Source organism: Harmonia axyridis, chromosome 3 (assembly GCF_914767665.1).
Source record: "Harmonia axyridis chromosome 3, icHarAxyr1.1, whole genome shotgun sequence".
Taxonomy (NCBI): Eukaryota; Metazoa; Arthropoda; class Insecta; order Coleoptera; family Coccinellidae; genus Harmonia; species Harmonia axyridis.
Window position 1 is genome coordinate 39,888,336 of NC_059503.1, and position 71,018 is coordinate 39,959,353.

Genomic DNA, 71,018 nt, shown 5'->3' on the forward strand with positions numbered 1-71,018 from the left:
CTCGCAAAGACGAAGAACGAAAATTTCTTCATAAAATGAACCAATAATATTCATTTTATTTTCCTTTGAAATCGACAGGTCAGTAAAAAATCGAACCCTTTTACGTTTTAAGAGTTCATTATCGCTTTCAAGATGAGTACTTTTATTGCACTATCAGCTGTCTTTGTCCGAGATTTTTCATTTTTCTTCTATCCGCATCTATCTCGGCATCGCCCTTTATTAGCCATCTGTTATTTTGTATTCTTCATCGGTTTACATTTACCCGTTGTTTTCGGTTTTTGTATCTTCTCGTCACAAAATTTCAATATGTAGCTATCAAAGAACTGAACTGAGTAATTCTCATCGAAAAATTGTCTGGGCTGTGTTGTACAATTTATTGTGTTTCATCCTAATTGCAATTTATTTGTGAAGACATTAGTTTTGAATTGACTTTATCTACAGGGTGTTCTTAAATTGGAACAAATTAAAATGACAGATTTCTCGGATCATTGCAAGAAAAAAGTCCAAATTACTCGAAATATTTTTTTTTTATTACCAATTCGATTTTTCTTATCTTATACTGAGTGTTTCTGAATTGCAGTTACGAAGGAAATTGAGAGATTCTTTGGATAATTTTAAAAATAAAATGGCCCATAAACATAAACTATTCTTCATTTTCTAGAAAGTGAGTGCTAACTTCGCATTCTAGGAGTGATATTTTTTCATTATAGATTAGGTTACAAACAACATTTTTTGTGTTAGAAAAAGGTATGATAATATCGATGTCCTTTAAAAATAAATTTGTTTTTTCGAGAGGAATCGGAAAATCGAAACGTGTGCCAGTTCAGTTCAGTCAATTGTATTTTCAAGTTCTATGGTTCTATGGCCCCATTCGCCATTTTTAGACTCAATTTGAACGAATTGTCGCCAATTAGTCACTGTAATTCGAATTGACAGCGAGCGCCGTTACCAGTCAAATAGACATTTGCTCTGTCCTGGGATCGTGCATGATCAGCCGAACATACTCTGTGTCCGTAAAGTATGGAACAAATTCATTTTTAGCTAAACAGACCATTTTAAGAAATAATCCTGAAACACGTCGATTTTTTATTTCAATTTACCGTATTTTAAAATAATAATCTAATATACAGGGTGAATTACATTGGAGTAATGACGTCACCGTCATTTTTTTTAAATGGAACAAATTTGTCTCAATTTTCCGATTACTTCAGCTGAGCTGATTCCAAAAATGTATTACATGTTGATTCAAATTGGCACAGGGTGGACAAAAATACAATAGTTTTGTGTGTGCTCATAAAGTAACGCGTAACATTCTTTATTAGTTAAATTAACAATATTATCAAAAATACTTATTGTCTAGCGGCAATTAGTTCGAATGTAACGCCCTGTAGTTTTTTACATTTTAAGATTAATAAAAATGAACTGTTTCTAAACATGTTTGGTACTTGTGGTCTAGCAGACAGAATATGAAAGAAATTATTTCTATCAATTTAAAAAAACATAGTCGTCTAGTTTTTTGTGAAAGGTCATTATTTGTTTAGTAATTTATTGGTGTTCAACGACAGTTTAGTACCTACTACAATATTTTTGGTGTTCGTGAATGTTTTAATTATTGCTAGGATTTAATTTATTATTTTTGTCCACTCTGTACCAATTGGAATCAACATATGACTCATTTTTGGAATCAGTTCACCTAGAGTAATCGGAAAATTGAGACAAAATGGGGTGATCCATTTAAAAAAAATGGCGGTGCCGTATTTACGGACACAGTGTAGATTTAATCTTTATACTTTACGTTCACTACGAGTCGAACACAATTACTTAGTTCGACAAAAAATCGAATTAATTCGCACTGGTGCTGCCAGCCGAATACGCTATTATTATTATCACATTTTGAATAATTCTTTCTGATTTTAAAATCCACTCCAAAATTGAAGTGCATGTTACACATCATCTCATGCTAGAAATGTTAATTAGGTATGTGTTGGTTTGGACTTGACAATGGTGTATTCACTATTGTCAAGTTAATATTCTTTCTTATCGCCTAATAAGTGAAGAATATTATAGAAGAACAATTATCAGTTGTGCCAAATTCTCAACATATCTTTATATAAGAATTTTCAAGTCTTTTAAAGTCATTATAATTTGAAATAGTTACGTTCTCAATGTTCTCATTGTTTGTTTTTTATTTATACACCCATAGACTTATTATCCCTCGGAGACGAAACATATCAGTACTGGGACTCGATTTGTTGTGATGCAAACATTCAACTTGTTTGCGACAATGATGAACAAATCTCTTAGCCCCATATACCTAATATCCATATACAGGGTGGCCATTTGAGAACGAATAAGACGAGATTACAGACGAAATAAAGTTTTTCGATAGAAATGCTCGGACAGGTCGATTTCTGTTTCGAGGGGGACAACTTAAGATGTAGGTTACGGACGCATAGCGCTTCAACCCTTGCTACTACAACCCTCACCCCCAAATTTTGAATAGGGGAGATAGGGTGAGTGATACCTCATTTGAAAGGTATTTTTATACTGATTTCAGCACAGTAATTGTTTTTTCATTTTATGCATTAGTTATCGAAATATTCTTAACTAAGTATTTGAAAATGAAGTGGTGTTTTCATGGCACTTGTAGTAATCGACATTTTGAGCTTCAAAACATCCATGACTGTGGCTTCCTTCCTAACTAACTAACGCATGAATATTTCGAGAACTAATGCATAAAATGAAAAAACAATTACTGTGCTGAAATCAGTGCCCTATTACCGCCTAGGCCAACATAGGCCATGGCCTAGGGGCGGCACAATTTTAGGGGCGGCAAATTTTTCGGTGAATAAAAAAAAATTCTTTAACTCCTCTACGAAAATGTAGAAATAGCCATCTTCGAAAATTTCGCACATTTTTTCATTACCGATGTATAATTCTTTTGAATGGAAGATAGAAATATTGTTGCATTTTTCACACCCCTCGGTAATCTGAAAATCAAAGGAGCCGCCCTAAAACCGAACAGCAGTCGGCACTGTCGGCGGTTAAGCGCATCAAAGAGAACATGGAAAACCTATCCTATCGTAAATTGTAATTGCTACTAATAAAACACGGATTACTGTCAGGGAAATCAGAGGACTGGCATAATATTTAAAATATGAATGCGGCACGTTTGATGAGTTGCCCTAGTAGGTATTATTTTCAATGGATGCAAGTAACTAGTTAAATTTTTTGCGTGAATTTCGGAATCGGCACTGGCAGCTCGTCAGTCCTATTTTTCCGTCCATGCAATACACTCAGAATCGAGAACTAACCACTATAGAGTTGTCGCCAGTCATTTTTAAACATTGCTAGTGCAATTTTTAGTATAAATAAATTTTGTGGGAACTTATCTTCAGATCAACTTGTTCATTCTTTCTTTCGCAATGTCAAGAAAACGTGAAAGTGGTTGTGAATATAGAAAACGAGCAAAGGAAAGATCAGAAAAAAATGAGGAACTGGTGAAGAAGATTCCCAAGATTGACACCTTTTTACAAAAAGGTGATAAAAAACAAAAAGTGGACTCGACAGAGCTGAGTGAAATTCAACAAGAATTCGATCAACCTTCAACAAGTGGTAACAACACATCAAACAAAGCTGCAAGCATTATGGAGATTCCGGAACAAGTTGAATCTTGTGAAAATCCGAAAAAAGCTTTTCCAGAAATTAGCGGCAGTTCAGATAACTTCAGTGATGATCCAGCTCTGTGGGATGAAATAACAGAGGAGTTGAGGCAGAATTTTATCAATCGTGGAATTAAACAAAATATTGATTTATTAGATTTTGAAGCTTCAAGAAGGAATTACAATGATCGCGTTCGATATTGTTCGAAAGGATTGTTTAAAACCCGATTGAAAAATGCCGAGACTCACACTCGCGATTTCTTGATTTACTCTGCCAGCACAGGACGTCTCTACTGTCTGATATGCCGTTTATTCAATGGAAAAGGTCCATTTGCATCTACCGGATTTAATGATTGGAAAAATCCTATTACTATTGAACAGCACGAGAATTCACAGAATCACAAAAATTGTGTCCTAATTTTACTCCAAAGGCAAAAAGCAGCTGACCAGGTAGATGCACTTCATGTTAAAGAATACATGCGGGAAGTACAGTACTGGAGAGAAGTTTTGCAACGAACTGTTCAGCAGAGAGGTCGTTTTCAGCATTGAAGCGAATTTTATCCTATTTGCGATCTAGCATGTCTCAAGAGCGTTTGAATTCTCTGGCCGTTTTGTGCATTGAAGCTGAATTGTTGAAAAAATTAGACTTCGAAGCTGTGTTGCAACAATTTGCGGAAAAGAAGGCAAGAAGAAAACCATTATTAGTTTGATTATGAAAGCTGTAATTTTTTACTATGAAATATAACTCTGAAACATTAGATTGATTTATTTCCAGATAGAAAATTGTCTTTATCAACTTCTGCGAAAATCACGTATTTAAAAAATTTGAATTTTTAAAATTCTCTTTACTCATAGGGGCGGCAAATTGTTTTTGGCCTAGGGGCGGAAAAGAGTTTAATCCGGCCCTGGCTGAAATCAGTATAAAAATACCTTTAAATTGAGGTATCACTCACCCCATCTTCCCTATTCAAAAATTGGGGGTGGGGGTTGTAGCAGCAAGGGTTGAAGCGCTATGCGTCCGTAACCTACATATTAAGTTGTCCCCCTCGAAACAGAAATCGACCTGTCCGAGCATTTCTATCGAAAAACTTTATTTCGTCTGTAATCTCGTCTGTTTCGTTTTCAAATGGCCACCCTGTATATTAGGTCAATGCTTAGCCCATACCTGGCAACGCTGCAAAATAATTATCTCTTGAAATTGAAAACACCATCCATGGACGTGCGAATATCTTTCTCCCATTTTATAAAAAGAAATATTTCGAGAGATGTTAGCGAAAAGTTGGTGTGCATTTATTTCTTTATCCAATTTGAATATTATTTTTGGGTGGATACCTATTATTCATGTAATTTGGAATTTGATTCAGTTGTATGGATGTTCTAGAGAAGAAAACAAGTTTATATCATCTACAAATTGATACCAAAAGTATCTACCTATATTTTCACCCGTTATTTTGAGTTGAAAATTTTATTTTTTATAAGGGACATATAAATATCTGCCATTAATCCCACTTCTCGCAGATATTTTCATGTCGTATATTGAAAATAAAATTTTCAACTCAAAATTACCGCTAAAAATATACTTCTGTATCGATTAGTATCTAGATGACATATTTGCTGGCCTTTCAGAAATATTGAGACAACTAAATCAATTTCTAATTCACTTAAATAATATCCATTCAAACATAAAATTCAAATTGGAAAAAGAAACAAATATAACCATATAACAGTCTTAGACCTTTCAATTTCACAGTCAAACCAAAAACTTGTCTTTAAGGTGTTTAGAAAACCCTCATCAACTGATATACCTAAACATTCCACTAGACGCAAACCACCCTTAAACTCACCCTTATTCAGAATTTTAATCAATGATTCACCTTATCATTGTATAATAATAAGGTAAATCATTGAAAACGTAGCGAATAGTTTGCCCAAATTAAAAATGAATATTTTAATATATAGGCATCAGCTGAGCTGGTTTGAATTAGTCATTCATTTTATTTTCATTTATTTGTGTTTTCATCGTGAACTATGTCAACGAATGTATTCAGTAGGAATAGAGCGGCGTGTAACATACGGATTGAGTCAAAGCTGCACGTTCCTCATTCAATTCTAACAATTTTTGTGATTATGTATTTTTCTGAATAAAGATTTGTTATTATCAATTTAAATTAATAAGGTTTTTCGATCCCTGTGGGAATATATATAGATTATAAAAGATAATTGAGTTTACTTGATGAAGATGGTTCATATTGATATAGATTAGATTTATTAATAATTCATAGAGCAAGAAATATTAGAATTGAGGCCAACAAAATTTTTCAGATAGTGAATATTCAAGTGTGAATGCAGCACACACAATTATCTTAGGCTCCATTTGAGCATTGCATTATAGTTAATTTTAATTGTTCTCTCTTTCATCATAGAATAACTAAAATTTCATGGAAAAATGGTGATTATTCATTCCAAAATCGGAGCAAAATTTCCAAACCCTATCAATTGATAATTTATCATTAGGACATTAGACTCTGCTACAAAAGAAAAAATTTGGCAAAATTTCCATTCCTTTCTTCATTGAATCTTTTTGATTCTTTATATCGCAAAACGTAAATCGTGAACATTTCAGAGAGGTAAAACTTTCATTTCCTTAAAAGTTAATTGCAGGAAATGATTAACCAAAATTAACAAATATTCATTCATTAGTGTTAATTATAATTGTAAATGCAACAGTTCTGTAAAATGAGAATCAATTCTTTCTACCTGATTACCAAATTATGTGGAAAAATATACAGATATAATAATTGATGCTACAGCATAATTCGTTAAGTGAGTAACTAAGACCATCGCCCTCAAGAATAGTACCACAGACTAGTAATCTGTGATAGTACCTAATGATTCATTTATCGGTGCAAATATTTGTTATTTCTATAGTCAGCATTGAAAGTTAGGTTAAACTTTGACGTTCGCTGTTCATATATAAACATTCTTCACCTAATGCCCTGTCACATCAGTGGCAACCTAGAGAAGAGTAAGATCTGTTGCTGCTTTGCAGCTTGTTAGTTTTATATTTTCTACTTCATAATTTCCATGATCAAATGGATATAATATAAATATCAAAATTGGAGCCGCATTTCCAGACGATTAAATACACAAGGTCAGTACTTAGTTTAATTTCTAGGATTGTTTTAACATTTTTCTTTATGTTTGTAGCGATAATATTCCTTCTCTGAATCATCAAACATCATGACAGGACGTGTACGTACAAGAGATGTTCCTTGGGGAATTCGATTTCTACAGAATTTAACCGATAAATGTTCTATTAGCTGTAATGCCTATTATAGGGAATTTGGGTAAGAAAGTACACTTTTTTATCATTAATTATCGTCAAAAACTTTTTTATTTCCTTTTTGTTACATATATCGGTATATCCATATAACTTCTTTTTCTTTCAGATATAAAGCTTTAATAGCTGCTCTCACCTTTGCTGCATATACATGTTTCCATATGTGTCGAAAACCTTTGTCAGTTGTTAAAGCTGTTTTACATCGTAATTGTAGTGCATTAACTCCTCCAGGAGATATACCTATCTACGATAATGCTACCTGGTGTGATTGGGCTCCTTTCAGTGAGTATTAATTTATAATAATATAAAACATTTCAATATAATTTTATTTTACTAATTTCAGATGGAACTGATGCGAGCTCTTCTCAAATGCTGGGAGAATTAGATTCGGCTTTCCTTTTTTCATATGCTTTTTCCATGTTTGTATCTGGCTTCATCGCAGAAAGAGTAAATTTGAGGTATTTTCTTAGTTTGGGAATGCTGCTCTCTGGAATTTTTAGTTACATGTTTGGAATGGGAAAAATCCTAAACATTCATGTATTGAGCTTTTATTTGACCTCTCAAGTAAGATTGTAATATTACATTTCTACTAGACATTTTCAGTCTACTTCAGATTAGACAATAATTGGTATCAAAATATTTTTTTACAGATATTTGCGGGTATAGTACAGACATCTGGCTGGCCAGGAGTAGTTACAGTAATGGGAAATTGGTTTGGAAATTCCAAAAAAGGATTTTTATTTGGAGTATGGAACTGCCATACAAGTATAGGAAACATTCTCGGTAAGATATGTTCACATTAATATCGATATTAAATAAGATCATATTTTTTTGTTAATTGATGATGTTCTATCAAAATTCAGAACATTTAGATATACCTTCAAAATTATGCTAGATCATTAACACTATTGGAAGAAAACAAAAACCATATCTTCGATATTTGTGATATAATTATTTATTTGAAAGATATGAAATCAAAAAAGGTTGAATTGATTCATCTCTCCACTCCATTATACACTGTGTTTACACAAGGCTTAACTCACTGCACTCTGAAGGTTGTCCTCTAATAAACCACACTCTACAGTGCTCTTTGAATTCAGGCAAAACTAACAGCCTTCAAACTCATTATGCTTAGCAAATTGTTGAATGTGTGAAGTACCATTGTGGTGAATGTAATATTATGTAGCAGTCTGCATTTAAAAACATATTATTTAGCTCATATAACTTGTGTTGAGAATTAATTGCCTCTCAATTTTTCTCTTAAATTTGTGGAATGGATTATTCACATGAATATTAGTTTTGATCATTTTATTAATTTTCATATATTTCATTTCAGGAACATTGATAGCGGCTGCATTTGTCGAACATAACTGGGCATATTCATTTATAGTACCAGGAGCTATAATGGGATTAGTGGGCTTCATCCTTTTCCTTTTTTTAGTTGCCACTCCTGAAGACGTTGGTATTGTTAGCAGTGATGTTGAAAATCAGGTGAGACAAGATGTCACTTTTTTCTTATAATTCACAGCATTTTCTTTGAAACAGAAGTGAATTCAAAATTGATTTAATGTATATTTGATTACCTGAAAAAGAAACCACTTAGTTATTCACCCTCAAAATGAAAACAATACCTTCAAATTGTTTAAGGGAAAAATTTCACCCATAAAATCTAAAAGTTCCTTATATTTCATATTGTTTTCATTTTTCATTAGAAACCTGAAAAGAGAATGGTCAGTCAGGTAGCCAATGATAGTTCATCTGGTTTTGACTCTGAAGTTGACGACACCGAAATTATAATTGGGGAACAGGTATGTTTCAGTTTATCAGCTACTCCAAGATCAGGATTTTCAATCCAAATAATAATTATGATAGATCAGATTATTATTAAAATAACTGTTAACTCTGGTTGTTACTCTTTATTTATGAAATGAGTAGGTTGGTTTATTATTACTAATAATAAACATTTGAGAAATCCATTATTGAATAGGTAAAGTTTGTATATACATGGTTGGAATAAAGTATGAAACCGAGTAAATATTTTTTGAAAGAAAAGGACGATATTTATGAAATTTTGCAGGTAAGTGAATGGTATAAAATCCATCTGATGTACAATTTTTTGTTAATAATAAACTTCCGGTTGAACCGCAAATACCCTCAATTTTTTTAACTTATATGGGATACTATTGATGAATATGAACAAATACAGTTGAGTGGAGAAGCTATCCAGCTTGACTTCGCTGAGGTTAAAATAAAGACTCGTTATTATTATTATTATTAATACGTGGAGAGGTCTTGGAAAGAGTAACTCAAGAATTTGTTAATAGGATGGCACCTTGTCAGGAGGTGAACAACTGGCATTTTGAACATTTTATTCAATTTTGTTTGAAACATTATTCTCATTAGTCTGCAGTAAATATATTCAGCTATTCTAGAAGTAATAGTAAGTTATTCCTTGTTTTTATTAGATTGTTCACACTAAACCCAGTATGTGCTCATTCGAAATCGCAACCTCTTTCAATATCTGCAAAGATATACAAGAGGTCCCATATAAATTAAAACAGTTGAAGGTATTTCTGGTTCAACCAGAAGTATATTATCAACATAAAATTGTACATAAGATATTTACTTGTTTCCATACTTTATTCCAACCCTGTATATATATACTTTACCTATTCAATCATGGATTTTAGCTTTCAAGCCTAGTAATTCGAGCTATTGATCAAATTCATTCAAATATAATGAAAATTCTTGATCAAAAAGTTAATTCAGGAAATATTTTAAAAATCCATATTGAAATATAAGAGAAGTATCAATATAGGAAATATTTCTGATCTGTTCAAACTGCCTGATTCAATGTAATTATTCGAAACTGCATATAATTTTACATCAATTAAAAAAACTACCATAAATCATGGAATGTTTACAAAGATTTGTGAATAAATATAAAAATTAATCAAAAAATGTAATACCTTTCCTGCATGATTTTGTAAAATCGCTTCAAGCAATCGTATTAAACAAACTGTTTGGATATCTATATAATGATTTAAACTTTATATGTTCTTCTAGGCTGTTCTGAGTAGAAATGCTCATTACTTGACGCAATATGATGTAGTAAGTGCATGTTTGAATTTTTTCATGCTGATAGCTATAAATAATTCTATTTATGCATTGTGGTTGTTCATGGCGTTTTTTATTCTGCATTAATATTTTATCAGCTATATAGAGTGTAACATGAGTGGTTGGCCAGAGCCTAGTGGTGATTGCAGGTCATTCAGACCTTTCAGAAAAGTGGCTTGTTGTGTATCCTAAGACTGTTAGTTTTGGAGATATAGGGTGATTCATGAAAATTGGTCAAAATACAACTTGGAAATCAGCAGTTCGATTTTGTTCAAATTTTGTCAGTTTGTTCACTCCATACAACTCTTCAAAATATTTCATGGAATTTTAATATTTCCATTTAATATTATTGCGTTTTTCCTTTAGACAAAATCTATATTGGAGGAATGTCATTATTGCCATGAAATACTGCATAATTCATTCTAATGAATTAAATTTTTACTTTGAATAGCACACTCTTTTCTTTTTGCTGGTTTTTTTTTTATTTCTTTCGTGAGAATATTTGAAGTTATTAGCTAAAATTTTGAGTTTCATTGCTTGTTCACGGGACCGTATTTTGAAAAAATCAAATAAGACATGAATTCTTTTGTTTGCTATTTATTTGAAAAAAGTATGCCATTTAATGTGAAAATTGAATTTATTTTGGTCAATGAACATTATTATATTATTATTAACTTCATTTCACTGAATTATGTATTTTTTCATGACAATAACAACATTCCCTTAATACATGTAAAAAAATTTTATTTTTAAGTCTAAACGAAAAAACTCAATAATCTGAATACTGCTCTGAAAGTATTAAAATTACATAAAACGTTTTGAAGGATTGTATAAAATGAACAAACACAAAATTTAAACAAAATCGGACTGATGATTTCCAAGTTATGGATTCTGAAATTTAGGCCAATTTCCATGAATCGCCCTGTATCTCCGAAACTAACAGTCTTAGGATACACAACAAGCTACTTTTCTGAAAGGCCTGGATGATCTGCCACTCATGTTTCACCCTGTATAACAGCATTCCCCATTCTTGAACTTTTGATCTATTATTTCAACTAATAAACCTACATTAAATGACAATAATATTTTAAAGATCTCAATTTATCACCTTTCGTTTTGGGTGGTGTAGAATCAAAATTGTACAAAAAATTACATTTTTTTCAAACAGCCCTGTAACTACCTGAAATAGTTTGGTAAAATTAGTAAAACTAAAAGTTCAATTTAATCAAACGATACAGACGCAAGTAAAATGAAAACACTGAACTCAAGATCCACAAAATTCGATGGAAATTAAGTTTAGTGTTTTATTTTATATGGATTTAAATCAATTGAGTACCAAATCCATCAAATTATAGCTACTATTGGATTGTAGAAATATTTGTTCATTTATTACTTCCTCAATTAATGCTTTTGGTGTGGCTTCCACTACATTTTGTTAAACATTTGAGTAACATTATCTCAATAATGATAATTTTCAGGAAGTGCAACGCAGGTTGACAGAGAGAAGTTTATTGATTCCAACTGGATCAGAACAGGAGAAAGAAGTAGCAATAGGATTTTTTGGTGCTCTCACTATTCCAGGAGTTATAGAGTTTTCTCTTTGTTTATTCTTCGCTAAACTTGTTAGTTATACCTTCTTATATTGGCTACCACTATATGTCAATTCATCAAGTAAGTGAATTTATTGACAATAATGACATTGCATATAATTTGCATTACATACATATATGTATATAAATCAGATCTTCTCTAGAGAAAGTACAATACGAGATATAAGGAAGCACAGTGCCATAAATGTGTTACATTTTATATAAAATTGGCACTTTATTTTTATTTAGTTGTATTCTGCATTTTTTCTATTTGTACAAGTATTGGAGAATTGAGCATTATCAATTTTTTTACAGCCACTCTGGGAGTATCCGCAAGTGCTGATCTTTCTACATTATTTGATGTTGGCGGAATGATGGGTGGAATAGCTGCTGGTGTCTTAAGTGATAATACAGGAATGTCTGCAACAGTATGCACTGGGATGTTGACAATTGCTGCGCCCTTTGTGAGTTATATGCTTCATATGAGAAATGTTTTCCTGGTTGAAAAGTATTTTCAGTTTTGATAATATGATTGATCTATTATTGAAACTTTCATTTTAATTGTAATATTTTTCAGATGCTGTTGTATCAAAGTCTTGGTGCAATGAGCTTGGGAACAAATGTTATTCTTTTGCTCATTGTAGGTGGACTTGTTAATGGTCCATATGCTTTGATTACCACAGTAGTTTCAACAGAACTTGGTACACATTCTAGTTTGGAGGGAAATTCAAAGGCTTTGGCTACAGTGACTGCTATTATTGACGGTACTGGATCTATAGGTGAGAGAAAAGTTTTTGTTTGTTTTGCAATATTATAAATATTTTATTGCTCACACATTAATACATATATACACATAATCAAAAGGCCAATGACCCTAGGTCTTTGAATTTGTTTGTAATTATACAATCATATGCATATAAAAAAAACAACACTAACATAATCTTCTAGTCACAAATTTTTTTTTTGGTTAAAAAACTTTTTCTTCTCCCTTTATTTTATATTTTAAAAACACCATATGTTTAACTGGAAGTTGCTCTAGTCGAGTAATATTTTATTTCACAAAATTTAATTTTTTTTCATCATTTTAGGTGCTGCTATAGGGCCTCTACTCGCAGGATTTGTATCCAATTACGGTTGGCAAAATGTGTTTTACATGCTAATAGTTTCAGACATACTAGCCCTTCTACTTTTATCAAGGTTGACCAAAAATGAAATATTAAAATCTAGATTAGTACGTAGAAGATTTTCAGACTAAATACTGTGATACATTGACTTGAAAGTACAAAATTCGATGGAAATTTTAGATTATTTTTTACATTTGGGTCGAAGTTATTGTATATTTGAATTTCACTCAGACACAATAATTGAGAGATTAGAAAAGTCCATATGTATATAAAAGAGTGATTTTCCAAGTTGATGAGGGGGACTTATGATAATATAAAATTATTCGACTGTATTTTAAGCAGTGATGAAATTTTTCTAGTAGCAGATAGATTGATTTTTATACTTCTGACTTGGATATATCAAATTACATATGTATGTATTACATATTCATTTATAATTATTGTTAGTATGGATATACTATAACTAAAATTCCAGTCACATCTTATTAATTTATAGTTGATGAATTCAATTGTGTTCATTTAATTTTAGCTTATTATACCTAAACTTTTGTGCATGTTTATCTGAGTAAATAAAACATGAAGAAAAAATGTACTACTTTTATTTCTTATAATTCATTGAAACCATTAAAGCTTTTTTTAGACAATACGCAATATCTACTTAGAGCTTCAGTCTGGCATTGAATTTGAAAATCCTCAAATTCATATTATTAATATGAACTACCATGACATGCCTGCCGCTGAGAATGACTGTGACAGTTCACAGATGATACAGCATTAGTCTCCCATAAGCGATCCCTATCACAAGTAATAACATCTTTACAAGAACTAACAAATACTACGCTGGAATGGTTGGAAAAATGGAAACTATTATTGAACCCTCGCAAGATTGAACTAATGATATTCAACCACAAAATTACCACTACTTCTCCCAACATCACTATCTACCAACTCAACATCTCCCCTAAAGCTAACATAAAATACCTAGGTTGTCAAATAGACCAAAAGCTGAATTTCAAATACCACAGTGACTCGGTTAAGAAGAGGGTACTCTCCAGAGCTGAAGTTTTTCGCTGCCTTACTTACAAAAACAGGGGTATCAACAAACAAACTGTCGCCAAAATCTATAAGAGTATATACAGACCACTTCTCGATTATGGACACAATCTCTACTTGGGCTGTAGTAGACCAACCATCAGAAAACTACAAACAGCAATGAGGAAAATATCCAAAATTCGCCATCCCAATAATCCATTGCACAACTCTCCAAACTCAATGCTATAAAATACTTAAAATTGAGCCCATAGAAGATAGATTGGTTAAACTATCCACGAAATTCGCCCAAAGGCCGCACAACTGGGAAATACTGGGACCACACTTGAGCCAACGAAGCCAGCATTCCAGTTCTAAAGCAAAATCCCACTAAAAACAGTCAAAGAACATCTTGAGGAGTTTAGGGACCGTCATGCCCACTCAGTATGTGGTAGTTGCTGATGTCCACCTTATCTGTTTAATTATTATTATTAAACATCATTTAAGTCTAGGCAATGCCTATAAACTCACAGAAAAAATAAATAAAAAATTTTAAAGAAGAGAACAAGGTAAAGTGCTTGAAAAGCGAAAAATAACAAAGGTTATCTGAAAAAAAAATAACAATAAAATTACACACTTTCACTTGAATGCCAAGGTGTTGAAGATACACTCGGGATTCACGGGTGAAGCCAGGATTCAGCCACAAGAATGAAAGTCGGACGGTAAAATCCAACATAGGCCATCAGTTCAGGGTATTTGGACAGCAAAGACTGTGCGTTCGTATAGACGATAAACCACTTACCAGGCTAATTTAGTTTTTTGGCTGTTTGGTATCTGTTATATTAGTGATAACAGGAGTACCAGATAGATATTTTATGTTGATATCAGATTCTCCTGCATTTATTCTGCGCTTGAGCTGTTCACGTAACTCGCTAAGTTCCTTGATTTGCATAGGTGTCTTGTCGTCCGAGATGCAGAACTTTTGGCAATCAGGTTTATTTTTAACCATCGTTTTATTTTTTATTATTTGTTTTATTTTTCTTAGTAGCAATCATTGGGTTAATGAATGAAACTTTTAAAATCCTAGGACGATCGGTAGAAGAGGCGCCAATTCTCGCAAATGAGATTCGGTGCGAGTTTGCATCAGGAGCTACACAATCAAGAATTCTCTAAACTACAGACGAATCCTCATTGAAATTCGTCTCGGGTACACCACGGATCAAAACATTGTGGGATCTCCGAAGATGATCAAGCAGTTCGGATGGTTGTATGCTTGGATTAGGACAGGTACTAGTGGAGAGCTTAGACTTTTCAAATCTTGACAGCCTCTGATCAGTAGAATCTACAACGTCTCTGATGGACCTGTGGCTCTCAGTCAAGAGATCAATCCTGGAGGAGCAAGTGGCAATATCCAAACCATGCTGATCAATGGTTTGAGAATGGGTGGCCAAAGTATCGCTGTGGCAAAGTATTTCAGATGAGTGCTTCTTGAGTATGGATTTACACTCAGAAAGATCTGACTGAAGGATTTGTTGATTAGCTTTAATTATGGAAATACAGTAGATATCTTATTCAGTTTTCTCATAGGTAAAGCAAACTGATCTGAGCTCAGAGAAGCCGACTTTAATTGTTGAGAATCGACCTGCACCGATGAGGAGGATGATTTACCACGAAGAGATCTACCCTCCATCACAAAACGTAGAATTTGTTCTGAACAAAGTATAAAGGGCAGATGTTTGTAGCAGGAATAGAATAGGAAAACACAGAATTTCACTCTCTTGGGCCGATAAGAGAGGCTTAAATACAGACAGGGTAGGCCACGGAAAAGAGAAGCTAAGCAACAAAGGTAAAGAATAAGAATTGGTGCAAGGACACAATCTGCAGTACAGTGATTGGAATCATAAAATCACGTAACCACGCGGAAAGGATCCTGCATTCAAACGCCACACGTCGCAATCAAAGATATATGAAATTAGTCATTGATTGATTCACCTCTAGTTGCTAACTTTTTTTTTTATACCTTAATGTAACTCAAATTATCAAATTAGTAACCTACAGACATATATTTTTTTTTTAAATCGAATAATTATATTTATGTTAATTCACCTGGCTGCAGGACTAATACTGTCGATGGCCAATTGGCCTTTGGTCAATAAATTGCATATGTTGTTGTTGTTAATATGAACTAACAAGTTTTAATTGGATTCTTCACAAAGTAGACCATTCATTCAAAGCGCGGTCCCAGGGGAGGGGGTTACGAAACCCCAAAATGGAACCACCTAACACTTAATATGTGTTTCAATCAGACAAGGTACGAAATGGTCCCATAAAAAACTAGAAGCCCATAACGGTGAGCCCCCAAAATTTAAGGCTAGGGCTGCCCTTGATTGGTTATGACGTACTTTGACGAGTACTCAATTAAAACTTGTTAGTTTAGAATTTTATGGCAACACCTCCTGTAATGATAATTATTAATACGTTAAGGAAGAATAATGACAAAAGAGACTACTTAATCAATATAATCCAATCAATATTTGGTTAATAATAACATGAATTCTTGCTATCAAACTTCTCTCAATTGCTTCCCCCTCTATTCTGTTTTGAGGAATTGGAATTCAGTTTTCGATAGGTTTTTTCGCTTTACTGATCTATTAACAGGTAGTGTCTTCATCAATCTCAAATCATTTTTGTTATATACCATGTGTCCATGTAGTATCCCAGCATTATGTTTAGCACAGGTTTATTTTAAAGCCACAATAGTTTAGGCTGCATCTTCCTTAATGTTTTAAGTGGAAAACAGATAAAGGCCTATAAATACAGAAAAATTCTTTTAAATATAATTGAATCTAACAAGCTCTCGAGCAACAATGTTTGCCTCCCTTATATAATGTTAGCTGTAGATTTATTTTGCATTTTGAATACTTCAAAAGATTAGTATTTAACTGAGTTGTTCGAAACTAAAGTTCGATAACCACTACTACAAACTCCAAAAAGTCTGCGTAGATCACATTTACATCTATTTCAAATCAAACATGAGTACCTTATCATTCATAAGGACTATATTGACTATGAATTGAGTTCTTCTCTAAAATTCTTTTTGTTAATTGAAATTCATGAAAGCTTAATAGATGGTTTGAAGACATTAAAACTTTGAAGTTTCAATACATAAAAACATTTGTAACTTGAATGGAAATAATGCAATAAAATAATATTATATTCACAATTCGAAATAATTCATTCAAAATTATCTTCCAAGGGGTATAATAAAAGATATTCTATCAGCAAATTCGCCCCAACTATCTCTGTTCAATTGGAAGGTTATAATCCAAGCAGTTAATACAATAAGCCATGTTGTAGCTCCAGCTGCTGAATAGATAACAACTGTAAAAATATAAATTAGTGGGAATTCAGTGATAAGAAATGACTTTACATTTTTTTATTTCTTTTTGTTCAGTGTATTCTGGTTTTCTGAATGCTTCATTGAAGAACCAAATGGTATTAACAGCCCAAACAAAAGGCAAAAGAGCAAATCCAGCTGAAAAATAACCTTATGAAGAAAAGAAAAACTTGCAGAGTTAAAATAAGTACCTTTGAAATAAGTTCTACAGAGAGAAAGTTTTCCTTCATTGGTCATCTTACTAAGATCCATTTCGAAATAAATGACCTTTTGTTTATTATTATTATTAATATTACTGAACTTTTGAAAAGTTTCAGGAGAGAAATTGTAATTATATCTAGATCATAGACAATCTAGACCACAGACTACTGATAATATAGTTAAGGAACCGGTTGATTGGCACCGCTGTGGGCGCTGTTCACAGATAACAGATACCAATATGTGGCGCTGTTGGTCATTTGTTTACGTTTGGTTTGCTGTCATTTTCATTTCAAACTAGAAGCTGAAATAAGACGTTGTTCGTTGAAGTAAGTACAATTGCCGTACGTCGTATAAATTAATTTCAAGAAGGAAATATACTTTCAAATTTCAAGGTAAGTGCTTCAATCAAACAATTTTCAATATAATAAATAATGCATATTTTATTTTATCAGAATGCCGAAAATAAAGAAATGTTGTGTACCTGGATGTAACGATGAGAAAAGTGTAAGACTCCAAAGTGTAATTTGGAGCCGAATTATCCAACCAAAAAATTGGAAGAATTAAGTAGGGAACAAATTTATTGTCAAGAATTGGGGGACATGGATTTTATTCAAGTACGGCAGTACAAATATGGAATTTCAAATATGGAAAGTTGACAAAACCTGAGCAGTGCGTATCATTTTTATTTAGGCAATCTTTAAATTACCTTTTTTTATTATTCCGCGAATTTGTGAAAAGAAAAATAAATTCCTCTTTTTGCTCTGTTGGTACAAGCAGGTAAATGAAATTATGTATGGTACCGAAACAAAATTTTATAAATTCCTTCAAACTTCCCCATGCGAAGAATTTGTAGATCCCATCAAATTGAAGGCAAAAAGAATCTTTGATACAAAAAAAAAAAGTATTCAATGATTCATATTAATCTATTTGTTCATGTTAATTATTTGTTGGTGATACTTATTTATTTTTAATTCATTTATACATACATATGTATATTTATTTGTTATATATTATTGTTGAAACTAATTAATTCATTTGTTGTTGTTGATTTTTCATACATATATTGTTTATCTTTTGTTAATTTATTCATTAATAAAATAATTACTGCTAATTCAATATATTTTTTTTATAACTAACGACTTATATTTCCACAAAATTAAATATCATCCCAGTTATTTATAAAAAAATTCAAATGGTCTTTGGTTATCGCAGCACTAATATCCATTTGAATTGCTCAATATCTGGTATTGAGCAATTCAAATGGAGTTTGGAGCTGCGATAACCAAAGACCATTTGAATTCAAATTCAAGTATAGGAAAACCACTCATTTCAAACTTCCCGTTTGTCGAGTTAGTTCGAGAACCAGACGCCAGGGAAAGCTATGTTTCAAATAATTCGCTTTAGGGAGGGAGTGTCCCGTCTATGTTATCTGTAATCTGTGGTCTAGACTAAGATGCATAGAATACTATGAATATTCTATGCATCTTAGTCTAGACCAAGTACTGTAGTAAGTACGGGGTGAAACCGCTAGTGCTAGCATTGGCAACAGATGTGACCAGGCCCGACGAGAGGGCGGTACAGCCGGTACAAATTACCGGGGCCCGGGCTCATGGGGGGCCCGGGCTCGAGCTCCAGCAACAAGAATTTTTTCATTGATATTTATAATTACATAAAAAAATGGAACTGATGAAGATTGTGTGATTCCTTTCAATCTTATAAAACAACAATGTAAACATTCAAGATTGTCCATGCTATTAGATAGCCTACATAGGCAATCTTGAATACATAAATCAGTACAACATTGCCTAAAGTATTGCCCCGCTTCAGCTCTACGCTCTGGGTACCGATTCATAAAGATCCCTAGGGAGCAGGATAAGCTAAAACGGACCAAATATTAGGACCCGATCGATGATTCGGGTTTCTTCGTGAATCGGCTGTGTCGTACATCCTCGAGTTCCCGAGAATCTGCAACTAAAATCATTACTTGACACTTGTCAACTGTCATGAATAGACACAGTGACAATACATTTGTCTCTATTTGGGTATATTCATAGACCTAATATCCGATAATAGCCGATAATATTTTTTTATCTAGCGAAATTTATTTCTTTCCTTTCAGGTAAAGAAGCCTCAATATCATCTATGCAGTTATGGCAAATTTAGAATTTCTACAAATAATAATAATAATAGGCAAATATTATGGAGGTAAATTTTTTATGGCTGCTTTAATCTATTAAATTTGATTCTATTCGAAATAGATTGAAAGGTGAAATAGATCATGAGTTGGAGAATGGAATAGTATATAACCTCAATGCTCAATCCTAATGGTATTTCGATAATCATGGATGAATGAATGTTCTCTTTTATCTAATAAAAATTTTCTGTAGCATAATTTTTCTACCTGAAGTAAAAGAAATATTACCAATTCAAAAGATGATTGAATCGAATATTACTTATATTCACCTATAGCCAATAAGAGTATTGCTGATTCCTATAAGCAATTATTTATATGTATATTATATTTCCTTGAGATATCAACGAGTCCAACTCATTGTTACATTAAATCCTGTTCTGTCCCCACAATGTCAGAAAGAAGTATGGTCTAAAATTTCTCAATTTTCCTGATTCACATGGTAGAAGTTCATCCAAATATATGCCATATTTTATTCCATCATTGAATTAGGCAAATCGAAATGATAAATATAAAAAAGTATGTAAATTTCATTCTATTCAGTTCATAAAACATATAAATAAATATCATGTCTTTATATCTTTCAATCAGATGATTTTGACATTTGACCATCTCAGAGTAATAAATCACCTATTTTATTGCTTTTAGGTTCTTTACAGATTTCCATCAGTAGCATCTCTGTTCGAATCAAGAGAAATCATATATTCTTCTCTCTCTAGGTCTTTCTCCTCTACGAGCTTCTGAAAAATCACGTGACACTCGGTCCATGGATATTAGGTCTATGGGTATATTCGAATTTTTCAAGTGAAAAAGTGTTGAAGAGCAATTTTTATTGCTCAATTCATACAAATATATTGGTTAATGAGGAAGAACAAATTTTACCCAAATTCCTAAATTATCTGAAAAAGTGAGCAGAATTTGGCAGATTGTTTCTAACGAAACTAATCATGGATATTTTTAAGTCATTACTTTCAAAACCAACAGAGAATAATGATGTGGCCTATTGTAAAAGAATATGAGCAGGTATTCATACAAATATGGCGATAGAGAGCTTGAATAAATATCCGAAATCTAATAAAATAGAAGGAAAAGAAAATAAGGTATTATACATAATTCTATTCTTGCAATTATCAATTTACGAGTATTCATTGTTTTAGAGTTGACAAGCTATCAGATTTGTTGGAAGAAATCGTTGATGAGAAGATGTGGATGAAAATTATGAGAAATGAAAGACCTAACTCTAACAACTATCAACAAAAAATTTCTGTAGAATCTCATAAAAAAGCAGAAACAATGAAAGACTCAATAGAGGTATATGATGATAAATATTATAATACACAATTTATATCATCATGTGATCCAGATTGTGGTTTAGGATATTGTAGTCATTGTTAAATATGCTTGCACAAATATAAATGTGAGTGTTCCACTAATAGCATCAAAGTTATATTGTGCAAGCATTTGCATGCTGTTACTATGTTCGGACAAAGAATAAATTCTGTTTAAGATGACGGCAACAATTTAGAAATTAATGAGCCATCAACAAGTTAACTATAATGAAGATGTGGGACATTTTATAGATGAAACCATTTCTAGTTCACAAAATTTCACATCTATAAGCAATGACACAGAAAATGTAAGTTAAAGCAAGCTCAATTCAAGTTTTTGTATAATTCATTATTTCAACTGTTTAAGGATTTGCTGAAATGTGTAAAACAATTGAAGACTCTCAATGCAGAAGGAAAGAGGAAATTATTTGCAACTATCAATGGAAAATTTTCCAAACATAGGGTCAATGCCAAGAAGAATTAACATCTAAGAAGTGAAAATTGAGAAGTAAATCTATTTCCCAAGAAAAAAATGAATAGTATGCATCTTCTATGAAAATGACTTTTCTCCAAATTCATATTCTTTTTTCATTTTTAGCAGAGACTAACAGAACTTCATAGCAAATAATTTAGAACATTGAAATGAGATTGACAAAAAAATCGAGGTAATAAATTCTAACTGAACCAGCATGTTACACATATAAGAGACGTACAATGTTCAAATGTGGATAGAAGAACCAGTCAATATCAAAATAAAATATGACATACATCCTTTACATAAATCAATGAAATTAATTATAATTAATATAATATAATTATATATAATTTTGAACAACTGTAAGTTTTCTTACAATAAACTACTTCCTGTATTGATTATACGATTTCATTTCCCATAACTCAATGAAAGTGTATTCTCAACTGTATTGAACAGCCAAAATTCTCTATGCTGTAAAGAATTTGATACAGATTTTATTATATTTCCATTATATGCATTATATCCTAATCTGAAAATAAAATTACCTCATTAGCATTTTTAGTAATGGAGCGTCTGCCCAGTAATATCGTTAAACTATTCAGTATATTATTATAGAGTGCAAGAAAACCTAAAAATTAACAATTTGGATTTCTTATTAAAAAAAAAGAAATATTTAATTCATATTTATTATGATACAAGTGACAAAATTGGTCCTCCAATTTTTTTATCAATCATATACTTATTATTGTCCGAGTGTTTACTTAACCATAATCACTGAATGATATTACCCTTCTGTATTGAAACCCCAAGAGAAATCTTTTTTGAGATTCATGAGTGGTTTCTGAATGATCTATATATAATAGTATAAGGGATGCTACAATCTGAAATAATCTTTTTCTTGCCCTGATCCTTCGCATAACACATTGATTTAAAGTTTGAAATTATTATCAAGGTGAAATGTCAAACTAATCTTGATATGAAACAAGCTAGTAGTACTTTTAAAAATCCATTTCTAGATATTTTAATGTAATTTCTTAAAGTTCAATCCATTATTACAAACAATAAATTTCTGAATTACATAAAATAATTATAAAAAGCTTTAATTTGAATGCTTATTCATAGTAACAAAAGGGCACTTTCAATTCAATCTCATCATACAAACTTTTCTTTCATATTATCAAATCATATTAATTGATCAACCTACAAATAAATATAATAATAATAAACAACTTCTATCATATTCGCATCAATGGTCACTTTAGTTCTATGTTGTGTAGCCTTTAGAAAAGTTTCCTTGGAAATTTTTGCAGTCTTTCCCTTATTGGCACTAGTTCAGTTCTGTATAGTGTGTTTATATTCAAAAATTGGTCTGCAGAAGATTTTGTATATTTTTGTAGCTGTTGATATAATAATACCAAATTTCATCTACAAAGAAAGCTCAATTAAAGACGAATTCTGGAAAATTCTACATATATACTGTTTCATTCCACTCCGCAATTAAAATGGGAAACAACAGAAAATGTAAATTTTGTTGTTGTTTGGAACAAAATAACATCAACGTCAAAATCGTATTTGAAGGGAATTCTCGACATTCTCGCGCATGACAGTTACATTTCATTTAGGATCTTTGGGAGTACCCGTAACTCATGAGCTTCGGGTCCAAATATTTGGTCCGTTTTAGCTTATCCTCTAGGGAGCTAGGGAGAAGGAGCCAAATTTTAGGCTCCGCCCTAATTAAAGTAGGAAGAAGGGGGTTCGACGTTGCCAAATTGAAGGGCGAACTTTGAACTATTTTTCTGTGACATTAACAGAAAAATAAATAATTTCTATTTTTTATGTCTATCTCAATCTAAAATAAATCTAGCACCTATAAATATGGAAAAAACAAATGGATAACAATAACTAAAGCTTTAAATTATATTTTGATAGTAATTCGAGGTCACTTTTACTGTCATACAATAATTCCACCATTGCCAAATGTACATATTACATTGGATCTATTTTTCAATTCAATACATTTATTTCGATTTTCCATAATAAACCATGAGTGATATATATATAAACTAACTGTATTTAACATAAGCAGTAGAATGAGCTAATTATAAATTATAATAACACCAATAATCGAATTTTGAAGAGACACCCCACGTGTACATCTTTGACATTTGTCACAGAGAATGTCGTTTATGTCACAGCGTTGCCAAGTTTGTATCGCAATGAAAACCGCTGGGTCCAAGGCAGCGGATTTGAAGTCAATTTTTTTCGTCTAAGAACCGACAACGTTGTAGGTTGTATCAAAAGTTGCCTATCATAAAATGGTTTTTAATTTATTAGAATATGACGATTGAATCAAAATTTATGTTTAAAATGAAAAATACATCTAAATATCAACAATTGAACAAATTATGGTAATTTTGCATCTATATCGGGGGCTTGAGCAGAGTGGGCGTGGCTCCTTCTCCCTAGCTCCCTAGGGATCTTTATGAATCGGTACCCTGGTCACGTTCCCGCCCCTATCGTCAATTCAACGTAGATCGTTTCGTTTACTGAATTTTCGGGGAATCCCTGACCTGATCGATGTTCATTGTCATTGTTGTCAACCGAATTCGTTGCTTGCTATTCTATTAGTGAATATTTCTCCGAGTTCATAATCATATTGATTGGATATTGGATTATCGTTAGTGTGTTTTGTGAAGTACGTTGTTTGGAATAATCTGAATGAAGGTAAGACACATCAGTATTCAGCAAAAGCATAAAGCATACATAAAACGGGTGAGTTTGTTTCAATGAACGTCAGAACTTTATACTTTGACGCGTGCAAATGAACGTCATATTTCCGTACACATAGAAATCTTTGAAGCTGATACCTTTAATACCATTTTCATTACCTTTAGTCCAAAATCCGTCTGTAGTACTGTAGTATTATTGCGCTCTTCGGTTTCTTGCTGAAAACCAAATTTTTATGTTTATTTATAATAAGGAGAATATACCGGATGGTTCAAAAGTCTGGAAACGGTGAAATTATGTCGCGCACAGGTGGAAAATCTGAATTCTGATACTGGGGTCTTCAGTTATTCCCAGTGAGAATAGAATCAGTGTATTCAGCAAAAATTTTACAACCGCATTGGTCGAAACCAAATTTTTTTGTCCATTTTTGGGCCCTATGCAGCGTTTTTTGATCGAAAATCCGGGGGCGTTCATTCAGATGAGGATGCAAAAATTTGTATTTTGATACTGATATATAGTTGAAATCTGTGATATAGACGATATTTCATTAAAAAAACAAGTGAACGGATTTTGTTCCGAAAAAAAATAGAAAATACAAGGTTCATTTTTTTTCTTCCCTTAGCAGAAAACCGATGAGTGCAGTAATTCTGCAGCCGGATCTCGTACTACTTCACACTTCATGCTCTACATTTATTTGATTTTGCCAAAAAAATTCATTATGAGATGGTTGTTTTTCATGCAGTTTGCAGTATAGTATGTATTACTTAAACAAACCAAAGTGTCCTACTAATTTTAAAATGTGGAACTGAATGAAATGTGAAAAGCGCCTTTTCAGTTAAATAAACTCACCGAAAACGAAGATGGTTGTCTAATAAATATCAATTTATTTTAATAGATGAGTTATCATCATAAATCTGGCTCCCAAAAACGTAAAGAGCAACAGCAGAAGTTGGAGCACATGAGAAAAGGAAGAAGAACTCTTGAAAACCTTGGGTTTACTACCTCAAAAGTAACTCCAGGCATTTCAAAAGTGAATGAAACCTGTGATGAAGTTTCAGAAACCTCCAATATATCATCGCCTGGTCCTGTACCTTCACCTTCAAGCCCCATTTCCAGTAGTTCTGTTGGGCAAAACGATGATCTCCTACGAAGTGGAATCATTTCAAACGCAGTTAAAGTTGATAGCAATCAAGATATAAATATGAATATCGATAGTGGAGTACACTTCGATATAGGAAATTTGAGAAACGTTACTCCCGTCATTATTGAAGAAGCTGTGAGAAAAGGACCTGAACCCATTCCATCACAACTTCCTCCTGATAGCAACGGAATGCCATTTCCCCAGGGCCCCCGCAACCGCGCGTGCAACGCGTGCACCGCACGCGGGCGCCACTCTAAAAGGGCGCCAAAACCTCTTATAGAGGTGAAGAATCGATGGACCAAAGGTTTTCGAAAAAGATTCTTTCAAATTTTTCAACAATTTTTTTTCCAAACTTTTTTCTTGCAATTTATACAAGTTTCTGAACGTCGCAATCGGCATGAAATATCTAGATATTGTTTTCCAAAAACGCATGCTCGATGCTAATCCTAGGGCATTTTTTGCGCTATGTGCTGCACACAGCTTAAATTTAACTGAAAATGATGCTGCTAAGGTTTAAAATAAAACAGTGGACTCTTTTGATATTGTAAAAGAACTTTATATATATTTCTCTTCATCCACAAAAAGATTGGAATGTTATAAACAGCATGATCCTCAGTTACGTATAAAACCCCTAAGTGATACTAGATGGTCTAGTAGAATTGATGCTAAAGTTTCATTTCATTCAAATATGTGATAGCCTTTTAGAAATAGCAGAAAATGATACTTTTAACATAAAACAAGACATAAAGCAAGTTCTCTTTGATTAAATATTCATTCTTTTAAATTTATTATCAGTATCATAATTTCTTATGATGTTTCATTCCAGATTAATATTGTAAGCAACATGATGCAAAGTGTAGCGATTGACATTAAGGTGTACCAAAACCATTTGAAGAATTTAGTTGATCATTTCAAAAATTATAGGGATGATAATGCTCTTGAGGAAAAACTTGCGGGAGCTGGAAAACTAGCGTCTGTTCTTGAGATAGATCAAGGTTTTTCTCCATTATATACTGTAAGACGAAAGTATAAACCGAAATTGTTCGATTATGAACAGACAGAAGATCCAAAAATCGCTTTTAAAATAAATTTCTTTTAGAAAATAATTGATCAAACACTAAGTTCCTTAAATAGTAGATAAAGTTAACGTTTTCTGTTTTATTTGTGATATTCTTAAATTAAATGACAAATATCTATTGAAATGCTGTCATGCTCTTCAACAAAAGCTAACTGATGACAGGAAAAAAAGAGACTGACGTGAAAGAAAATGATTTATTCAACGAGATAAAAGCCCTAAGATTGTTTTCATTATCTGAAAATCCTCTTGAAATTCTACAATATATTTTTGAAAATAATCTAACTTCTTCTCTACCGAATCTTAGTATTGCCTCAAGAATCCTTCTCACTTTACCTGTGTCCTGTGTCTGTTGCTTCTGGTGAGAGATCATTCACTGAATTAAAAATTTTTAAAAACTATTTGAAGTCTACCATGTCTCAAGAAAGATTTTCTGCATTGGCAATCTTAGATATAGAGCAAGAGATACTCGATAAAATTGATTGATTGATAATATAAAAGAATTTGCAGCAGCCAAATCTAGAAAAACATCCATTCAATTTCTGGATTAATCCTAATTAAATGTTTATGCCTTTATGAATAATTTATAGAAGAATACAGCTTAAGTTTTGAAACACATTTGAAATGTATTATGTTACAAATAACACCATAAAGTTCTTAAGGCAATGAAGGTTGCTGATAGATTTTCATCCATTCTACACTAAATACTCAACTAAACTTAAGAAAAAAAATTTCCGATTATACAGTAGTACTTTTCTCCACCTCCCCCCTTTAAGGGGCGCCAAAATGTTCCGCACGCGGGCGTTGATGTCCCTTGCGGGGGCCCTGCATTTCCCAAATATCTATTAAATTTAAACATGAAAAATGGGGAGGTTGTATCAAGAGACTGGCTAACTTGGAGTTCCTCGAGGCAAGCACTGTTCTGTTTTCCCTGTAAAGCAACAAGGTCACAACATTCTTCTCGGTTTGTAACTGAATATGGTTGGAGTCCTACAAATTTCTACAGAAAATTGTATAACAGAATTCCTGAACATGAAAATAGTATCGGTCATCGATCATCATACCTAGAGTGGCGGGGTATAGAACAAAATATTTTCAATAAAAAGAATATCGATAACTTAGTATTGAAATCTTTAGAAAAAGAGAAAGAGAAGTGGAAAGAACTATTGCAAAGATTTCTTCAAGTGATTCTATTTTTATCTGAAAGAGGACTAGCATTAAGAGGATCATCTAGTTTGATTGGTAATCCAAACAATGGCAATTTTCTTGGTATATTGGAGTTGCTAGCAAATTATGATACCATATTAGCAGAGCATCTAGATGCTGTTAAAGATTCTCAAGAAACTAAGAAACGTATGCAAGTACACTATCTCTCAGCCGAAATTCAAAATGAATTCATTTCACTTTGTGCTGAACATGTTATGGAAAAAATTTTAAACGAGAGAAAGCTGGCGAAATATTTTTCTTTAATCGTCGATGCTACCCCTGATAGTTCTCATGACGAACAAACAACGTTTATATTACGTTATGTCTGGCTGAATGAAGATGGCAAATACCAAGTGTTTGAAAGATTTTTAGAATTCATCAACTGTAATAAAAAAACTGGGGAAGATATAGCAAACATGATTTTAGAAAATTTGAAAAAGCGCAATATTAGCATAGAAGATTGCCGTGGACAAGGATATGACAATGGAAGCAACATGAGCGGACAATATAAAGGCGTGCAGGCAAGGATCCTGGCCCTCAATCCCCTTGCCATATGGTCTCCTTGTGCTTGTCATAGTTTGAACTTATGTGGTGTCCATGCAGCAGAATGTTGTCCCCAGGCTGTTACATTTTTTGGAATAATCCAAAAGCTGTACAATATATTTAGTGCTAGTCCTTCCAGGTGGGAGATTTTAAAAAATAAAATAGATGTATCCCTGCATTCTCTTTCTACAACTCGCTGGTCAGCTAGAGTAGAAAGTGTCAAACCGGTCTGCAACAAGTTGCCCGGAATAAAGGATGCAATTCTAGAGGTATTTGAGCTCAATTTGACATCAGAAGTGCGAGTTGAATTGAATGGTATTTTATCATATTTGGGATCATTTGAATGTCTCTTAATGGCTTCAACGTGGCTGAAAGTACTTACAGCTATCAACTATAGAAGTGTTATTCTTCAAACGGAATCCATAACTTTGGACATTGGAACCGAAAATTTGAAGTCTTTGCTGGAAGATCTTAATATTATAAGAAATAGTTGGTCGAAAATATTGAATGAATGTAGAGAAGTAGCAAAAAATTTAGAAATGTCAACCGAAATGCCTACGTCCGAGAAGAGGAAACGCAAAAGAAAGCAATTTTTTGACGAAACGAATTCAGAACAGGATTTTTCATCAGAACTTAGTGGGGAGGATTACTTCAGAATAAATGTATTTTATTCAATTCTAGATGCTGTTATTTTGAATATTTCTACAAGATTCCAAGCAATTAAAAATATTGTGCATATGTTCAGTGTCTTATGGAAATTTTTACACTTAGAAGATGCAGACATTGAAGAGAGGGCCACTAATCTCCAAATTCAGTACCACTTAGATACTGATTGTAAATTAACAGAAGAGATCAAGCACCTCAAGGTTATCTTTTCTGCTACTTTTCAAATGAATGATCTTACCCCACTAAATCTTCTGAATGAAATTCACAAATTAAAATTGGATACCTTGTTTCCAAATATTGTGATATCCTTAAGAATATTTTGCACTTTGCCTGTGACTGTAGCCCAAGCTGAAAGGTCTTTCAGCCACCTTTCAAAAATTAAAAATGTTCTTAGATCTACCATGACTCAGGGACGATTGAGTGCTCTAGGCTTATTATCGATCGAGTCAAGAGTAGCTAGAAGATGCGATTTTTCTAAAATTATAGCAAATTTTGCTACTGCAAAATGCCGAAAGGCTCACATAAAATGATTCGTGTTTTTTGTAGCGGTCTTCGAAGTAATTTTTACCTAATTTTTTCAGTATTTAGTGCAGCTGTGTTTCTCAACTCTTTATAGTATATACTTAGTAAGCCAATTCATGTTTCTGGAAGGTTCTAATTCCAATAATTTTACTTGCATAAAGCAGTATAAAGTCCATGTAAGAAAAAATATGATAAACTTTTATTTTTCCTTCCCTAATTTCTTCTACATTAAAAAAATTACAATGTTCAATGATTTTGATTTCAGAAGGCATATATCCTAATCTTATTATACCGATTATACGGTTAAGTAACACCATCGGGGGGCCCGTATTTTTGGGGCCCGCCGAAGCTCTCGACGGCCCTGGATGTGACGTCACAAACACTCAGCATACACGGTATACATCATGCATACATATCACGATGTAAAAATGTTATTCTCATAATAAGCCAATCAGCGTTCCAGTTTTCCAATATGATTTTATAACCAACAATAAATTGTGTTTGTATTTGTAATTCTTGTATGGTAGCAATGAACAGATAAATTAGTTTTTATTGTCACTTATTTATTACAAGTTCTGTTTTAGGTTTCAGGTAGAGTAAGATCAGGTAATCCATGAGAAAATAAATTTAAAACAAAATAAGACCGGGTTTTTCCTCATATTGTATTTCAATGTTCTAATATATCTGACATCCTTACTTGTGATTAAAATAATCCTTCAAAATCAACTATAGGTATCAAAGTTAAATTCTGTTCCTCGGCATTTACTGAAGTATCAAATTTATAATTATCACACCTATGATTGTAGAACTTCCCCAAATGTTCCTTGTATGGAAAATATTAATGATTCTAACAATAGCCATCTACGTGATCCAGAATTATCATATCAAATTAAAATGAATTACCTACTAATTGATCGCTACTTATAATCTCTTTTTTTCATATCCACCTATAACCTCCAAATGAGCTGAAAATGAAGTACCAAAGAAGACCTGTGATAATTAAAGTGAATTACGAAATGAGCACTGTAACGCAGGAAGATAGATTAAACCAACTGAAGATTTTTATCTTTCATGTATGTGTAGAAATTTGAATATTGCTTCAGAAATGTATCAATTCAGTTGTTCATCAGATATAATTTTATAAAGTAGGTATAAATAGGTATTTTTTTTCAGTCAGGTATAGTGTAAATCTTCCAATTTAATGTATATTATGTATTGATTTTTATGAATAATTATTATTTTAAGCAAATATGTAAATTTCCTTTGATAAATAAAACTTTTCAATTATATTTTTTTGTTATAATTCGAAATTATAACAACATAACCTAAAATAAATACTAATAATATTCCAACAATTTCAATGAATTGTCATACCTTCATATTCAAATTTTCCCACCATATAACACTAAGTGATGGCGGACAAAATATCGGCCATATTGTTGCCTTGATTTAACACGGCGTTAGCACTTCTTATATTGTATTTAGTATTATGTGGTAAGTACTGACACTACTTACTGCGTTCGGTATATGTCCACCGGTGCGGAGCGTGCAGTGTAAGGTGTAAACGGTTGATAGGTCACGTGACCACGGTGCAATAGGTGCGATTTGCCGAACGATGACGGAGCTGATATCGAAGAATTTTTGAATGTGTTTTGTGAAATGAAAAAAAGCAATTTCGTCGACTGAAATTATGGGAGACGGTCAGACTAGATCTAATTTGTCTCCTCGTGATATCAGGATGTATTCTACATAATGTGTCCATCTTGAAAGAGTTGAAAGGAGATAATCCTGAGGATATTGTTGAAACCACTCAATGAAAAAGTTGGAAATTTTGTAGACATCGAAAATATGTATCATCAATCAGGGAACCAATTAGAAGAGAGTAAAAGGAATTTTATAATCTATTCTTTGAACATGGATGAATGATTTCTTCGCTGAGATACAATTATGTACTTCGTAAAATAAACCTTTATTTTTGATAATAATAATCGTTTCCTAATTGCCTTCAACATATACAAACATAAGAAAAAACTCTAAATGTATAAAGAGATTTTGCATAATAAGCTTATAATTCATGATTATTGTATTTCCAAAATTCTCAGATTCGTGCATGATGTTCAAAGACAACCAATGCATGTAGCTTTTTTCAAACCAATCCTTAATTTCTAATTTTTAGGTTTAAAGCTTAATACTATCTACTGGATTTCAAGAGAAAATTAATATAATCAGAAAAGGCATCAATTGTAATATTTGTAATGTCCGGTTTAGTCTCCTCTATAAAAATAAATTTATTTCTTATTGTGAAGCCTCCAATTTTCATTTGTATTGTCCTGAATATAAAACTTATTTTTGTTCAATATAACCTCTTGAAATAAAAAATTCCTATCCCACAGAATTTGGCGTACTTCTTTTCTTCATTTTTATGTTAATATTATTGTAATCTATGGTCCACAGTTCTCACCCTTTTCTCCGTCTACCTAGGCGGTGCGAAAGGTTAAGCACCGGTGCATTCGGTAATCGGTTGACATTTACAGAACGCAGAAAAGTGCAGAAAGGTGTGATTTGCCGAACGCTTAGGGAGCTTACGGTAGGAATGGTGCGAACGGTGTGACATATACCGAACGCAGTATAAGAACTAAACCTAAGAATTCAGTGGCGTTTTTTATGCACTCTCTTGTTAGTTCTTAGTTAAGGCATGCGCACGTGCTCGAACTACTTTCTATTTGTTCTATACTTTGATGTTTGACATTGATATTGATTGTGAAAAAATTAAATTCACTTTTTTCAAATACACCTAATACTTTTCATCGATAAATACGAATAACGGAACATAAAATGATAGAAACTGGTATAGTATATCCAAAGTCACTTGGAGGAAGCCTGAATATTTAAATTATACAAGGGTTGTCCAAGTTTTCAGAAATTCCTTTGGAATTTATGAAAATATTGCTATCAATACTTTCAAATAAACCCCGGTATTTAGCAAATCGTCTTGGAAACAAGAATGTCCCCATTAGATTGATCTTATTGGCTGAATATTTCCCCTCGTATTCCCCTTTCCACTTTGAGAGCGTTTTTGTTTACACTCATTGGCTGCATCTATCACTTCTTAATTACTTTCTAATAATTCGCATAGACCAGTGTGGTCCATAGGGGTATTATTGAAATGCATTTTTACGTAGTTTTAGTTCGTTGTGTGACTGATGCTTTTAATGATTTCGACTATGATCTTCGGCACAATTCTATGGCTCATTTAAAAAAAGATGAATATTTCGCAATCAAATCTATTCCTCCATTTACTTTCAAAGTCAGAATTGATATATGACGGGTTCTTAGTACGTCAAATTAGCAGCTACGTAGCCAGATCGAAAAATCAATCAAGTATTGTATATAAAATAGAAATATTTCACCATTTCCTGCCATCAGTTAGGACAGTTTTAATAATGTTACATATATCTTTGAATATTTATTCTGATTCTGAATACGAAAAATTTAAGAGTTATCGAGGAAAAACTTGAACTGAGGAAATACTACAATTTCTAACTGAGTGGAGTAGTCTATGACTCGGTCTATGACTTTCGGAAAACATAGAAACTAAAATCGGAATTTGGATAACTAAATTTGACATTTCATGAAATGTCATTAATTATTCGTAATTGAAAATTTTATTGGTTTATGGATTTTCAACCATCTTAACGAATAATTTATTACAATTCATGAAATTTCGCCTTTTTAGTTTGTTTTTATGTTTTCTGGAAGTCATTGACTACTCTATTCAATGAGAAATTGCAGTTTTCCCTAGTTCAAGTTTTTACTCTTTGAGTATAGGATTTGTTAGAGACCCCTCTCTCTTTTTATACCTACGTAAAATTGACTGAATGAATAAAAAATATAGGTTTTTTCCAAAAAACTTTTTGAGTGACTTGATGTCACTCAAGGACTTCAAGATCATGCACCTATTCTACCCTAGTTTGTCTTATCTTCAGACAGAACATTTCCGAATTAATCTCAAACATCGTGCTCTTATAATTCTATGCAACGATCGAACGATCAGGTCATCATCGTTGATAACGTTCCTTGATAGTATATTACAGGTCGAGAATAAAGAATAATCGAATTATAATACCGTAGAATGACATAGTATCATTTTTGATGTAAGAGCGAAAGCTACTCACGTCACAAATTTTCTGAAAGAATCGACATCTGAGTCCCATTGAAAAAATATTATTTTCAACTCCAGGGTTTGAAAAGTGTGCGCCTATGTTTTATGACTGTTTTGCAATTATCTCTGGCCAAGCGTTTTTATAGACTAGTTCAAGTGACTTTGGATATACTATACTCGTTAATATTGAAATTCTATGCGGTGCAAGCGCACGTCTATATTTTACCTGAGCCCTTAGTTCTTGGTTAAAAGTTGGCCTGCTTGTGTTAGTTCTTAGTTCTTAGGAATAGTGCATAAACGCCCTCATTGATTTGTTAGCTTTCCATTCTTAGTCCTTACGTTTAGTCTTTAGTTCTTAGGACTGGTGCATAAATCTACCATAACGTTGTCGCGCGTTGCACAAACGTAATGTAACAGGTTCCAAAGTAACGATAAGGATAAGGCGAGACAACAGACGCTAAAAATGATTGGAGGGTAAAGATGAGGGGAACTGTTAGAAAGTGTCCAGCGGAAAAGGATAAATAGGAGTTCAAAAATTCTTCGCAATGGCGCTAGTAGAGCCAAAGGATAATAAACTCAAGAAGGCGAACACACTTTCATCACAGTATAGATGTATAGAAACACATGGTTTCTATACTGTGCTTTCATCCATGTTCATTTCTTGCTTTATATCCATCAGTACTTTTTGACATGCATATTTTAATGATATTCAAAGGGATCTTTCATGAGATACTCTTGAATGAAACGATATCCCTTCCCTTCATTGGATTTCTTTGAAATGTGAAAGCATTCCACTATATTTTTACATTATAGAACCTGAATTCAAATTTATGAAATCATGACTGTATGCGTTCCTTTGTAATTTCGAAAATTTGGAATCTTTCGGATACAAAAATTATGAAAATATAAACTGATTTTTTCTATGATGGATCCCAGCAATTTTAAGTGCTATTTTTGCAACCAGAAATAAAGCAGCGACTAGACGTTCAAGCCCTACATCATTGTCAATAATTCCTGAGTGGACTATACCTTTTCAATTTCATGCATACTATACTATGTATTGTGAAGTAAATAATATAATGGGAAATTATTCAAGATTCAAATGAAATCGTATTGCATATATTATTTGAGTGATTCGGTTGAAATTATTTTAATATTTATTTATTCATTAAATCAATCAAATTTTCATTGATGAAAAAGATATTCATCCCATGATATTCGGTAGACCTGGTGTCAAATTACCACTTTGTTGTTGATTTGAATTTTCAGTATTGAATAGGCCTGTCATCATGTTCTGGAATATACTTGGCAGAGCATTTAAAGGTATCACTATCGCTTGATGCATTCCCAACACCATGACTGGATGCATACCTTCAACCGCATTTAAAGATTGACTGTTGCTAATAGGACTTCCAATTAAATTTTGCCATACTGACAGAGGGTTGTTTGTAGAGGACTGAGTTCTACTAGCTTTACTACCTGAAAAATAATATTTTTTTAGTTAACACTCCACTCAATAACGTAACCACATGTTTTCTCAAAAATTCCACTTTGTAAGTGAAAATAGTCCACATCAATTAAGAATAATACATATAGTCCAACTCTCCTCTAACTTTTGAAAACCTCTTCTGTAGAAAGATTTTTCGCTATTTTCGAAATAGACTTCAACCTCGGCATATCGTTTCATAACCGTTGTATTTTTCTCATCAAAAAACAGTGTTTTATCGATACGCGAAAAAGCTTTTTATCCATTTTTCGTATAACAATAAATGGAGGGTCAATACCTTTTTCTAGACTCTACTAGACTACAAAAACATCTACCACTACATAAATCTATTCTACTAGGAACACAACGTAGTTGAAAGTTTTGAAGCCAAAATTATTAGCCGTATATACGCTCTATAAGTGATGACGTCACACACCGCCATTTTAGTTCTCCTGTCAGTGTTCGGAATCCAAACAAACAAATTGTCATTCAACACCGACACCGTACTAATTTGAATGACAATTTATTTGTTTGGATGCCGAACACTGACAGGAGAACCAAAAATGGCGGTGTGTGACGTCACACTAATAGAGCGTATTGGCGAAACTAGTTGAGGACGGAAACTGTCGAGAAGATCCGATCCCCTTTAGTACCTATTCATTCACAGCAATCTGTAACAATATGTATTTAATACTCTCTGATACCTAACTCGCAAGATCTGATTCGTCCAAATTATTAATCTTCGTTACTTTTATTTACCTGTAATGAAGTTCCATCAAGTAAGGACCGCATCCATTGAATACCTAAAATTTTTTTTCTGCCATGCGCATGGTCGTCGCCAGAAGGGGACAGGGGGGTGCCACTGCACCCCCTGCCCCTAGAGACTCGACTATTTTTTCAAAACCTTAAAAAAAGTGTATAGAAAATAGGAAATAACTGCATCTCATTTTTAGAAAGTACCGATATTGCACTAGTTGCAAGTTTTGAATCGGGAATGATGATAACACAGATTCATGTTTAAGAAATCTTTAACTCATTTGGAAATTTTGAAACCAGATGTTTCTATTGCTTTGGAACTTTTTTCGAGTATAATTTCATATTTTTTATGATCGAGAAATCCCAGCAACCATCGGCAAATTCGTTGGCTCTAGAGGAAGTATTTTTGTAGGGCGTGTTCAAGCACTGTACGACTACCTAATTGGTAGTGAAAGAAAACTACAGGGTGTTACATTCAAACCAATTGCCGCTAGACAATAAGTATTTTTGATAATATTGTTAATTTAACTAATAAAGAATGTTACGCGTTACATTATCAGCAACTATTGTATTTTTGTCCACCCTGTACCAATTGGAATCAACATGTGATTTTTGGAATCAGCTCAGCTTGAGTAATCGGAAAATTGAGACAAAATGGGGGTGTTCCATTAAAAAAAAAAACGGTGACGTCATTACTCGAAAGTAATTTAGTATATTAGATTATTATTTCAAAATACGGTAAATCAAAATCAAAAATCGACGTGTTTCAGGATTATTTCTTAAAATGGTCTGTTTAGCTGAAAATGAATTTGTTCCATACTTTACGGACACAGTGTATACATGAAAACCGAGTTGTGATCTTTCGAATTATTTCGCCTGTTTTTACAATATTTTTTCCTTTGATATTTTTGGGCGCCCCTGCAGACCTTGCGCCCGTGGCAAGTTCCACCTTTGCCCGCCCCATATACAGCCCTGCAGTTATATTATCACGAACAACGTTTTAATAATTTCAACACTGATGAAAAATTAAAAATTTTATAAATTACTAGGATATCTCAAAAAATTGGCTCCCTACTATTTCAAAAACGATTCAAAAGTTTCTTGTATATTTGAAGATACAAAATTCATCAGATTGCCGAGCAATTTTAAAATGATTGATCAAACTGTTTGATCAATCATTTAAAAAAAAATTTGTTTCTTGCACCGAGAACCAAGGGTTACCTAGCTATAGCTAATATCTGTTCCCCACCGAACAAATAGCAATGCCATATAAAGAATACCTATTTTTTATACAATGAAACTAGTTTCAGAAATATTGGGAGAAAATGATGTTGATACATACTGTCTGAATAAAAAATTTTCGATTCTGGTTCCATCTGGGTCTTGATGTCATCGGTAATCAATTTTTTCAGTTCATCAGTATCATTCGTTGGCTTGGACAGAACATTCAATAAAACTGAAATTAAAAAAAAATCAATGCATTGAAAAAAATAGGAAGAAATACTGACGTCCATACACCACGAGTAAACTTTTAAAGTGCATTGTTATTTGACTACGCGAGCTTTTGAACTGAAATGATTCGGAAGTTTTATTTACGTCGATATATTTCAACCTTAATACATATGATTTTAATAATTTTCTCGCTCAATAATCTAATCATGGTAATTTGATTTTACACTCTTTATCTCTATCATTCAAAATGGGGGAGTTTCTTCAGAATTATGCGAACATTAGTCCGTTATCGAGGTGAATGCTATAATACTTGGTAGGGTTGTTATCTGGTATGAATTATGTTCGGTATTCCTAGTTGAAAACTTTGTCATCGCAAAATGAAAATATCATAGGAAAAATAATCATTAACTTTTTTTTAGCTGTGAATGAATAATCTTGGCATCGGTTACATGATTTACACAGCAAATTTAGGAAAATAAATATTTATGGTAGGTAACAAATGATAAATCTGTTCACCGAACTGATCGCTCTTTCATTTCGTTTCAATGTATTTTTTTCGAATTTTGAGCAGGAAATGATCTCAAACGGTAAGGTCTCAACCAATCCGCCCAAATATTTCGGTAACCACAAAACCGATGGATTGTCGGTTGTCGGTGTTGATACAAATAATAATGCAAAATTTTAATCAAAACCATTGAAAATTCAAGTTAAACATAAAAGACGCGATACATGACATTTCCATGACAATAGGGCCAGAATGAGTGCCAACTTCACACTTCGCGTAATTTCGAAAGGTCAATTTTTTTGGTTTCTGAGGGTGGACAAATGAAATTATTGGGTGGACAAACGTGGACCTACTATGGACAACAGATCCTGAAATTTTGAGCTTGAAATTTACATTTGTGGATGCCAACTTCACATTTTCCGAAATTTCTCGAATGATCGATATTTTGGTTTCTGTGGTTGGACAAATGAAATTATTGGGTGAACAAAAGTGGACAAACGATCTTTGGCATTTTAAACCCTTTTTTGTAATTTGGAGGTGCTGCTCAGAAAATAAACGGAAAGGATGTATTTTCTTATATCTCTTGAACGGTGCCTGAACAAATGAAAAAAAAGGGTGGACAAATGTGGACCTACGATGAACAAACGATCCTGAAATTTTGACCCCAAAATTTACATTTGGGGTGCCAGCTTCACACAGCTCAGTAAGTAGACTGGCTACTGCCTGCGGTACAAGGCAAATAATTATGATGAAGCAGCATCTTCGAAATATTTATTTTTTTGACTCGAAAAATTCAACAATTTATTAAGTAGCCCCCACTTTTTTAGCACTATGCCCTTTGACTATCTAACTACGTCTCTGGTATACAATATTTTTCAATTCGAGAAATAAAATGAATTGTTCGACTGGTTGAAACAGGGCTGGCGCGAGCAATTTTGGCGCCTGAAGCAAATAATTTTTCGGCGCAAAAGAATCAATAAACAGTCGCTTCACTGTTTCACCCCTAACGCCGGGCCTGGGTTGAAATATGGAGTTTATGGAAATATTAAATTCAAAGTTGAATAATAATAACATTTATTGCATTAATCATTGAAACAAAAGGCGAGAATTAGTCCTAGTGTCAATAATGAATAACATAAATAGAATCGATAAGGTATAACTTTGTTTAGAAAGGAATTTTTACGATTTCATTGTTTCATGATTTCTAACATATCTTAATTATTTAATGGCAATCATTGACCTAATCTTACCTAATTGATGGATTAAAAAATGGTACCATACATAACAATTTTTTCGTTGATCTTTAAGAAAAGTGACATTTTACGTCTTAATTTCCGACTGAAAAATCGACTATTATTGAAAGCAAGTATTTTTCGTCTGCCAACTCTTTTTGCCCGTTGTGGTTACTATTATGATGATACGTTGATAACCCATGTTGGAAAGTCAAAAAACATAGTTTGGTTTATGCATTTTTTTTCATGCATTGTAAAAGAGCTGCAAACTGTTTCTGCTTCTTAATTCTCGGTTATGGATTATAGAAGAGCTAGTGTTACCTCATTTATAATTTTAACAGGAAAATATGTAAGATTAAAAACCATATTTAACGACAAACTAGTTACATTGACAAAGTTTCTCAACAAGGAAACAGGTATTGCATTAATATTGTTGATTCGCGAACACGCACGTATCACTACGAATTCAGCTACTTGCAATGACAATAATTAGAATGACGAACTTAGAACAAGACGACAAGTGTTATTGCCTCGCAATTATCTAATCATATGTCGCAGAAATTTTCCTTTCCTTTGGAAAAAATTAATTCCAAAATAAGATGCAGGTTTGCACGATAATCGATCCATGTTTTTGAATAAAGGAAAACTGGCAGAAATGGCAGGATATTTTGAGTTTTGATGCGGGTGATTCTGAAACTCTGTTGGAAGGAATTCTTCGGGCGATATAAGTGTATTTCGATCAGAATTTTCCGTTTGTAATAAGAATGATGAATGAATAAAATGTTCAAATATTTATAAGAAGTATCCACAGATACAAATCGCGAAAAAAGACTGGATATACTTTCCACTGTTTCTAGATGTGGAGCTGATTATTTCGAAGACCATAAAAAAGAAAAGCTACGTTACGAGGAAAATCTTAAAAAAATTAAACAAAAACATATCCGTAACATGATTATTGATTCGGTCAATGAATCCAGAACGGTCTAGCAATTTGTTAATCGTTTAACGGGTAGAGGTGACTTAAATCCAAATTAGGAATTAATGTTGATCCACAAATGCGTGCAAATTCCTTCAATACGCATTTTGCAAATGTAGCTTATTGTAGACAAAATATGTCTACAGCTGGCCAAACTTCTTCAAATATCGCAGAAAATACCTACCAAGTCTTTTTATATGTTTGAAGTGGACGGAAAAGAAATTGAATATGTGATAAAATCTTAGAATACGCGATGTCATTTTCATTTGTACCAGGATGTTCAGTAACATCCTTAATGTATAAAAACAAGAGTGAGGATTGTTATTTTCAGTTTTCACCACTTCCTCAGGGACAAGGCATAATAAGAAAGCCAAAAGCTCGCAAATGCAATTGCAAGAAGAAGAAACAAGAAATTACTGAAACAGTATTCAATGATGAAAAAACCATGTGGTAAAAAAAAAACAAGGCCGTTGAGAAATAAAAAGTCGTTGAAGATGAAGAATTCGACACTGAACCGTTTCAAATTGAAAATTACAATGAAGATGTCGATGACTGCCCCTGCATTTATTGCAATGACGTTTTTTTTCGTTTCATATACCTGGTGAGGAGTTGGTATGGTGCATGCGGTGTTTTCACTGGGCTTATACATCGTATTCTACTGCCTTGAGAACCAAAACCTTCATATTTTTGAACTTTGCAGTATTTAACACAAAAATGGGAGTATTTTTACAAAAACTAAAAATATATTATTGAAAAACAAAACAGTATGTCATTTTGTTCGCATTTCCCCTAAATGATCTTCCTTATGTTTTCCAAGATATTGAATTAGTTATCATGTACGCCGATGATACGGACATAATAACTTCGAGAAGAAAATATAAATTCTGCAATATCATCAGCACAATCAGCAATAACCGCCGTTTCCAACTGGTGTCAAATAAAAAACTGATTGCATGATTTTTCTGCTTCTAAAAAACCGGCAATGATCCAGCTTCATTGCTACTGCTGGGCCACGCAGTACCAATTAAGACCAGTACTAAGTACCTAGGTGTCACTTTGGACAGATGCTTAAATTGGGGTGAACATTCGACATACATCAAACAAAAGCTAACGGTCCTGTATTCTGTGATGTCGAAGCAAGTCGATCGGGGTGTTCCCGAAATGTTTACTTTTTAAAATTTTCAAGTATATATTTTTTCGGCAACCGTCCGGGAAGTGCTCACTTCCCGGACGCTGTTTCTTTGAGAAAGTAGCATTTCCCGGCCTAGTCCCGAAAGTACGTACTTCCCGGACTAGGCCGGAAAAGAATCATAGAATCCATAGCAACCGAGATAACGGCTGACAGTTCATATGAAATTAGTTGTCAAAAATTTGCATGTTTTTTGATCGCAATCGCAATAAAATATGGAAAGCAGCAGCGATAGTGTTTTTTTACATGGTTGCCGAAAAAATATTGTAAGCAACACGCCCGAAAATGGTTTTTTTTTGGCTCACAGACTTTCAGGACTCGCTTACGCTCGTCCTGGAATTTTGTCTATTCGTCCAAAAAAACCCTATTTTCCGGACTTGTTACATGAATTACTATTCCTGGATATTTTCAGGGCGTTTTCCTGACTGAAACTACTGAAAATATTTCATTAATTGTACGAAATTCGAACATCATTTCCAATCGAAATTATTCAATACACAATGAAAAATTAGGCACTATCATTAATTTCGTTCAAATTAGAAGCCAATTCTATAGGACGACCAACTGAAAACTGAAGGAAATTCCGTCGAAACTAGAGCAGGTATTGCAGATAACATAAATCGAGTGACCAATATTGTCATCAGTCAAATCAGTATATATATATATAAGCTTAAATTATAATCAATAAAATTATCATTCACTTCGAGTCGCCAAACCGTGGAGTTAGACTCTTCCTTGAACATCTGAGTTTGGTTTTTCGGTTTGTCGCACAAAAATCATCCTGAAGTCTATTTTTGTTTGAAACCATTAAAACAACACTAATTGAGACTCGATCTTTTTCAATAGTAAGATAATAATTGTAATGTCACTATACTTGACTAATCCAAACTAATTATTTATAACACTTTTACGAGCACTTTTATGAGTATGAACGAAAGCTTACGCTAAATGTGGATAAAAAGTTATCTACGAAATCCCAAATCATCATCAAATATTTATTTTTTTACAAATAATTTAATAATTTGAATGCTATTCATATCTTCACTTATACTGTGGAAATCCTCTTGTCAATTTCTATATTTTAATTTGCGCAGTTGATAATGCCATTACAAAATGTTTTTGCACGGTTTTTTGGTTCACACTATACACTTTTCATTGTTTTGACATGTGAGTATAAGGAATAACCATAGGAAGTTACTCTATTTGAATATGCAACTTTAGCAAAAAATAAGGCAATGATTAAATATCATATTCTAGGTATTAGTTTTATTAGTGGTAGTGATATGAAAATCCGACAGATATATACAAAGTGAGTTTTAAGTATAGAACATCTCATTCATCTCGGAAAATAAATTGGTATGCTAGTATCCTTTGATAAGACTGATATTAATGTGGTATTTGGTATTTACATTTTTGTCACATCTTTTCTCTTACCGGAAAAATAATTAACTTTGTTATTTCGAATGGACAACTCCGAATGTTTTTCATGTAATGTTCCCTTCCCCCAAATGCCATAACTTCGTCAAGTAATAGCTACATTTACATATCTTCACCGAAGTTTAAATAAAAAATATATATGACTATGGTTCAATACACTCGTTCAGTTTGAATAATCATCAAATGTCTGTTTCATGTGAAAGATTTGTTCATATTTGAGTAGTAGAAAAATTAGGAATTTTATATGTATAATGTAAACTAAAGCCATCTAAATGTATTATTTTAACTTTGTCGAAGATAATGTAAATGTAGCTATAACTCCGGAATTATGGCATTTAGGGATCCTATGGATTTCAAAAGGCAAAAATATATATAGGATTACCATTCGAAATAACAAATTTCATTATTCTTCCGGCAAAAAAAGATCTGACAATAATGTAAATAACAGTATCACAAGGTTCTTGCACAATACATCTATAAAATCGTGCTATTCGCTACCGAGGCGTTTCATTCTTAAAACTCACTCTGTAAAGGTGTGACACATACACTAATATAATAGAATAATATACAGGGTTAGAACTATTTAGAGGGACACTACAGGGATATCGAAAACCGTTAGAGATACAGGGTGGCTTAAATTACAAAAAAGTTGCCTTATTTAGGGATTAGTGCGTTGGTGTGAACAGATCCAAAATATCTGCAATGGTTCCCTAGATATCTCGAAAGGACTAAAAAGCGAGATTTTTTTTCTGTATAACTCATTTGTTTCTGGAGATAACTTCACGAAATTCGGATTGTAGTCATTATCCAATATATAGAGATTCTAATGGTATCGTCAGATTTTTTCTGTTTTCCATTGTTTCAGAGACACGATAGTAATTTTTTTTTCTTATGGATGCCATAATGGTTTTTCTTATTTTGAACTGTTTCAGCCGTTACTATTTGGTAGTTGATCATGATTAAAACAAGTTTTTATCATTACTACCAATAATTGGTAGTAAATCCTGCTTGATGAGTAACGTCCTATCAATTACATAATCATGCTAAAGAATCAATTCAATTCTTGCTTGAGAGGATCATCTTGGGCACCTTTTCCTACATGTACCTACTTCATGTCTGTAGAAATTGTTCTACTCATTAAAAAAAAAACTCTATCTCAAAACGAAATATTTTTACCAAGTCCTTCTCTTAATGATTAAGGAGTTATTTGAATATCACTATTCCAATATAATGTGAACTGGAACTTGAACTGATAAGCCGTACAGCCTGGTAGAAAGAGTTCATACTAATTATTTTGTGGTTTCTGGAGTTTATCTACTGAGCATACATTATATTTGTTTTGCAGCAAACCTATCGATATTTGTTAATGGAATGACAATGGCATGGTCCTCACCTGTTTTAGTGAAACTCAGCATGAAAGATGATAATCCTCTAGGAAAACCAATAACTTCACAACAGAGTGATCTCATAGGATCTCTTCTATTTTTCTCTGCAGCAGCTGCACCCCTTCTGTTTATGAGAAGCTCCGAAATCTTAGGAAGAAAACAGACAATAGTTTTATGCCTCCTTCCATCTCTATTGGGTAATGGGATTCTAGTGTTCGCCAGAAGAGTGGAGCTGTATTATTTAGCCAGGATATTGAACGGTTTAACTATTGGACCTGTCTATGGATTAGTACAATCCTATCTATCGGAAATTATTTTTTCAGTGAAAAAAAGAGGACCATATCTTGCAATAAACTCACCAGCCATACAGGCAGGTATACTGTTCGCTTATATTATTGGTCCGTATGTCCCTATCGCTATATTTAACGCAGTCATATTCTTTTTAACCTTCTTAACTGTTATTTTGATTACTTATGGATGCCCCGAGAGCCCATATTTTGTGTTGAAATCCAAGGACAAGAAAGCCTCATTGAATATATTGAAGCAATTGGATGCAAAAGATGTGGAAAAGGAACTTATGCAAATCGAAGAGGATTTGCTTAAAGAGACACAAACTTCGATTTTTGCCGTGTTCAAATCAAAAGAGAACATGAAACCCTTCGTCATGGCGACTTTGTTACAAGGTTTGCAGCAATTTTCAGGTATAGGTATTTTGATGGCTTACAGTCAACAGATTTTCATGAGTAGTAGCGAAATATTGCCCTCGGAACAGTGTTCGATACTGGTGGGAATCATTCAACTTTTGTCGGCTACCACTTCAACTATCACATCAAAAAAATTTCCAAGAAAATCTTTATTGATAGTGTCATTGTTGGGATCAGGTTTTTTTGATTTGATCCTCGGCCTATACTTTTTCTTTGCGAAAAGTTTAATTGGTTTTAACTGGATACCACTAGTTGCTTTGGTATTATTTGTAATTTTTTATAACTCAGGATTGGATCCTATCCCTTGGATATTTTTAGGGGAGGTATTTCCTTCTCATTTGAAATCTGTTGGAACTTCTGCCGTAGTTATTATTAATTGGATATTATTTTCTATTTCAACGTTTGCATTCACTAAATTTGATGTCTATTTTTTATTTCTTGCTTATTCAGTGAGCTGTTTCTTAGGAGTTTTCTATGTTAAAATATTTTTAACTGAAACCAAAGACAAGACTTTGAGAGAAATTCAAATGGAATTGGAGAAATAATATTAACTGTTCAGTGAACATTCAATCTTACAAGTAAATGAGAAATTTTTTGAATGTTATTAGTTGTACCATATTATTTGTGATGTTTGGGTTTGAGAAATATTTTTTCGTTATTATTGATATTATCTACGAACATCCTAACCTATTCACGAAAATATTCTTCATTTTCATTTAGAATATATGATTTTTTACCTATATTCCTAGATGACATTTTCATCCTTCATAATTGAATAGAATAGAAACATGTTACATGATAATCATAAATGTCACAATAATGAAATGCATAATATGATCGTACTTCAAATGATAGTTCTGTTTTGATTTAAAATATATTTCGAGTAGAAGTAAGCTGATACGATACCCGTATGAAAGTATAACAATAATTTGAGACGAATAACTTGTGTAAATCATAGTAAATAATTATGGTTGAGTGTAATTTTTCTACAGAAATAAAAACAGAACATCCTTTATAATCATTCTCAAGTTTCCATTAAGTTGCACACAATGGACTAGTTTAGTGATGTTGATAATACTATATTTGACAAGATAGAATTAAAATATAGAGCAAAACTGATAAATCAGTGAAAAAATTTCGAAAATCCATCAATAAATGACTGAGAAATAGATTATTTAAATTTATGTATTTTAGCGCGGAACGTCTTTGGTCTGTGACGTCACGGCTCTTGCCTGTGATCGCTACACCATAAATTACGTTTAAATACTTAGCCGCGCCAAGGCTCTCGCGCCGTTTGTAGTTGTACAGTGTAGTTTTAACTCAAGTTTTGTTTTTATGTCACCATAATGGAAGAAGGCTTCGTGAAAGGACAAAGTGACAATTTGCCTAAAATAGATATATTTGCAGTGATGCATTTTTTCTTCAAATCCATCTTATGTCAGTGCAGAAATAAAAGGAGTTGAACTTTTCAAGTAAGTATCTACTTTTGAGTTGGCTTCATCATGGTTCAACTTATAACGATGATTTATTTAAAAAACGTTCCATAAACAGTTTGTAGTTGAGTACTGGTTGTTGAAGTCTATCAATGGCAAAACATATTTATGTGAGGAGTAAAAAGTAAAAAGAGAAAAAAGTAATTTATATGTATGTATATAGTAAGTTATTTCAGCCATCGTGTAACGAACAAAACACGACACGAACGGCATTGATTGTACACCAATGAATTCGTAAGCACTCTGCGAATACCAGTCGTCTAGTGTGTGACGTCACGACACTTACACGTACTATGAAATTATTCTTCCAAGCGCAACTTCAAAGTCCCATAACTTTTTCATTGCTAGAGATATTTAAATGATTTTTCCACATTTTTGTTTCATTTTACTTAAATTTTTATAATTAATCCTTAACAAAAAAATGAAAACTAGTCCATTGCTGAACTCCGGCTTTCTCATCTCAACTAGGTGTTGAGGAAAAACTTCATCATCATTAGGTCTATTCTTCATTTTTATAAATTGGACTGTGTTAGAAAATAAAAGCTTTCCCAAAATTATAACAGAATCGGTAACGTGGCAAAAATTGGAATTGATATGAAAAACTCTATGGAAGTGTTTGCGAAAAATATCTGGCTATGAGCTGAACGAAAAACGACCAATTGAAACTTTATATAACGGAAGAAAGGTAGTTAAAAGTCAGTTGCTTAAATAAAAAAAGGAAACACTTGATGAGAGAATGATCGGTATATCAAAAACTGACGAATGTAGATTTTGTGGGTAAGGAGAAGGAACGTGACTGCAGATTTCTTTGAACGAGGAACTTACAAGAGTGAAGATACAACCTTCTTTAGGCCATCCCAGATACCGAATTCCATTAAAACTCGAAAGAGAAAAATTTTTTTCCTCCTTCCTTTGACAGCAAATTTCAATTTTGGAGACATATACCAATTAGAAAAGTATTACTTTGCCCTGCCTAGGCACGAAGTGAGGACTTTCCTGTCTAGACAGCAAAATGATTATTCTCAATGGGAATAAATAACACTGTCAAAAATTTCATAAGTGGTCAAACTATTAATATTAAGGAACATTTCCATACATTTCCATAGCATTTTCGATTTCTATCAAATTTTGTTTTAATATATCATTACAGGAAAAATGAAAATATTGTGGAAATTGTATTAATTTGCAAATACAATCTCCTAGATAAATCATAATAAACAATAGGAGAAAAAGTTATATGTTCAACTTGGCAGCAAAGTAGAATTATTGCCTTATCTATCAGCCGCGACAGTCGATCTCCTACTTTGCTGCTTAGTAAAATGAATAGATATAGAGAACGCCAAGGATAAAACGACAGGACTTGCAGACCACTTAATGGTATATTCTAAAACCAGTTGCAGAATGCAAAATTCGCAATACAGCGACGATAGAGCGAGTTTTCGAATGCATGAGCATTGGAATTGCCTTGTGCAACGAGTATTGGACGATATTTTCTCTATTTCAGTCGAGTTTTGTGAAATATTGGCGAAATTCGATGAAAAATTCAGATTATACATCCTACTGACTGGCACTCTTTTGTTTGTTCTTATAGAAAGAAAGCGTGCATGCTCGAACTACTTTCTACACTAAGGGAATAAATTAAAGGATCAAATTAAAATTCGAAATTTTAAGCGGTTTTTCAAATGGCTGCACAACAGAGTGATCTCATAGGATCTCTTCTATTTTTCTCTGCAGCAGCTGCACCCCTTCTGTTTATGAGAAGCTCCGAAATCTTAGGAAGAAAACAGACAATAGTTTTATGCCTCCTTCCATCTCTATTGGGTAATGGGATTCTAGTGTTCGCCAGAAGAGTGGAGCTGTATTATTTAGCCAGGATATTGAACGGTTTAACTATTGGACCTGTCTATGGATTAGTACAATCCTATCTATCGGAAATTATTTTTTCAGTGAAAAAAAGAGGACCATATCTTGCAATAAACTCACCAGCCATACAGGCAGGTATACTGTTCGCTTATATTATTGGTCCGTATGTCCCTATCGCTATATTTAACGCAGTCATATTCTTTTTAACCTTCTTAACTGTTATTTTGATTACTTATGGATGCCCCGAGAGCCCATATTTTGTGTTGAAATCCAAGGACAAGAAAGCCTCATTGAATATATTGAAGCAATTGGATGCAAAAGATGTGGAAAAGGAACTTATGCAAATCGAAGAGGATTTGCTTAAAGAGACACAAACTTCGATTTTTGCCGTGTTCAAATCAAAAGAGAACATGAAACCCTTCGTCATGGCGACTTTGTTACAAGGTTTGCAGCAATTTTCAGGTATAGGTATTTTGATGGCTTACAGTCAACAGATTTTCATGAGTAGTAGCGAAATATTGCCCTCGGAACAGTGTTCGATACTGGTGGGAATCATTCAACTTTTGTCGGCTACCACTTCAACTATCACATCAAAAAAATTTCCAAGAAAATCTTTATTGATAGTGTCATTGTTGGGATCAGGTTTTTTTGATTTGATCCTCGGCCTATACTTTTTCTTTGCGAAAAGTTTAATTGGTTTTAACTGGATACCACTAGTTGCTTTGGTATTATTTGTAATTTTTTATAACTCAGGATTGGATCCTATCCCTTGGATATTTTTAGGGGAGGTATTTCCTTCTCATTTGAAATCTGTTGGAACTTCTGCCGTAGTTATTATTAATTGGATATTATTTTCTATTTCAACGTTTGCATTCACTAAATTTGATGTCTATTTTTTATTTCTTGCTTATTCAGTGAGCTGTTTCTTAGGAGTTTTCTATGTTAAAATATTTTTAACTGAAACCAAAGACAAGACTTTGAGAGAAATTCAAATGGAATTGGAGAAATAATATTAACTGTTCAGTGAACATTCAATCTTACAAGTAAATGAGAAATTTTTTGAATGTTATTAGTTGTACCATATTATTTGTGATGTTTGGGTTTGAGAAATATTTTTTCGTTATTATTGATATTATCTACGAACATCCTAACCTATTCACGAAAATATTCTTCATTTTCATTTAGAATATATGATTTTTTACCTATATTCCTAGATGACATTTTCATCCTTCATAATTGAATAGAATAGAAACATGTTACATGATAATCATAAATGTCACAATAATGAAATGCATAATATGATCGTACTTCAAATGATAGTTCTGTTTTGATTTAAAATATATTTCGAGTAGAAGTAAGCTGATACGATACCCGTATGAAAGTATAACAATAATTTGAGACGAATAACTTGTGTAAATCATAGTAAATAATTATGGTTGAGTGTAATTTTTCTACAGAAATAAAAACAGAACATCCTTTATAATCATTCTCAAGTTTCCATTAAGTTGCACACAATGGACTAGTTTAGTGATGTTGATAATACTATATTTGACAAGATAGAATTAAAATATAGAGCAAAACTGATAAATCAGTGAAAAAATTTCGAAAATCCATCAATAAATGACTGAGAAATAGATTATTTAAATTTATGTATTTTAGCGCGGAACGTCTTTGGTCTGTGACGTCACGGCTCTTGCCTGTGATCGCTACACCATAAATTACGTTTAAATACTTAGCCGCGCCAAGGCTCTCGCGCCGTTTGTAGTTGTACAGTGTAGTTTTAACTCAAGTTTTGTTTTTATGTCACCATAATGGAAGAAGGCTTCGTGAAAGGACAAAGTGACAATTTGCCTAAAATAGATATATTTGCAGTGATGCATTTTTTCTTCAAATCCATCTTATGTCAGTGCAGAAATAAAAGGAGTTGAACTTTTCAAGTAAGTATCTACTTTTGAGTTGGCTTCATCATGGTTCAACTTATAACGATGATTTATTTAAAAAACGTTCCATAAACAGTTTGTAGTTGAGTACTGGTTGTTGAAGTCTATCAATGGCAAAACATATTTATGTGAGGAGTAAAAAGTAAAAAGAGAAAAAAGTAATTTATATGTATGTATATAGTAAGTTATTTCAGCCATCGTGTAACGAACAAAACACGACACGAACGGCATTGATTGTACACCAATGAATTCGTAAGCACTCTGCGAATACCAGTCGTCTAGTGTGTGACGTCACGACACTTACACGTACTATGAAATTATTCTTCCAAGCGCAACTTCAAAGTCCCATAACTTTTTCATTGCTAGAGATATTTAAATGATTTTTCCACATTTTTGTTTCATTTTACTTAAATTTTTATAATTAATCCTTAACAAAAAAATGAAAACTAGTCCATTGCTGAACTCCGGCTTTCTCATCTCAACTAGGTGTTGAGGAAAAACTTCATCATCATTAGGTCTATTCTTCATTTTTATAAATTGGACTGTGTTAGAAAATAAAAGCTTTCCCAAAATTATAACAGAATCGGTAACGTGGCAAAAATTGGAATTGATATGAAAAACTCTATGGAAGTGTTTGCGAAAAATATCTGGCTATGAGCTGAACGAAAAACGACCAATTGAAACTTTATATAACGGAAGAAAGGTAGTTAAAAGTCAGTTGCTTAAATAAAAAAAGGAAACACTTGATGAGAGAATGATCGGTATATCAAAAACTGACGAATGTAGATTTTGTGGGTAAGGAGAAGGAACGTGACTGCAGATTTCTTTGAACGAGGAACTTACAAGAGTGAAGATACAACCTTCTTTAGGCCATCCCAGATACCGAATTCCATTAAAACTCGAAAGAGAAAAATTTTTTTCCTCCTTCCTTTGACAGCAAATTTCAATTTTGGAGACATATACCAATTAGAAAAGTATTACTTTGCCCTGCCTAGGCACGAAGTGAGGACTTTCCTGTCTAGACAGCAAAATGATTATTCTCAATGGGAATAAATAACACTGTCAAAAATTTCATAAGTGGTCAAACTATTAATATTAAGGAACATTTCCATACATTTCCATAGCATTTTCGATTTCTATCAAATTTTGTTTTAATATATCATTACAGGAAAAATGAAAATATTGTGGAAATTGTATTAATTTGCAAATACAATCTCCTAGATAAATCATAATAAACAATAGGAGAAAAAGTTATATGTTCAACTTGGCAGCAAAGTAGAATTATTGCCTTATCTATCAGCCGCGACAGTCGATCTCCTACTTTGCTGCTTAGTAAAATGAATAGATATAGAGAACGCCAAGGATAAAACGACAGGACTTGCAGACCACTTAATGGTATATTCTAAAACCAGTTGCAGAATGCAAAATTCGCAATACAGCGACGATAGAGCGAGTTTTCGAATGCATGAGCATTGGAATTGCCTTGTGCAACGAGTATTGGACGATATTTTCTCTATTTCAGTCGAGTTTTGTGAAATATTGGCGAAATTCGATGAAAAATTCAGATTATACATCCTACTGACTGGCACTCTTTTGTTTGTTCTTATAGAAAGAAAGCGTGCATGCTCGAACTACTTTCTACACTAAGGGAATAAATTAAAGGATCAAATTAAAATTCGAAATTTTAAGCGGTTTTTCAAATGGCTGTATTTTCCATAACAATGGTCGTATCTCAATTTAAGAGAAGCTTTTTGAAGCTTGAAGTTTAAAGTTCAGAGATTTCATAATGACAACATTTTTCGAGCAACGTGTATCGCTCAATCCTAATAAATACACTGTCTACAATTTCTGCGAAATTTTTTCAGTTTTTATTTTAGGCCTACAGACTTGTAAGTTATGCTGTATTGATTTCTGTGTGTTTTTTACAACTTTATGTAATTTTCAGTAGCCCTGAAGAAGGACAAGTTATTGTCCGAAAGCTTGGCTGAAGCAATAAAGAGATGAAATTGTTCAAGTTTGACTACACACCCGATATCCTTTCTGTTTCAAATTATAAATTGTTAGTCGAGATTTACAAGAAGTTAAAGGTAGTTTATTCTCAAAACGAATTTGCAAAATTTGAATTTTTTTTTTGATTTCCTAACATGGTTAGAATGCGTGGTTCTTTAATCTTTTGAAAATTATATCGAATGAAACAAAAAACCGCTCCATGGATTGAATTGAAATTCTCTGGGATTTTTGTAGTGATATTGAACTCTAAAACGCACACTCAACATTGATTGTTTTTTCAATATTTTCAATTCAGCGCTTGATTATCCAAAAAGCCTCCAAAAGCCCCTTTTTTATCAACTTTTCAAATTGATGTAGGGAACGAAGAAAATTTTTTTCCGAGAATACCATAACTACTTCTTGTAGAGAATTCATTCAAGATTTCAAAACATTCCCTAAATTTTCTGTGCAAACATTGATTGGTGAGATATTGATGGTTGAAGACAAAAAGGTCCTTTTCAATTCAAAGTTCGATATTTCAGAGAGAAATGCTCGTATCGAAATTTTGAAAAAATGATATTGAAGCTGAATGAACAAGTTATATAATCCATTTATTGGTTAAGTTGAAAAAAAAAATTCAAGTCTGTGGACCAAAAATAAAAACTGAAAAAATTTCGCAGAAATTTTAGATAGTGTATTCATTAGGATTGAGCGGTACAGGTCGCGTCGCTTGAAAAATTTTTTCATCATGAGATCTCTAAACTATAAACTTCAAGCTTCAAAAAGCTTTTTTCAAATTGAGATACGACCATTATTTTCGAAAATACAGACATTTGAAAAACCGCTAAAAATTTCGAATTTCATTTTGATCCTTTAATTTATTCCACCAGTATATTTGTTGTATACTGTATTGATGCATATTGTGAAAAAATAAATTTAATAGCACATGCGTAGTTCTTTTCTAACTAAGAACGTGAAAGTTATGGTAGATTTATTTAACGTTCCTGAGAAAATATTACTACGAATTGAACTAAGAACTGTACCAAAGAATTTTGTGGTGTTTAACCACTACTCGAACTACTTTTTATTTGTTCTATACTTTGATGTTTGACATTGATATTGATTGTAAAAAAAATAAATTTACTTTTTCGGCAACCGTCCGGGAAGTGCTCACTTCCCGGACGCTTTTTCTCTGAGAAAGTAGCATTTCCCGGCCTAGTCCGGAAAGTACGTACTTCCCGGACTAGGCCGGAAAAGAATCATAGAATCCATAGCAACCGAGATAACGGCTGACAGTTCATATGAAATTAGTTGTCAAAAATTTGCATATTTTTTGATCGCAATCGCAATAAAATATAGAAAGTAGCAGCGATAGTGTTATTTTAGATGGTTGCCGAAAAAATATTGTACGCAACACGCCCGAAAATGGTTTTTTTGGACTCACAGACTTCCAGGACTCGCTTACGCTCGTCCTGGAATTTTGTCTATTCGTCCTAAAAAACCCTATTTTCCGGACTTGTTACGTAAATTACTATTCTTTCAAATACGACAATCGATAAACACGAATTACGGAACATGAAACGGTAAAAACTGTTACTTGTCAATATTGAAATTCTATGCGGCACATGCGAACTTCTTCATATTAACTGAGAACATGGTTCTTATGGCTCGTTGACACGGTGCGAGCTCGAACGCGTGAAACCACGTGCGTGAAGAGCATTCGTGACTCGCATCTCGAAAGAACATTCGTGAAATTGGTTGACACGATTCGAGCTTTCAGTTGCAAGAATGAATTCGGTACTACAAGGTGTGTGTGTTGTTAGTGAAATTTTGGCTGTAATAATAGCAAAAAAAATAAAAACTAAGAAGAAAAAAGTGTCAAATAGAAGAGAATGGGTGCGAAGGTGGGTGAGCAGACGAAAAAAATTTGGTGTTTCACAACAACTGTGTCAAGAATTGAGAAATGAAGATATTCCTTCATTCAAAAAGTTTTTTCGAATGAGTCCAGACCAATTTGATGTTTTGTTACAAAAAGTGCAACCATTTATCCAAAAACAATGGACAAATATGCGTGACCCTCTGTCAGCAAAACTGAAATTAGAAATAACGTTAAGATTTTTATGTCTCAGGAAACCATCCAAAATGTGGAACCACGGCAATGTTGGCTTATATATATCTTGTGTCCCCATACCACTTTTCATGGAATTCTTAATTTTTTTCAACTCTTGACAATAATGTGAACGAATTTTTTTTATTTTATTTTTACAATCGTTCACTGTAAAATTCGGGATTTTCATCTCTTCCACGATATTCTCTAGAGCCTGCTGACGTTTGTCGCGATTTTTGTACTCCGGAGAGTTTGTTTGCCACAAACAAGAATGAGTTTCATATAAATGAATAAAGTTTGACATTTGTTGTTCACTCCACTTTGCCATAATTAAAAAAAAACACTGTTTAATTTAGCAATCAACAACGTTCTACCACGAATCTCGAACGCCAACTAATAAACCTGCATAATACCCGTTCGAGCACGCACGTGGTGACACTGACCACGCGCGTGGTTGGTATACACGGTTCGAGCTCGAATGCGAATACGATTCGAGGCCTTCACGCACGTGGTTTCTCGCACCGTGTCAACGAGCCATTAGTTGAATGATGGTCAACTTTCCAGTCATAGTTTTAGGAAAAATGCATCAACGTCTCATTGATTTGTTAAAGTTCAATTCATTGGTTCTTAGGAACGATGCATAAATCTGCCATCACATAAAGTTGGTCAACTTTCTAGTCAGAGTTTGGAGTTCTAGGAACATTGCATAAACGCCCTCATTAATTTGTCAGTGTTGAATTCTTAGTTCTTAGGAACGCTGCATAAATCTACCATTTGTCTCTTGTGATATTTTGTGTTTCTGTTTTTTGTGTATTGTGGTATTTTGGCAGTCAATACTAACTTTTGAATTCCTTTTTATGTGAGTTTTCTCCTCATCTTAAATATATTAGGCTACTCAAAATGAATATTTGGAAAATACAACTCAGTACATAAAAATGAAATGAATAGTCTCACTTTTTAGGGGTAGAATATTCAAACATGCAAGTATCCAAAAATAGGCCAGAGGATCATAGGATTATTGGCGATAAAAATTTTAGAATACCTATGGATTTTATCGTAAATGTTTTTGAAAATTTGTAAATCAATGAAAATAATACCGATATATCTGCAACGAAAAAAAAATTCGTATCCATAAAAAATGTTTACTCATATGCCTTTTCAAACCTCTGTCAGTTTTTTTAATCATGGAAACTGAATTATTTGAAATACATTTATGTGGGATCCGAATTCTTCACCATGATACGCTACTGACTTGACGATATGAAAACTACGCGATCGATCCTAAGACGGTGGACCATGCAGATTTATCGATATAGGGAGACGTAAGGGGAAGAGGTACTTGAGGCTTAAGGGTGTTCAATACCTTGTTCATACCACTGCTATTTCAGTGCTAATTTCAGTGCATTCCAATTCCAAAGTACAGGTCGGATTCATTTCATTTTTTGAGTGAACAATGACGTGATATAGTGAACTTGAAGATCCCGTCTCGATTTCCAAAAAAAAATCGATAGTATTCCGCAAATCGAACTTTGAAATTGAACACTTTCTTTAAATGACTATTCAGCTTCAGAGAGACTTCTCATTTCAAGTAACTCATCCACAAATGTTCAGTGATATTATGTGTTTTGAATTGGTGCAAAAATTTTTTTAAAATTGCTTGATTTGCTCTAATTGTAGATGATTTTCATATGGAATTATGCTTTTTGGAACGCCTCCCAAAGGTTTACGCCTTTTTGCAACATGAACGCCAATAGAATCTTGGACTGTATTTTATGGCTCGAGATGAATGACACTTTTATGATTTACGAGGGTAGGGTTTCTCTGATTGGCTAAAATTGTGTACATTACTAGTTTATGACAATATTGCACTGAAGAATAGGGAAAGGTAGAAAACTTGTTATGAAATCATTGTTAGAATTAGAAACGATACTGTTCCTAAAATATATATGCTAGCTGATTTTATTCGTAATGATGTCTGGAGAAGTACATTTTGAGCGCTTAGTATCATAAAGAAAATTTCAAAAGTCATAAAGAAATTAAGATGAAAAAAAAGTATCTGGATTTTTGCCGAAATATGGAAAATTATTAATATTTCAGAAATCTGACAAAAAATTCTCAAAAAAAAAAATTTCTTTTGAAAAACTCCCTATTCCCGAAACTCTATCTACAATATTCACCATTTAAATTTAACCCTGAAAATAGGCAATTCTTGATTAAGAAAATTTTCTCGTACTTCCTTCATTAATATTAACTTGAAAAAATTTATAGTAAAAATTTTTCGCTTCGTGAAGCCATTCTTGTATACATACCTCCTTGAAAATTTCACGTCATAAAAGTTTAAGAAATTGCAATATTTTTTTTAAATAATCTTTTTCGTTAACTCAACTCTCTTGATTTATTGCCCTAGAGAAAGAGAACAATATACATCTCTTTCAACTCGAAGAGTTGAACGTTAAATCGTTATTCCAAATTTGAATTTAAAGCAAAGAATTGTGAAAAATATTGAGAATTTTTCTACCTGAAGTAAAAGAAATATTACCAATTCAAAAGATGATTGAATCGAATATTATTTATCTTCACCTATAGCCAATAAGAGTATTGCTGATTCCTATAAGCAATTATTTATATGTATATTATATTTCCTTGAGATATTAACGAGTCCAACTCATTGTTACATTAAATCCTGTTCTGTCCCCACAATGTCAGAAAGAAGTATGGTCTAAAATTTCTCAATTTTCCTGATTCACATGGTAGAAGTTCATCCAAATATATGCCATATTTTATTCCATCATTGAATTAGGCAAATCGAAATGATAAATATAAAAAAGTATGTAAATTTCATTCTATTCAGTTCATAAAACGTCTATGTGAATGACGCAAAAATCCAGATACCTTTTTTTCATCTTAATTTCTTTATGACTTTTGAAATTTTCTTTATGATACCAAGCGCTCAAAATGTACTTCTCCAGACATCATTACGAATAAAATCAGCTAGCATATATATGAGAACTCAAAAGCTTCTCGAATTTTTCATTCTAGAAATCTCAATATGCACTATTTATGATTTTCTCTGTGAAATCATACACTCAGAGATGATCATATATTTTTTTCTATTATCCATATTCGATATACGTCCATGACAGTGGTTCATTGTCATTTCTGTATTCACAATATTTACAGTAATTATCTTATTTAGTAATATATAACTAAACAAATATAACAAATTTTCCTTCTTTTGAAGAAGTTTTCCAAAGAATTTTGCTTACTCATAATAAGATTGTGATATATAAGGTTGTTACATATAATGGATATTCCTTCTGGGGGGTATATATCCCCCTTATCCCCCCCCCCTAGGATACGCCACTGTATCTTAACTGAACTGAATTTCTAAAGTTTACAGAAACACAAATTTACTCTTTGCTGGGCTTCATCGAGAGTTGAGATTTTATTAGGGGCAATAAATACCAAACAGGCGGTTCTTCAACTTGAATGGGTGTGCCAGGTACAAATCTACCAAAAATTTTCGGGTAGCTCCATCTAGCGGAATTGCAGTTTCAGCGCAAAGTAGTCTACAACCTTAAGGGTGTTCAATACCTTGTTCATACCACTGCTATTTCAGTGCTAATTTCAGTGCATTCCAATTCCAAAGTACAGGTCAGATTCATTTCATTTTTTGAGTGAACAATGACGTGATATAGTGAACTTGAAGATCCCGTTTCGATTTCCAAGAAAAAATCGATAGTATTCCGCAAATCGAACTTTGAAATTGAACACTTTCTTTAAATGACTATTCAGCTTCAGAGAGACTTCTCATTTCAAGTAACTCATCCACAAATGTTCAGTGATATTATGTGTTTTGAATTGGTGCAAAAATTTTTTTAAAATTGCTTGATTTGCTCTAATTGTAGATGTTTTTCATATGGAATTATGCTTTTTGGAACGCCTCCCAAAGGTTTACGCCTTTTTGCAACATGAACGCCAATAGAATCTTGGACTGTATTTTATGGCTCGAGATGAATGACACTTTTATGATTTACGAGGGTAGGGTTTCTCTGATTGGCTAAAATTGTGTACATTACTAGTTTATGACAATATTGCACTGAAGAATAGGGAAAGGTAGAAAACTTGTTATGAAATCATTGTTAGAATTAGAAACGATACTGTTCCTAAAATATATATGCTAGCTGATTTTATTCGTAATGATGTCTGGAGAAGTACATTTTGAGCGCTTAGTATCATAAAGAAAATTTCAAAAGTCATAAAGAAATTAAGATGAAAAAAAGGTATCTGGATTTTTGCCGAAATATGGAAAATTATTAATATTTCAGAAATCTGACAAAAAATTCTCAAAAAAAAAAATTTCTTTTGAAAAACTCCCTATTCCCGAAACTCTATCTACAATATTTACCATTTAAATTTAACCCTGAAAATAGGCAATTCTTGATTAAGAAAATTTTATCGTACTTCCTTCATTAATATTAACTTGAAAAAATTTATAGTAAAAATTTTTCGCTTCGTGAAGCCATTCTTGTATACATACCTCCTTGAAAATTTCATGTCATAAAAGTTTAAGAAATTGCAATATTTTTTTTAAATAATCTTTTTCGTTAACTCAACTCTCTTGATTTATTGCCCTAGAGAAAGAGAACAATATACATCTCTTTCAACTCGAAGAGTTGAACGTTAAATCGTTATTCCAAATTTGAATTTAAAGCAAAGAATTGTGAAGAATATTGAGAATTTTTCTACCTGAAGTAAAAGAAATATTACCAATTCAAAAGATGATTGAATCGAATATTACTTATCTTCACCTATAGCCAATAAGAGTATTGCTGATTCCTATAAGCAATTATTTATATGTATATTATATTTCCTTGAGATATTAACGAGTCCAACTCATTGTTACATTAAATCCTGTTCTGTCCCCACAATGTCAGAAAGAAGTATGGTCTAAAATTTCTCAATTTTCCTGATTCACATGATAGAAGTTCATCCAAATATATGCCATATTTTATTCCATCATTGAATTAGGCAAATCGAAATGAGAAATATATAAAAGTATGTAAATTTCATTCTATTCAGTTCATAAAACGTATAAAAAAATATCATGTCGTTCGAGAAGGTAAAATACCCGAACGATTTTGGGGTTTTTTCGAATGATATTTTCAATACCTTGTTGGACAATTTTAAAGATTTCAATTTAGCGACTAAATTAGTAGGTCAAACATATGACGGGGCAGCTGTGATGGCGGGGGAAATTAATGGGTTACAAGCGCGAATAAAAACAATTGCTCCTCAAGCACTATTCACGCACTGTTATGCACATAAATTGAATTTAGTGTTACAAGATTCGACCAAGAAAATCAATGAGTGTCGCGTGTTTTTTTCGAATCTTTCAGGATTTTCGTCGTTTTTCACTAAATCAAGTAAACGCACTAATATTCTAGAGGAAATTTGCAAAAAAAGATTACCCTCTAGCTCGGAAACTCGTTGGAATTTCAAATCTCGCGCTGTAAAAACAATATTCGATAAGAGAGAAGAATTAATTGAAGTTTTTGATCATATCAGCGACAATTTAGATGAATGGGATGATATTACAATACGTGAAGCTACCGGTCTGAAGAAAATGTTGAATGATTTCGAATTTTTGTTCATTCTCCACTCTTTTAATTTGATTTTTACATACACAGATCCCGTTTTTTCTATAATCCAGCATAAGTTATCAGATATAACTTATTGCAACGCCAGAATCACTTCTTTATTATCGACTCTGAAAAAATTTCGCACAAAAGATGAGTATTTCATTCGCTTATATTCAGAAGTAGAAAAACTCCCAGAAGTAATGCCACCGAGTGCTAGACGTCGAAAACGTAAAATAGATTCCGAAATTCAGCTCACGGATAATTCCTCAATGAAACGGCTTTTTTGTGAAATTCTGGATTTAATTATAACTCAAATTGAAATAAGGTTTAAAAACATTTCATCACTTCATTTTTTGGAACTAATGAATTTTAATAAATTTGATATATATGTTCGTAATTTTCCGGAGTGTGGCCGACCCACATTTCGAGGGCACGAGCCGTCACTGGTCAAATGTCAAATAATCATTTTGAATTTCAGTAAAATATCAGAAATTCTCATCCAAATAAACAAACCGACAACAATAACCTAATAAATCACATGTCTTATATTCCTATACCCACTTTTGTGGTCTCCAAAGGCGCATAAAATGAGAACTCAAAAGCTTCTCGAATTTTTCATTCTAGAAATCTCAATATGCACTATTTATGATTTTCTCTGTGAAATCATACACTCAGAGATAATCATATATTTTTTTCTATTATCCATATTCGATATACGTCCATGACAGTGGTTCATTGTCATTTCTGTATTCACAATATTTACAGTAATTATCTTATTTAGTAATATATAACTAAACAAATATAACAAATTTTCCTTCTTTTGAAGAAGTTTTCCAAAGAATTTTGCTTACTCATAATAAGATTGTGATATATAAGGTTGTTACATATAATGGATATTCCTTCTGGGGGGTATATATCCCCCTTATCCCCCCCCCCTAGGATACGCCACTGTATCTTAACTGAACTGAATTTCTAAAGTTTACAGAAACACAAATTTACTCTTTGCTGGGCTTCATCGAGAGTTGAGATTTTATTAGGGGCAATAAATACCAAACAGGCGGTTCTTCAACTTGAATGGGTGTGCCAGGTACAAATCTACCAAAAATTTTCGGGTAGCTCCATCTAGCGGAATTGCAGTTTCAGCGCAAAGTAGTCTACAACCTTAAGACTGAGACTGGAGTACGATACAGACGAACGAGGGTGGTATTCAACGTTAGAGAATAGACGGACATAGTTAGGATTCGACGTTACAGATTAGACGGAAATAGTTAGAATTCGACGTGAGAGATTAGACGCATAGAGTTCGACGTAAAATAGTAGACGCAGCGAGTTAGATCATTTCGACGTTAGATATAGACGGGTCTACTCGAATAATTAGACGATTAACAATTAGACGGAATAAAATAGCTTCGATAGACGAAAGTTCAGTGGCTTTACATTCAATTGACGTTGAATTGTACATAGTGTGAATAAACACTAGTTAAGTTCCGGCGGCCTTTTTATAACCCCTAGACAACGATATAAAAACCCTACATTTATTTTAGTTATTATTTATTTATTAAAGTTTAGATATTGCTTAACTTATTCGAAATACGAAAAGTTGAGAAATTCTTTTTTGTTTCCGACGGATTTTCATGATTTTTTTTTCTCTTGAGATTGTAACTGAGATGATTTAAAATATAAACACGCATTTCTCAACATGTCTGTCATTGATTGCTTCAATGAGGGAAAGAAACCTATAAACATAGAGGTTAGTGGAAATGAATCCAAAAATTCATGTCTTGGGTATTTTTCGACTGGGTACATTTTTTTTTAAGATAGGTATGATGCCATATAGCAAAAATGATGTACCTACATTTCTGTAAAACCTTATTGAATGGAGTGTGTGAGCTCCAATCGAACAACATTTTCTTGTTCTTCGTTGAAACTTCTCCGGACATCAAAATGAAATTCGATTATCTATTTCTAATTAACGAGTTTTTGTATTCAACATTGCGGGAATAATAATTACATTTCTTTTTTAATCCATTTTTGAGATTTTGCAAACAACATTCTATCACCACCTCTTTCATCCTATACCTCTCCTGTATGGCAAAGTACCTTAAGAATGAAGGTACACTAACCTCACATGTAAATTTGGTTTAGTCTTAGCTTCTCCTTAATTCTAATCACGAGATAAGTATGAAAATTATTATGGAAATGTTGGGAAAATTAACCATTCGAATAATATTAAGATAAAATAGGTTGATAAGATTCCCAGAAAAATATTTAAGAAGGATAATTCAACAAACTCCACAAGTCCATCTCTATCATATCTCCAATCATGACGACCGAATTGAGTTATAAGCTTTACTTCGCTCTTATTGCTGGTAAGTTTGATACATATCAATCTATTCTATGGTAGTTGGTTGTATTTCTTTTCAATAATTTGCTGTTAGATTATTATACGTTTCTTGTAATTTGTGTTTGTACACTAAATTCCGTGAATAATGCCATTCTTGAGATGTCTAAATATACTGGTTCGTACACTGATTTCGTTTGAAATAATTCTGGCGACTCGAACTCAGGATTACCGTCACTTCTTTTTTCTTCCGTAGAAAGAGTTATTTGATAAAATGGTCATATTTCCATAAGGCGATTTTCAATTAAATAACCATACTTTTTATGGAAATTGAAGTGAAGTCGCTAGTTTTATTTCAAGATAGTGGCCACGCCAGTATTTCTCTTCAAGTATTTCAGCCGTTAAAGTAAACGGAGTCATATTTACTTTGAATTTCTAGTATCATTCAACACATCTTCATTCTGAGTAAATCATTTTACTCACATTCATGAAATTCTGAACACATTCTGCATTTTGATTCCTATGCGGTTCATTGCTTCAAATTCTCACTAATCGTATTCAAGAATTGAATATGTAATTTTTTTTTCAGTGGTTTTTTGTATTGTCCATATTAAGCCCGTTCAACCATTAGAAATAAAGGCTCTGGATCAGTTACGAGGGAGTTCAAGATTAGCAGGTAATATGAAATATTGAGTCTGACAAGGTTTTGCATCAATTTTGTTTATATGTATGATCACAAGTCTTCGATGAAAAAAAGTATTTTTCGTGAATATATTTATAGCCTGGTGGGTTAAATGAAAACCGGGAGTTGATGAATCAAACATAAAATATGCAGATATAAGATGCATTGCACACATAAGATATTCATTCAAATTCATTTAATCGCCTGCAAATGAAAAGATAAATAACTCAAATGCCGCTTGTGCAGAGAACATAGATGTGCTAACAGCACCAAAATAATTTTGAATATCTTTCATGAAGCTTTTTCGAATGATAAACCCTGATATAAAATGTACATATCTTCATATGTAAAATTTCAAATACTATTTCAGAAAAACTCCTTTCAACGAAAACATGAATAACAATAATGATATTTTCTTTGCAAAAAATAATTGACAAAAAATGATTTCAGTGCATGTGCATTGTGGATATTTAATTCACATCAGCAAATTCTAAAAAATCATTAAATTCTTATGAAAACAAAAATTATATAATTTCTAAATTGAAAATCTATATTTTTGATTACCAAACTTGTACACTTCTGAAAAAAATTCCCATTTCCAAGGCGGATTAGAAAAAATTGATGATCTTGTCCACAAAATTTCTGATGGAACAATAGTTTAAAATCGATACTGATTGTTCCAATACTATCTAACCTTACTAGGACTAGGAGTTTTAAATGTTCAAAGTGTTATTCCTCAAGTATGATTGGATAATCGAAGGTAGATATATTATGGCTGATGTTTTTTATATTAATTTATTCCAATTTCATAATTGCGATATATGCCAGCCATATTAGTCTTTCAGCAAAGGATGCACACAAAAATTTGATTTAAGGTTGTAGACTACTTTGCGCTGAAACTGCAATTCCGCTAGATGGAGCTACCCGAAAATTTTTGGTAGATTTGTACCTGGCACACCCATTCAAGTTGAAGAACCGCCTGTTTGGTATTTATTGCCCCTAATAAAATCTCAACTCTCGATGAAGCCCAGCAAAGAGTAAATTTGTGTTTCTGTAAACTTTAGAAATTCAGTTCAGTTAAGATACAGTGGCGTATCCTAGGGGGGGGGGATAAGGGGGATATATACCCCCCAGAAGGAATATCCATTATATGTAACAACCTTATACAGGGTGGCCACTTTTTCAATGGGATTGTATTGGTAACTTTTAAACCATAAGAGTTAGAAGGTCGGTCAAATGGAGAAAAAGTTGCATGCATAGAAGCATTATCAAGCAGTTCAAACGAATCGAGATTATCAGGGCCGGTTTTCGAGATATCATAAGAAGAGTAAATTATGTCATTTTGATTTTTCTTCTTTTCCCACTTCATTTCAAATATCATCAAAAAATGTTACAGGAATTTTTTATTCGACAGTAAATTATCCTCAATTTGACGTAATCAGATTTCGTATCCAACGTTTCGTACTCTCTGGGCCACCCTCAACCTCATTTTTTTCAATACGGACCTGCATATTTTATGACATTTTTCGAAATAACTTTCAACGCTGAATTCAACGATATATCATACAATGTCATTCAAAGTAGATTTTCAGGTGATTTTGACCCTTTTCCAATTTTCTTTGGGTCGGATCTGTATTACCTTCATTTAGTTTAATTAACAACATGCAATATGCAATAAATTTCGATAAGAAAATCAACTTACCCATCTTGAACTAAATGGAACATATTAGAATCAAAGCAAGAAACCAGTATACTGGTTTCTTGGTTCTTCTTTTATAATAATCATTTAAATATTTCAATTCATAATAATTAAACGAAAGTATCATTTAATGAAAGAAAAATCAAATGATTATTCGAAAGTAAATGAAAATTAATGAAGTAAGTGTTCGAAATGTCAACCATTTTGTAAATTGCACTTTACGGTTCTGGAACCCATACTTCTTATACATTTGCTTGTTTGGTCTACTTGAATACCTTCCAAAACATTCCTCATTTTCTCGCGAGGTATCACTATTGTTTAAAGTCATTTGAATCGTTGAAACAAATTACAGAATCGAACTTTATTTTGAGATCATTACGATATAATTTTTGCAAGGCTTGGTATTCAAATTTAAAATCATTGTATTCGCGTCTTTTGACTATTTTATTAACAGCAGTTTTTGAAAAATTCCATTCACTAGCCACAGTTCTCGATTTTTTTTCTGGGTTCGATTGAATTTGGGTCAGAACATTGATATCGTTAATAGACTTGTTTTTTCTTACATACACACCATTAAATTTAGATGAGGGTCAAAATCACCTAAAATCAACTTCGAATGACATTGTATGATATATCGTTGAATTCAGCGTTAAAAGTTATTTCGAAAAATGTCATAAAATATGCAGGTCCGTATTGAAAAAAATGAGGTTGAGGGTGGCCCAGAGAGTACGAAACGTTGGATACGAAATCTGATTACGTCAAATTGAGGATAATTTACTGTCGAATAAAAAATTTCTGTAACATTTTTTGATGATATTTGAAATAAAGTGGGAAAAAAAGAAAAATCAAAATGACATAATTTACTTTTCTTATGATATCTCGAAAACCGGCCCTGATAATCTCGATTTGTTTGAACTGCTTGATAATGCTTCTATGCATGCAACTTTTTCTCCATTTGACCGACCTTCTAACTCTTATAGTTTAAAAGTTACCAATACAATCCCATTGAAAAAGTGGCCACCCTGTATATCACAATCTTATTATGAGTAAGCAAAATTCTTTGGAAAACTTGGAAATTTTTTTATACGTTTTATGAACTGAATAGAATGAAATTTACATACTTTTTTATATTTATCATTTCGATTTGCCTAATTCAATGATGGAATAAAATATGGCATATATTTGGATGAACTTCTACCATGTGAATCAGAAAAATTGAGAAATTTTAGACCATACTTCTTTCTGACATTGTGGGGACAGAACAGGATTTAATGTAACAATGAGTTGGACTCGTTAATATCTCAAGGAAATATAATATACATATAAATAATTGCTTATAAGAATCAGCAATACTCTTATTGGCTATAGGTGAAGATAAGTAATATTCGATTCAATCATCTTTTGAATTGGTAATATTTCTTTTACTTCAGGTAGAAAAATTCTCAATATTTTTCACAATTCTTTGCTTTAAATTCAAATTTGGAATAACGATTTAACGTTCAACTCTTCGAGTTGAAAGAGATGTATATTGTTCTCTTTCTCTAGGGCAATAAATCAAGAGAGTTGAGTTAACGAAAAAGATTATTCAAAAAAAATATTGCAATTTCTTAAACTTTTATGACATGAAATTTTCAAGGAGGTATGTATACAAGAATGGCTTCACGAAGCGAAAAATTTTTACTATAAATTTTTTCAAGTTAATATTAATGAAGGAAGTACGAGAAAATTTTCTTAATCAAGAATTGCCTATTTTCAGGGTTAAATTTAAATGGTAAATATTGTAGACAGAGTTTCGGGAATAGGGAGTTTTTCAAAAGAAATTTTTTTTTTTGAGAATTTTTTGTCAGATTTCTGAAATATTAATAATTTTCCATATTTCGGCAAAAATCCAGATACCTTTTTTTCATCTTGATTTCTTTATGACTTTTGAAATTTTCTTTATGATACTAAGCGCTCAAAATGTACTTCTCCAGACATCATTACGAATAAAATCAGCTAGCATATATATTTTAGGAACAGTATCGTTTCTAATTCTAACAATGATTTCATAACAAGTTTTCTACCTTTCCCTATTCTTCAGTGCAATATTGTCATAAACTAGTAATGTACACAATTTTAGCCAATCAGAGAAACCCTACCCTCGTAAATCATAAAAGTGTCATTCATCTCGAGCCATAAAATACAGTCCAAGATTCTATTGGCGTTCATGTTGAAAAAAGGCGTAAACCTTTGGGAGGCGTTCCAAAAAGCATAATTCCATATGAAAAACATCTACAATTAGAGCAAATCAAGCAATTTTAAAAAAATTTTTGCACCAATTCAAAACACATAATATCACTGAACATTTGTGGATGACTTACTTGAAATGAGAAGTCTCTCTGAAGCTGAATAGTCATTTAAAGAAAGTGTTCAATTTCAAAGTTCGATTTGCGGAATACTATCGATTTTTTTTGGGAAATCGAGACGGGATCTTCAAGTTCACTATATCACGTCATTGTTCACTCAAAAAATGAAATGAATCCGACCTGTACTTTGGAATTGGAATGCACTGAAATTAGCACTGAAATAGCAGTGGTATGAACAAGGTATTGAACACCCTTAATTTCTCAAATTTCAGGACCACTTGAGCCCATCATTCAAACCTTCATGGAGAAAGTAGGATTGGGAATGAATGCAGAACAAATGAGCTCTGAAGGTCCATACAAAGGACCGGAGAAAGTAAAACCTTCTGATTCTCCGTCAACTATGCAACCGGAGAAAAAAGAAGGGCAGAATGGTATGACAACGGAACCAATGAACATAAAACCTTCTGATGTGCCTGCTACTGATAAAACGATGTCTGATGATACCTGTTGAATAAGATTTTATTGAATATAATATTAATCCGAAATTTCATTCTATTTTGATGAAAATGTAATAAAGAGAAGAATTAATAAATCAATAACACCTGAAACCGATTCATTGAACTAAACAACATGAAATAATGTACTGAAAATTTAGTTAATCCGTTAGATGGTAGTAAGAACACTATACATATATTTCCAAAGTGTCAATTTTTATATTTTTTCTGTTTGATCATCATTTATCCTCACAAAATCTTTTCTGATAATTCTTTTAAGTTCTAAATATTATCCTTCATTGTCTATCGTTAGTCTCTCGATATTTTGATTCAATTATTCCCTTCGAACAGACTTACCTTAATATTCGCTTAAACAATAATGGCACCTAATGTATCATGATTTTCGAGAAACCCTCATGAGCACTTATAAAAAATTGACTAATGTTGATGAAATATGCTTTCATTTCCTCCATTATCGTAAAATATCCAAACTAAAACAAAAAATATAATAACGAAAATAAATATCAATATGAAACCTACCTACTCTACCAATGATTGTGGCATTATGCTTTCTTATCGTTTGATTCTGAAAAACACAATAAATTTTATCCAATTGTTTATTATTCCCTCCCACCTGATATTGAAATCTTTGAAAAAAGTTTTACAAATAAAAGCTTGCATTCTCTTTCGGAACATAACTGAAGTGTGTGACTTCTCCATTTTCATGGCTCAACGCGTTACCATTCGAATAAATTTGGAGAATATTTAAAAACTGCGATAACATTGCGGTGAAAAATATTCTATTTGGTAAAATCCTGGCATCACACATTTTGAATTTTGTTCTTGTGGAATCAATATAATAATAATAATAATAATAATAGTTTATTGATCCTTTTAGACAAACAAGGTATGTATAGGACAAGTCACAAATGCAAAAATAATAACAATTCAGACATTTTCTAAGCTATCATTATAGTACTCATTAACACTATAAAAACACTTCTTGAGAAGTAAAGACTTAACAACTTTCTTAAATTTAAACAAATTGAGCGACTTAATGTTACTAGGTAGATGGTTAAATAACTTAATACACTGGTACTTAGGTGACATTTCAAATTTTGATGTCTTATGTTTGGGAATTGACAATATTTTCTTATTCCTAGTGTTATGGGAATGAAAGCTTGACAATTTTACAAAACTTTCCTCATTTTCCTTTGCAAAAACCAAACATCTCAATATGAAAATGGAAGCCAGATGATATATTATAGAGATTTGATTCTTTAATTTTTTGACAAATGATTTTAGAACAAAATTCATGTGAATAGCTATTTTAGATCGAAAGAAAAGTTCTAGACGCCGGACAGATATATTTTTTCAATCAATTATTGGATTCTACACATTCCGAAAGTAGGGGAAAGGAGATCTCAGCTTCAGGACTGCTGATGGGGTGAATAATATACTTTTGTGGCGGCTTCTCATAAAGCTCCACATAGCAACAATAAACACAGGCACACACAAATATACCAAAGTCACATTGATGAGTCCGGTATGTGTGCCAGGGACGAAACGCATAAGTAGGCATATGTGAAATCCTACACTTTCTTCAAATTGTCAACGTTTCGATCCCGTTTGGGATCTTCTTCAGGACTGTGAAAGCATTTATTAAAATTTTTAGACAAATGAACAATCTGATCACAATAATAAAATAAAATTATACATAAAATTCTTTGAAAAATGTTCTTATAAAAATAATACTAGTATACACACTCATCAACAACAGCAAATGACAAGAAATGACTCACATTCAGGTGGAATTTGGTAACTTCGTATTTTGCTCTTAATAGAATATCTTTGTATGTATCATATGTTCTACGAAAAAACGTCGTGGAGACAAGTGTAGGTATTCGATTGTCAATTTAAGCCCTAATTGATGATTTTTCGTTTTCAATTGCCACAAAATAATATCTTTTTGGATATATTTTGTGGGATTGAAAAAAATCATGAATTAGGGCTTAAATTGACAATCGAATACCTACCCTTGTCCCCAAAGCGTTTTTTCGTAGAACACATGAGACATACGACGGACAGTTCATTTTTATCAAGAACAAAATCCGAAGTTACCAAATTCCACCTGAATGTTAGTCATTTTTCGTCGTTTGCTGTTGTTGATGGGTGTGTATACTAGTATTGAGTTTATAGGAACGTTTCTCAAAGAATTTTATGTATTATGGTATTAAATTATCAACTCCGTAATGGAAATGAATTTGAATTTGGACGAGGGCTGCAAGTTCTGAAAATTATGAAGGTTATAACTTTCCATAAAATTGTAGCGTACTGTATGTGGATGATTTTTTTTTTTCGACCAATACTGTTGAATTCGGACCAAGAACAGTATGTAACTCATCTTTTGAAAAGATTTAATATGTCAAATTGAATTAAAATTCCTATATCGAACCTAATGTTAACATTGAGAAAGCAAAAGTTTGTGAAGCTGAAATTCCGTATCAAAAATTGCGATAGGTAGTTCAATGTACTTGGCGGTTTTGACCAGACCTGTTTTGATCCATTCCGTTTTTGAGTCGGTTTAGGTATATTGTTAAAATATAGAATATTTTGTGCTAGTGGGTGTGTTGAAAATAAGCTGAACACGATCACTCAAATAGTTCCGCAAGAACTCAAGTGCCACTCCCCTAACACCGAGCCTAACACCCATCACCTCAACATATATACAGGGTGAGTCTTTGACTTATACATATATTTTAACCGAAGATTCCTAAGGTCGAAGGCAACACTTTTTTCTTTCACCTCTTTTTTCCTTTTCGGCTTGGTTGAAAAGATACAGCCTGTTGAAAATCCATGAAAAATGCTGTTTTTATTTTTATCTCGCAAATAAAATGGAATCGAAGGGAATGATTTTCGGAATATAATTTTTTATTGATGTGATGAATATTTTCCGAATATGACATTCTATCTATGTCCAGTCAAATCCAGAATGCACGCTATTCTGGGTGAGAAAAAAAATTCTAGTCGGAAAAAACGGTAAGGGAAAAAAGTGCATCTCTCAGGAATCTTCGGTTGAAATATATGTACAGTGCATCCCATTTTGGGTGAGACAGCCAGGTTTCTCGCTTGTTATTTAAGATAGAGCCTTGCGGTTTTCACGTTCCTGTCCTACTTTTTCGTGAAACTCAAGTTGGTCTAATCAGATTCTGTATAACTTTTTCCGTTCAAAAGATACAGGGTGATTTTGGAAATTGATACTTTTCGGACCCCTTCTTTATCTCCGAAATTATAAGAAATAATGCTGAGCTGAAAACTACGTCTGAATCAGAATTCTGCGTAGAATCCAGTGGCGTACTCAATATTTTTTTTCGGGGTAAGGTTTTGAAGATTCAACACAAACCTATATTTTTTTTAATGGAACACCCTATATATCATTACTTCGTTGAATTCGTTATTTTTTTCCCTTCAAAATGATATATGATACTATGTAGGTAGGATGTTCAGAAATGTTAAAAAAACACTAAAACGTCAAATAATGATGATTTTTTTGTAAATGGGCCATGAATTTTCTATGTTTCAATAAGAGGATTATTACTTTCGATTTTTAAAAATAGTAGGTCATTGATGACACAAACATCCTTGTTGTTATTATGGCTACTATGCATTGGGGAGCATTGTTTTATCAAGTAGGCATTGGAGGGAAAAAACCAATCTGATCTAGCTGTCATCGCTATAAATTATTGTTATTATTATTGATTCTTCTTTTCTATGGGAAATCCATTGCCCATTAACAAAAAATCATC

General features: G+C 32.6%; 7 protein-coding genes and 3 long non-coding RNA genes across 17 annotated transcripts; 6 read left to right on the forward strand and 4 right to left on the reverse strand.

Annotated features, from left to right (window-relative positions):
* Nucleotides 1-3,425: 3,425 nt before the first annotated feature.
* Nucleotides 3,426-4,211, forward strand: LOC123675305 (zinc finger MYM-type protein 5-like). Its single transcript, XM_045610653.1, has one exon. The coding sequence runs from the start codon at nt 3,426-3,428 to the stop codon at nt 4,209-4,211; it is 786 nt and encodes a 261-aa protein (XP_045466609.1).
* A 2,408-nt stretch (nt 4,212-6,619) lies between these two features.
* On the forward strand, nt 6,620-13,420 carry LOC123675026 (glucose-6-phosphate exchanger SLC37A2). 3 transcript variants are annotated; one of them, XM_045610254.1, is made up of 12 exons: nt 6,620-6,813; nt 6,870-7,009; nt 7,112-7,284; nt 7,346-7,566; nt 7,653-7,785; nt 8,339-8,493; nt 8,715-8,810; nt 10,069-10,113; nt 11,598-11,790; nt 12,024-12,172; nt 12,286-12,487; nt 12,797-13,420. In XM_045610254.1, the coding sequence occupies exons 2-12, from the start codon at nt 6,903-6,905 to the stop codon at nt 12,961-12,963; spliced, it is 1,641 nt and encodes a 546-aa protein (XP_045466210.1). In that variant the 5' UTR covers nt 6,620-6,813; nt 6,870-6,902; the 3' UTR covers nt 12,964-13,420. The 3 variants fall into 3 exon arrangements, with proteins under 3 accessions (XP_045466210.1, XP_045466212.1, XP_045466211.1); XM_045610255.1 differs by lacking the exon at nt 10,069-10,113 and having other exon boundaries at nt 6,621-6,813; XM_045610256.1 differs by lacking the exons at nt 8,715-8,810; nt 10,069-10,113.
* A 2,945-nt stretch (nt 13,421-16,365) lies between these two features.
* On the reverse strand, nt 16,366-17,665 carry LOC123675027 (gamma-secretase subunit pen-2). Its single transcript, XM_045610257.1, has 4 exons — nt 17,450-17,665; nt 17,292-17,396; nt 17,083-17,242; nt 16,366-16,669 (listed from the first exon to the last, which is right to left on the reverse strand). The coding sequence occupies exons 1-3, from the start codon at nt 17,508-17,510 to the stop codon at nt 17,106-17,108; spliced, it is 303 nt and encodes a 100-aa protein (XP_045466213.1). The 5' UTR covers nt 17,511-17,665; the 3' UTR covers nt 16,366-16,669; nt 17,083-17,105.
* Nucleotides 17,666-19,530: 1,865 nt separating this feature from the next.
* On the reverse strand, nt 19,531-19,984 carry LOC123675030. Its single transcript, XR_006746744.1, has 2 exons — nt 19,923-19,984; nt 19,531-19,860 (listed from the first exon to the last, which is right to left on the reverse strand). It is a non-coding gene; the product is annotated as an uncharacterized LOC123675030 (long non-coding RNA).
* Nucleotides 19,985-20,110: 126 nt separating this feature from the next.
* Nucleotides 20,111-21,851, forward strand: LOC123675028. 4 transcript variants are annotated; one of them, XR_006746739.1, is made up of 5 exons: nt 20,111-20,169; nt 20,299-20,750; nt 20,808-21,286; nt 21,346-21,517; nt 21,577-21,851. It is a non-coding gene; the product is annotated as an uncharacterized LOC123675028 (long non-coding RNA). The 4 variants fall into 4 exon arrangements; XR_006746740.1 differs by lacking the exon at nt 20,111-20,169 and having other exon boundaries at nt 20,214-20,557; nt 20,613-20,750; XR_006746742.1 differs by lacking the exon at nt 20,111-20,169 and having other exon boundaries at nt 20,470-20,750; nt 20,808-21,067; nt 21,141-21,286.
* LOC123675029 lies at nt 21,774-22,518 on the reverse strand. Its single transcript, XR_006746743.1, has 2 exons — nt 21,999-22,518; nt 21,774-21,924 (listed from the first exon to the last, which is right to left on the reverse strand). It is a non-coding gene; the product is annotated as an uncharacterized LOC123675029 (long non-coding RNA).
* Nucleotides 22,519-23,954: 1,436 nt separating this feature from the next.
* On the forward strand, nt 23,955-29,341 carry LOC123675306 (zinc finger MYM-type protein 1-like). The gene is made up of 3 exons (XM_045610654.1): nt 23,955-24,177; nt 25,076-25,517; nt 27,228-29,341. Exons 1-3 carry the CDS (start codon nt 24,172-24,174, stop codon nt 29,339-29,341), a joined length of 2,562 nt encoding a protein of 853 aa, XP_045466610.1. The 5' UTR covers nt 23,955-24,171.
* A 5,227-nt stretch (nt 29,342-34,568) lies between these two features.
* LOC123675040 lies at nt 34,569-41,146 on the reverse strand. Of its 2 annotated transcripts, none has more exons than XR_006746745.1 (3): nt 39,314-41,146; nt 37,080-37,193; nt 34,569-34,974 (listed from the first exon to the last, which is right to left on the reverse strand). XR_006746745.1 is itself a non-coding variant. In XM_045610274.1 (3 exons), exons 1-3 carry the CDS (start codon nt 37,277-37,279, stop codon nt 34,700-34,702), a joined length of 423 nt encoding a protein of 140 aa, XP_045466230.1. In that variant the 5' UTR covers nt 37,280-38,899; the 3' UTR covers nt 34,569-34,699. The 2 variants fall into 2 exon arrangements, 1 of the variants encoding a protein (XP_045466230.1); XM_045610274.1 differs by lacking the exon at nt 39,314-41,146 and adding an exon at nt 37,246-38,899.
* A 971-nt stretch (nt 41,147-42,117) lies between these two features.
* LOC123675035 (facilitated trehalose transporter Tret1-like) lies at nt 42,118-49,459 on the forward strand. 2 transcript variants are annotated; one of them, XM_045610266.1, is made up of 3 exons: nt 42,118-42,258; nt 43,874-43,999; nt 47,821-49,459. In XM_045610266.1, exons 1-3 carry the CDS (start codon nt 42,192-42,194, stop codon nt 48,981-48,983), a joined length of 1,356 nt encoding a protein of 451 aa, XP_045466222.1. In that variant the 5' UTR covers nt 42,118-42,191; the 3' UTR covers nt 48,984-49,459. The 2 variants fall into 2 exon arrangements, with proteins under 2 accessions (XP_045466222.1, XP_045466221.1); XM_045610265.1 differs by lacking the exon at nt 47,821-49,459 and having other exon boundaries at nt 43,874-45,638.
* Nucleotides 49,460-61,893: 12,434 nt separating this feature from the next.
* LOC123675041 lies at nt 61,894-67,326 on the forward strand. The gene is made up of 3 exons (XM_045610276.1): nt 61,894-62,020; nt 62,582-62,668; nt 66,991-67,326. The coding sequence occupies exons 1-3, from the start codon at nt 61,975-61,977 to the stop codon at nt 67,227-67,229; spliced, it is 372 nt and encodes a 123-aa protein (XP_045466232.1). The 5' UTR covers nt 61,894-61,974; the 3' UTR covers nt 67,230-67,326.
* The last annotated feature ends 3,692 nt before the right edge of the window (nt 67,327-71,018 follow it).

What these genes read in the sequence shown, in the direction of transcription:
- LOC123675040 (XM_045610274.1), bottom strand. Translation starts at nt 37,279, where the DNA reads ATGCACTTTAAAAGTTTACTCGTGGTGTATGGAC. An exon ending in TTTACTCGTGGTGTATGGAC is followed by an intron (nt 37,194 to 37,245) that starts GTCAGTATTTCT and finishes TTTTAATTTCAG; the next exon opens with TTTTATTGAATGTTCTGTCC. An exon ending in GAAAATTTTTTATTCAGACA is followed by an intron (nt 34,975 to 37,079) that starts GTATGTATCAAC and finishes ATTATTTTTCAG; the next exon opens with GTAGTAAAGCTAGTAGAACT.
- LOC123675306 (XM_045610654.1), top strand. An exon ending in TGATAGCAACGGAATGCCAT is followed by an intron (nt 25,518 to 27,227) that starts TTCCCCAGGGCC and finishes GGGGCCCTGCAT; the next exon opens with TTCCCAAATATCTATTAAAT.
- LOC123675305 (XM_045610653.1), top strand. Translation starts at nt 3,426, where the DNA reads ATGTCAAGAAAACGTGAAAGTGGTTGTGAATATAGAAAACGAGCAAAG.
- LOC123675035 (XM_045610266.1), top strand. Translation starts at nt 42,192, where the DNA reads ATGCCATTACAAAATGTTTTTGCACGGTTTTTTGGTTCACACTATACA. An exon ending in ACTTTTCATTGTTTTGACAT is followed by an intron (nt 42,259 to 43,873) that starts GTGAGTATAAGG and finishes TTTGTTTTGCAG; the next exon opens with CAAACCTATCGATATTTGTT. An exon ending in ACAACAGAGTGATCTCATAG is followed by an intron (nt 44,000 to 47,820) that starts GATCTCTTCTAT and finishes GTGATCTCATAG; the next exon opens with GATCTCTTCTATTTTTCTCT.
- LOC123675026 (XM_045610254.1), top strand. Translation starts at nt 6,903, where the DNA reads ATGACAGGACGTGTACGTACAAGAGATGTTCCTTGGGGAATTCGATTT. An exon ending in GCTTTTATTTGACCTCTCAA is followed by an intron (nt 7,567 to 7,652) that starts GTAAGATTGTAA and finishes ATTTTTTTACAG; the next exon opens with ATATTTGCGGGTATAGTACA. An exon ending in TGACGGTACTGGATCTATAG is followed by an intron (nt 12,488 to 12,796) that starts GTGAGAGAAAAG and finishes TCATCATTTTAG; the next exon opens with GTGCTGCTATAGGGCCTCTA.
- LOC123675027 (XM_045610257.1), bottom strand. Translation starts at nt 17,510, where the DNA reads ATGGATCTTAGTAAGATGACCAATGAAGGAAAACTTTCTCTCTGTAGA. An exon ending in CTGTAGAACTTATTTCAAAG is followed by an intron (nt 17,397 to 17,449) that starts GTACTTATTTTA and finishes GTTATTTTTCAG; the next exon opens with CTGGATTTGCTCTTTTGCCT. An exon ending in ACAAAAAGAAATAAAAAAAT is followed by an intron (nt 17,243 to 17,291) that starts GTAAAGTCATTT and finishes ATATTTTTACAG; the next exon opens with TTGTTATCTATTCAGCAGCT.
- LOC123675041 (XM_045610276.1), top strand. Translation starts at nt 61,975, where the DNA reads ATGACGACCGAATTGAGTTATAAGCTTTACTTCGCTCTTATTGCTG. An exon ending in TTACTTCGCTCTTATTGCTG is followed by an intron (nt 62,021 to 62,581) that starts GTAAGTTTGATA and finishes TTTTTTTTTCAG; the next exon opens with TGGTTTTTTGTATTGTCCAT. An exon ending in AGGGAGTTCAAGATTAGCAG is followed by an intron (nt 62,669 to 66,990) that starts GTAATATGAAAT and finishes CTCAAATTTCAG; the next exon opens with GACCACTTGAGCCCATCATT.